The following is a 72,089-nucleotide window of genomic DNA, read 5'->3' on the forward strand; positions in this document are numbered from 1 at the left end:
AATTTCTACTCTAGCTTCCCACAGTGTCCTTGGATATATCTGATCAGGTTAATATAAACATTCATTTTGAAAGGCACAATATAATTAGGGCAAATATGTATAGATTTCCTGAGGGGAAGTTGTGTTTAACTTGATTACATCTTTTGAAGAGATAATGGGGTGGGATGGGATGAGGGTAGTATGTTATGTTTAGTCTATTTGGATTTTGCAACATATTTGGAAATGTCCCACACAGCGGGCTGGCCAATAATGTAAAAGCCCGTGGAATCCAAATAGGATCTAAAATTGGCTCCATGGCAGAAGGCAAAGGTATGTGGCTGGAATGCAGGGGAAATATTTCACTGGATTCAATAGTTTAGTTTTAGTTTAGTTCAGAGATTCAGCATGGAAACAGGCCCTTCAGCCCACCGAGTCTGCACCGACCAGCGATCCCCGCACATTAACACTATCCTACACACACTAGGGATAATTTTACATTTATACCAAGCCAATTACCCAACAAACCTGTACGCCTTTGGAGTGTGGGAGGAAACCGAAGATCTTGGAGAAAACCCCACACAGGTCACTGAGAGAAGGTACACACTCCATACAGACATGCACCTGAAGTCAGGATCGAACCCCAGTCTCTGGTGCTGTAAGGCAGTAGCTCTACCGCTACGACAATGCTTGGTTCTTTCTTTTTCATGATGTATATTAGTGATTTAGACCTTAATAGGTGAGAAAGCTGAAGACGTTTCCTGATGATACAAACAATAACTGTGTGGTTGGCAATGAGAAGCGAAGCATTAAACTGCAGGAGGAGAATTTCATTTATAAGTCAAAGCATAAAAATGGCAAATGAGATTCAATCCAGAGAGATGTGAGGTAACATATTTGAGGAGGATTGTACAATAAATAAGAGGATATTTGACGGTGTGGAAACATAGAGGGGCCTTGGAGTACATGTCGACAGATGTTGGCAGGAGAGATAATAAGATGGTTAAAAGGGCAAAGGGGATGCTTGCCTTTGTTAGTGAATACATACGTTGAAGCTAGGAGTAGAGCGGCTGGGCTAGAATGGAAGTTGAGCAATAGCTTAAATAGTGCAACTAATTCTAGTCTTCACATAACAGGAGAGATGTAAATGTACTCGACAGTTTGCAGTGAAAATTTACAAGGACGTTGAAACAGAATTAAAGAATTTTGGACAAACTCAGCTAGCCAAGCAGCATCTGTGAATAGAGAAACCATTTGATATTATGCCCCAGACCAGCATGCAGTTGTAAGGAAGGATCACTTACCAGAACTGTTGAATGATTCCCCTTTACATTGAACACATAACAGTACAGCACAGGAACAGACCCTTTGCCGACTAGGTCCATGCCAAAAATGATACCGTTAAGTTCATATCCTCTGCCTGCATGAGATCCATATTGCTCATGGAGATGCCTCCATTCCCTGCAATGTGTTGAGCCTATCTAAGATCCTGTTAAACAACCCCTATCGTATCTGCCTGGACCACCACCACCAACACATGTCTCCTCGGTACCCCGCAGCTCCTCTCTTGCTCCTCCTCCCCCCAGTCGTAACAAGGACAGTGTCCCCCTAGTCCTCACCTTTCACCCCATCAGCAGTTGCACACAGCACATAAACCTCCGACATTTATGCCACCTCCAACGGGATCCCACCACTAGCCATATCTTCCCAACTCCACCCCTTTCCGCTTTCTGCACAGACTGCTCCCTCTGCAACTTCCTGGTTAACTCGCCCCTTCTCACCCAAACCAACCCCTCCCCAGGTACTTCTCCCTGCAACCGCAGGAGATGCAACACCTGTCCCTATACCTGCCCACTCGACTCCGTCAAAGGACCCCAACTGTCTTTTCAGGTGAGAGCAGAGGTTCACTTGCACCTCCTCCAACCTCATCTACTGTATCCGCTGCTCCAGGTGTGGACTCCTGTATATCGGCAAGACCAAGCGCAGGCTCGGCCATCGTTTTGCTGAACACCTCCGCTCAGTCCACCTAAACCTACCCGATCTCCCGCTTGCTAAACCCCCCGTCTCCCATTCCCACACTGACCTTTCTGTCCAAGGTCTCCTCCATTGTCAGAGTGAGGCCCAGTTTAAATTGGAGGAACAGTACCTCATATTTTGCTTGGGCAGCTTACACGTCAGCGGTATAAACATTGACTACTCAAATTTCAAGTAGCGCTTGCTTTCCCTCTCTCTCCCTCTCCCTCCTAGTTCTCCAACTAGTCAGACTGTCCCCTGATTAAATGCATGCTTTGTTGTCTTCTTCTAGCTAACTTATCTATTTTACATTTGCCTTGATTCCCATCCCCTTTGTCTCCTTTTCACACCTTACACTTCCTTATCTCTGTGTCTCCCTCTCCCCTGATTCTCAGTCTGAAGAAGGATCTCGATCCGAAACATCACCCATTCCTTCTCTCCAGAGATGCTGCCTGTCCTGCTGAGCTACTCCAGCATTCTGACCATCCACCACTCATGGCAGCATGTTTCCTTCTCGTAATGGGGCAACCAGAACTGCACGTGAGTCTAAATGCTGCCTAACCAAAAGTTCTATAAAACTTCAACAACTTCGTAACTCTTACATGCAATGCTTCAAGGCAAACATATCATACTCCTTTTTTACCACTATATCTACTTGTGTTGCCAATTTGGTCAAAATGCTGCCTTGATGTAAAGGATATTCTCCCTTGTTTTATTTCTGGAATTCAGCTCTTTGGCTCACGTTTGGATCAAGGTTTTGATTGAGCTGTGGGACAGCCCACCCAAAACTAGGAAACAGTGAGCAAGTTGTTAGGGAGTAAGTGTTGCTAAATAGTATTGTCGGCATCAAAGTGGCACAACTCGTAGAGTCATAGAGTCAACGTGCCAGTGACCGTGATTCAGTCCTGACCAAAGATCCTACAGCGAGCAAGATAGACCACTCAACGAAAAAGACGTAGTACGGTCATGGGCAGATTCATGGGTAATTTTAGGCCCCATTTCCGTAACCGGTTTCCGTCTCCGCACCAAAGATCCTATAGATAACTAGTGCGGAGACGGAAGCCGGTTACGGAAATATCCTCGTAAAAATAAAAGTTATTTGTTAAAAATCTTCTCCTCATTTTCAGAATTTTAATTTATTAACACAAACTGTTCCCCCGCAACGTTGATTACACTGCGAGTCGGGTCGGGTCCGATTACGGAAATGGATGAAAAAAGGTCCACATTCCGATCTGTTGCGTACTACACGTCAGTCCATTGCATTTAGCAGGAGTGGTCTATCTGGCTCTGCTATAGGATCTTTGGGCCTGACCTCAGGCACTGCCTGTGTGGTGTTTGCCAAACATGTAGTAATCAGTTGGGTAAGCCCAGTATTTTGTAGTCATGCTACATCTAGCCAATTTTCCATTCTGCGCAGATTGATGAAAGAATGGGTCGATTCACTGGAATTTAGATGGATGAGAGGGAATCTTATAGAAACATAGTTCTTAAGAGATAGGACCGGCTAAATGCAGGAGAGTTGTGAATCTGTGGAATTCTCTGCCATATAAGGCAGTGGAGGCCAATTCACTGGATGTTTTCAAGAGAGAGTTAAATTTAGCTCTTAGGTTTAAAGGAGCAAAGGAATATGGGGAAAAAGCAGGAATGGGGTACTAAATTTTGGATGATCAGCCATGATCATATTGAATGGCGATGCTGGCTCGAAGGGCCAAATGCCACCTATTTTCTATATTTCTATGAAAGTGGGGCAACGATGCTGCCTTGTTACATGAGGTTGAGGTTGATTCAGTTTAAAACCCATTGGCTAGTATCGTAGCATGTATGCCGGATGGAAGCAAATGTGGAATGAACACAAATTCGATGAGCAGCTGAGTGTAAAGTGGGTGTTCCAGGGCCATTCCTGATTAGGGAAGTCATAGAGTCATAGTCATGGAGTGATACAGAGTGGAAACAGGTCCTTCAGCCCAATTTGCCCACATCGGCCAACCTGTTCCAGCTACACTAGTTCCTCCTACCCACGTTTGTTCTATATCCCTCCAAACCTGTTCTATCCATGTAACTGTCTAACTGTTTCTTAATATTGGGATAGTCCCAGCCTCAACTACCTCCTCTGGCAGCTTGTTCCATACACCCACCATCCTTTGTGTGAAAAAGTTACCCCTCGGATTCCTATTAAATCTTTTCCCCTTCACCTTGAACCTACGCCCTCTGCTGCTCAATTCCCCTACTCTGGGCAAGTGACTCTGTGCATCTACACGATCTATTCCTCTCATGATTTTATACACCTCTATAAGATCACCCCTCATCCTCCTGCGCTCCAAAGAATAGTCCCAGCCTATTCAACCTCTCCGTATAGCTCAGTTCCTCTAGTCCAGGCAACATCCTCGTAAATCTTCTCTGTACCCTTTCCAGCTTGACAACATATTTCCTATAACATGGTGCCCAGAACAGAACACAAAACTCGAGGTGCGCCCATATCAATGTCTCCTAGAATTGCAACATGACCTCCCAACCTCTGTGCTAAATACTCTGACTGATGGCCAATGTGCCAAAAGCCTTTTTGACCACCCTATTTCCCTTCGACTCCACCATCAAGGAACCATGCTCTTGCACTCCGAGATCCCTCTGCTCAATGACAATCCCCAGAGCCCTACCATTCACTGTGTAGGTCCTGCCATTTTAGACTTCAACACCACATATTTCTCTGTATTAAATTCCATCAACCATTCCTCAGCCCACCTGGCCAATTCATCAAGATCCTGAGACAAAGGCCTTAATGACATTGAAGAACACCATTCATCCTAGTTCATGCAACTTTATGCATTCTGTTTGGAGTTGTCATACATTGATGAACCTGTCTCCTGTGCTTCTCGATGGACTGAATTCATACCGTGATTTACAGAGTGATTCTTTGGCCATTAAAGTGAGACAGTTGAGGAAGACCCTAGTTATGACGTTCCCTGATAGAGTCCCTTCTGTAGTGACCAAGGTCAGCAATGGCTGCCTTGCCAACAGTCTATCTGTCCCTTCCTTCTTTGTTGTTTTAATTGTATGTGTTAAATGTATGTTTTTAGTGTTCTTTAGCTTGTTTTATGTGGGGAGTGCGGGGGGGGGGGGGGGGGGGGGGGGGGTGGAGTTGGGGCAAATCTTGAAGGAGATGTGATTTTTTTCCATATCGTAGCTCCGTCCGCACTGCAGCCTATCATCAAAGAGTTGCCAGCCTTTGCTGGAGGCTGACTTTGAGAGCTCCACCGCCGGAGTCTACAGACTTAACATCGTGGCGCTCTCAATCTCTGGTTAGAGACTGACTTCCGAAGCTTCAAGCCACAGGAGCTTCGACCGCCTGCTGTGGGAGCTTCGATCACCCCAATGCGGGAGTTTTGATCGCCCAGACGCAGGAGAATAAAAGAGGAAGAAGTTTGGACTTTATTGCCTTCCATCACAGTGAAGAATGTGGGGAATCTGCTGTGGTGGATGTTTATATTAACTTTTAAGTAGTTGTGTGTCTTGTTGCTCTTTTTTTAGCATGGCTATATGGTAATTCGAATTTTGAATTGGTACGTGACAATAATCTGACCTTGAAACAATAATCTGACCTTGAAACATCTCCATTCCTGAAGGAGAGATGAGAAAGCACAGATGGACAATGAAAGTTGAATAGACTGCCAAAGTCAGTGGCGATCTGTGAGGACAGGACTGAAAAGTGAATGGAATGCTGTGAATTCAAATAAATTCAATGGTTTTGGATAAGTTCCAGTTTATGTAAAATGTAAGATGGGCGGCCTACCTTGGAATTGCCAAGTGCAGAATACAAAGACTCATGTTAAAGTAATTCTGCCTCCACAGCATTCACGGATAGAGAATTCTAAAATTCATGATGCTCTAAGAGAATAAATTCTTGATGCTGTTGCTGGGTGAAATAGGGAAGGTGCAATGAGGTCTGGATATCTGGTACACCATTCAAAGAGGTCCACATATTTCTTCACGGTCTATGTCCCTCCATTCCTCACCTATTCATATGCCTGTTTAAATGCTTTTAAATATTGCTATTTTTTCTGTTTGCACCACCTCCCGTGGCAGCACATTCTAATCATCTACCACTATAAATAAACCATGGCTCACACATCTCTTTAAACGTACCCTCTCTCACCTTAAAGCTGTAGCCTCAAGTATTTGACATTCCTACCCAAGAAAAATACCTGATCTATATCGCTCATAATTTTATATCTAACAGGTCATCTCCTTGGCATTTAATGTTCCAGGAAACCGGATGGCATGGTGGCACAGCGGTAGAGTTGCTGCCTTACAGCACTGATAGCGCCAGAGAACTGAGTTCGATCCCGACTATGGGTGCTGTCTGATCGAAGTCATTGGCTTTCTCCGAGATCTTCGTTTTTTTCCCACACTCCAAAGACATATGGGATTATAGGTTCATTGGCTTGGTATAAATGTAAAATTGCCCCTAGTGTGTATAAGATGGTGTTAATGTGCAAGGATTGTTGGTCGGCGCAGACTCAGTGTGTTTCCGAGCTGCATCTCTAAAGAAAAACAATTCAATTTGCCCAATCTCTCCTTACTGCCAATATTCTCTCATCAAATGTGGCCTAACCGTTGGGCGAGTCCAGAACCAGGGGCCACAGTCTTAGAATAAAGGGGAGGTCATTTAAGACTGAGGTGAGAAAACACTTTTTCACCCAGAGAGTTGTAAATTTATGGAATTCCCTGCCAAAGAAGGCAGTGGAGGCCAAATCACTGGATGGATTTAAGAGAGAGTTAGATAGAGCTCTAGGGGCTAGTGGAGTCAAGGGATATGGGGAGAAGGCAGGCACGGGTTATTGATAGGGGACAATCAGCCATGATCACAATGAATGGCGGTGCTGGCTTGAAGGGCCGAATGTCCCCATTTATTGCTACTACCAAAGTGCTTGATGGCGCACTGAGCTATGTTGTATTTCATCTGACTCTTCTTTGCCCCCTCTCCCAACCTGTCCAAGTCCTTCTGCAGAGTCCCTGCCCAGTTCATCATCGGCTGATGATGAACTGGGCAGTTTTTCTATGTTTCTATGTTTCTAACCTAAGTTTTATACAGCTGAAACATGACTTCCCAACTTTTATAGAGACACGAGAGGCAGTAGATGCTGGAATCTTGAATGTAAACATAAACTGCTGGAGGAACTCCGTGGATCAGGCAGCATCAGTGGTGGGAAATGACAGATGGTGTTTTGGGTCGGGATTCTTCTTCAGTCTGAGGTAGAGGACCAGCGGTGTTCCGCAGGGTCAGTGCTGAGGCCACTGCTCTTTATGTGGTCGATCAATGATTTGGATGATGGAATTGAGGGCTTTGTGGGCAAGTTTACAGATGATGCGAAGATAGGTGGAGGGGCAGGTAGTAGAGTCAAGAGTGTTTTATTGTCATGTGGCCCAGATAGGGCAATGAAATACTCACTTGCTGCAGCATAACAGAATATATAAACATAGTACATAGCAGGAGAGGAAATAATGTTCAGTGTGTGTGTGTACACAATAAATAACAAATATAGTGCAATAATAATATGTCTGTTCCAGTTCAGAGCTTATTTGTTGTCATGTTTAATAGCCTGATGGCTGTAGGGAAGAAGCTGTTCCTGAACCTGGACATTACAGTTTTCAGGCTCATGTACCTTCTTCCCGATGGCAATGCTGAAATGAGTGTGTGGTCAGGATGGTGTGGGTCTTTGATGATGTTGGCTGCCTTTTTGAGGCAGCGACTACAATAGTTCCCTTCAATGGTGGGGAGATCAAAGCCGATGATGAACTGGGCAGGGACTCTGCAGAAGGACTTGGACAGGTTGGTAGAGGGGGGCAAAGAAGAGTCAGATGAAATACAACATAGCTAAGTGCGCCATCATGCACTTTGGTAGTAGCAATAAATGGGGAGATTCAGAAATCAGAGGTGCAAAGGGACTTGGAATTGTTGGTGCAGGACTTCCAAAAGGTTCATTTGCAAGTTGAAACATTAGTAAGCAAGGCAAATATAAATGTTAGCATTTATTTTGAGGTGAATAGAATACATAAACAGTGATGTAATGCTGAGAATAGACACAAAAATCTGGAGTAGCTCAGCGGGACAGGCAGCATTTCTGGAGAGAAGGAATGGGTGACGTTTCGGGTCGAGACCCTTCTTCTTCAGAAGAGGAAGTCCGAAGAAGAGTCTCGACCCAAAACGTCACCCATTCCTTCTCTCCAGAAATGCTGCCTGTCCCGCTGAGTTACTCCAGCAATTTGTGTCTATCTTCGGTTTAAACTAGCATCTGCAGTTACTTCTAACACATGTAATGTTGAGGCTTTACAAGGCGTTGGTCAGGCTGCATTTGGAGCTTGTGAGCAGTTTTGGGCCCCATATGTAAGGAGGAATGTGTTGCATTGGAGAGGGTCCAGAGGAGGTTTACGTGAATGATCTTGGGCACGATCGGATTAGCGTAAGATAAGTGTTTTATTGCTCTGGACCTGTACTAACCTCTTTACTCAGAGGGTGGTGAATCCGTGGAATTCTTGGACAAGTCTTTGGGTGTTTTTAAAGCGGAGATTGACAGGGTCTTGATTAGTTATCCATAGATTCTCTCCATAGATGCTGCCTCACCCGTTGGGTTACTCCAGCATTTTGTATCTACATAGGGTCTTGATTAATATGGGTGTCAAAGATTTTGGGGAGAATGCAGGATAATGGAGTTAAGAGATAAAGATAGATCAGATTGAATGGCAATGTGGACCTGATGGGACGAAAGCCTAATTCTGCTTTTGTACCTTATGACGTGTGAAATGTACATATAACATTTCGGGTCAGGATCCTCATTAAAACTGAACACTGAAAAAGGGTCCCAACGCAAAAAATTGTCTGTCCATTTCTCACTACACATATTATCTGTCCCGCTGAGTTCCTCAAACACTGAATTTTTTCTCCAACCTTTATGCTTAATGTCCCCTCCAAAGAAGGTAAGCATGCCATACATCTTCTTTGGCACTCAATCTACTTGTGATGCCACTTTCACGGAGTCATGGACTTGCACTCCAAGATCCATTTGTACATCAATGCTCCGTAGCAGTCATGCTATTTATTGCATTTGTCCTTCCAAGATGTACCAACTCACACTAGTCTGGATTAAACTTCCATTTTCCTCCCAAACGTTGTGCTGGTCTATGTCATGCCGTGTTCTTTAAGAAATCTCCTTGCTATCCACAACTCCACCAGTTATTTGTACAACTCCGCCAACATTTTTGTACAAATCATTAAAGTGTGTTACAAAAAGAGAGATCTAAGCACTGATCCTTTGAGAAGACAATTGGTCACAGACCTCCAGTCAGAAAAAGATTCCTCTGCTACTTGTCTGTTTCACCCACCTACTTCTGTATCTCAACTCTAACCCTTCCCTTCCTCCACCTGGCACCATTTGCCCATCATGCTTCATCCCTACACTACCCACCTAACTGGCCCCTGGATCACCCTCCCCTCTACACTTTACACTAGTTACCCACCCTCTCCACTCCGAGTGCTGGTGCAGGTTCTTGACCTGAAATATCAACATTTCCCTTCCCCCTAGAAATGCTGCTCGACTCATTAATTTCCTCAAAGACGGACACAAAAGGCTGGAGTAACTCAGCGGGTCAGACAGCACCTCTGGAGAAAAATAATAGTTTGAGGTCGACACCTTTCTTCAGACTGGGTGGAAGAGCAGGAGGAATCATCAGATGGGAAGCAACGAGAGAGGATGTTGCAGAACTCTTGTCAGAGAGGGGAGGAGAACTTCTTCAAAGTAGGCACACCTTGAGGAGATTTTGCAGTGGAGCGGACGAGATGTGTAGGAAGGAACTGCAGATACTGGTTAAAACCGAAGATAGATACAAAATGCTGGAGTAACTCAGGTGAGAATGGAGAGATTGGGAATGCAAGGGTTACATGGTTAGAGAAGTCAACATTCATACCAGTATATTCCTACTTGGTTGTAAGCTGCCCAAGTGAAATATGAGGTGCTATGTTCTTTATATTCTGTTTCCTATGCTTCCATGTTACTGAGTTGGTACTGTAATTTTCAGTCAATTGCAAGTTAAAAAATCTTAGTATTTCTCACGTCTAGTTTAGTTACAATTTGTATCAGACATCAATCAAATCGTCCCCAATCTAGCTTTTAGTCTGTGGACATGCTGATTGTAACTTGATAAATCGGCACACAATTGACCACAAATTGGCAAGCCATGTTACAGGATAACAGCATGGTGTTTCCTTGGACAATATTTAAAGCATTCAGTTGGGCAATGCTGAGGGAACCAAACCTGCTTTGTTACCCAATGGGTTTAACACAAAGATTTGAGAAAACATTGGAATCCTCCTTTAATGAGCACACACTGCACACTACCAAATTGTACTCTGTAATGGTGGAGTATTCCATTAGTTTAGTTTAGTTTAGAAATACAACATGGCAACAAGCTCTTCGGTCCACCGAGTCTATGCCAACCATTGATCACCCAGTAACACTAGTTCTATGTCATCCCACTTTCTAATCCACTCGTTACACTTTAGGGACAATTTTGTAGAGGCCAATTGATCTACAAACCCGCACATCTGTGGGATTGGGAAGAAATGGAGCACCAGATGAAAACTTACATGTAAACATCACACACACAGCATCCGAGATCAGGATCCAATCCAGGTCTCTGGCGCTGTGAGGCAGCAGCTATACCAACTGTACTACCGTGCAGCCCTATTGCGAACACATTTTGTTTGAAGATGCAGTCTGCAACTTTCAAAGGTGTTAGAAGGATGAGTTTCATCGGTATTCCCAGCACTAAATGTATCATTGCTAAATATTAATTCACCTGTTTATGAATGGCAGCTCTAAGATATAGCTACTTATTTTAATGTATTTTTAAGAAAAATTAAGTGAAGTGAATGCTCACTGAGTTTTGGTTTCTATGTTGAAGTTGCACCAGCATGGGAACTAATAAGATTGTGATATTCCATAACCAAAAATTAACATCTATGTGTGTTGCGCCAAATATTTATCTTTCAATTATTCCCAAATTGATCCCAATATGTGTCCTCTAAAATCACCTAGTTGGGTACTTTATTTATTGATATATAGAAACATAGAAACATAGAAAAATAGGTGCAAGAGTAGGCTATTCGGCCCTTCAAGCCAGCACTACCATTCAATATGATCATGGCTGATCATCTAAAATCAGTACCCAGTCCCGCTTTTTCTTTGTAAATAAAAGGTATTGTATTGTATTGTGTTGTATTGTATCCCTTGATTCCTTTAGCCCTGAGAGCTAAATCCAACTCCCTCTTGAATAAGCAATATTTAAATTAATCTGAAAATATTTAAATTAAATAGATAAAGGAGCAACTAAAACGATTTATACTTGTAAGGGCCTACTTTTGTAAATTGCTTTGGTAATATTGTGAGTGTTATTCCTGGGTTGCTAAATCAAACAAAAAGTGAGGAGCTTTGCGAAAGCTGGATCTCGGTGATTGCTGGAAGCTGTGAGATCAACCATATTATATGTGAGGGGAAATTTGAAGGCCTCCTGCATACTGGCACTTTACCTGCTTCTGGTATGAAGGCCTTGCATTAATTAGCCCAGAAAAGATTTTTAAAGATAAATTCAATGTTCGCCATGGAAATGACGTGTTTAAATCTGCACACTTTGCAGAGACAATGGTTGTTTGGGGGAACTTGCTGCCAGAGGGGGTGGTGGCATTAGATAAAATTAATACATTGAAGAGGCTTTTAGAAAGACACTCAAATAACAAGGCATAGAAGGATACGGCTCAAATGTAGGCAGGTGGGATTAGCGTAGATGAGAAAAAAGGTCAGCATGGATGTAGAGGACTGAAGGGACTGTTTCTCGATGTTCAACACTACGAGCATTTGCAGGGATGCATATACCAGCTAATATAAGGAATAAAACAAAATAGTTCAAACAGAGCATCATCTCCAGTTTTCATGACGTATCCAAAATGAAAACGGAACAAAAATATTTGGTGTATTTTCCACAATGTTTTAATAAATTCAGACCATGCAGGCAAAGGCGAATCCTGAATCAACTAAAATAGGTTGTGTGGTTATCACTGATCTCCAATGATTAACCTGAAATCAAAATGTTAATTGGTGCATTGAGTATCTCTGTAAGCTTTAATTTGTGCCTTTATTCCCAGTCAGAGATTTGCAAGCATTCATTGTGTGCAGAGGTAAAGATCCCCAACATGTGGCCTGACTGATGGTTTATTTTTAAGTGCTGTTTGAGCCAAATGAGTTTTCCTTGTGCAATATTTTGGTCCACTCTCTACCACTGGGGGAGGTGGGTTGGGTTGTAAATATTAGAAGATGTACGATAAATCAACAAATTATCCTAAGGATACAAAGAGAGCAATTTGTGGCTGGGAGCGTTTGACAGATAGTTTGAAGAAAGCAGATGATTGCCTGATTCTCGTTGCTGGTCTCCATGCGGCGCCCAGAGGCATTTCAGTGTTATTGTTGTATATTGATGTTACGGTTACCGCTGAGTGGCTAGCAGTGACAGATGTCTATAATTACAGCCAGAGCTGGCAGGATTCTGAAGCTTGGCAATGTAGAACAATTAGCTCTTGCTGGGTGCACCCCAGAGCATTATTGAAATTGCTGGTGTAACCTAGCACAATTGGTGGATGCTATTTCTGCTGCCCTCGGGACGAAGGAAGAAATGCAATACAACCACCATTGTCACAACCCATACTCTCATCATTTCCTAGATTTCTAACAGGCACTGGTAAATATTTCATCCCCCCGTCCCAGGGTTTAGCCACTGATTTCTTCGGTTACCAGACTTTTAATCAGGATTCCACGTCATATGTGTGAACTGCCAGAGCCTCAAAAGCATTGCAATCATCTGATGTGAGTTTTGTCAACCTGGCTTAAAGAGGTGGAGCTCAGGACAGATTTAGATGAAATGTACATTGCATCAGTACTGAGTTCGCTCTGGAGGATAGTAATGTAAGATGGGAATGCACACCGCACGTGTGTGTGTGTAGATTTGTTGGATTAGCCACAGTGCCATTTACCATTGTGAACTATTATGAAATGGTTTGATTTAGGCAGTCACTGGCTGCTCCAGCATATCTTACATGTGTTAGACGGATACACACAGAACAGACAAAAAATATTTGTATCAAACGATTAATGCCGGAGTTTAAACTCCACACTATCCTCCTTCAAAAACAGGCAGGATGCATTTGCCTGCCTTGTCCCTTTATCCACTTATTTGGTTTACAGTATATATCAAATGTTTTTTAAATGCAGTAAGATTATCTTCCGGAACTACTCAGTGTAGTGGTGATGGGCCTGTCCCACTTAGGCAACTTTTTAGGCGACTGCAGGAGACTATGTAGTCGCCACATGGTCAATACATGTTCCCGGGTAGTTGCCGGGGAGTCGCCTTCATGGTCGTGAGGAGTTCCCGCATTCTGGGAACTAGTCGCGGCCTCATTAAAGTCACCGCAAATTTTTCAACATGTTGAAAAATTAGCGGCAACCAGAATGAAGTCGCCATGGAGAGTAGCGAGAATTCTCGTGCCGTAGGTGGATCGGCAGGAGGTCCTAGTGGGTTGCCAGGAGGTCGAAGGTTCTCGTAGGTTGTAGCCGGTGCTGACCAGTGAATTTCATTAGCTCATTGAAAAAAAAATTTAGCGTTAGTTATCAGAACCAAGGATAACCGACCCGTAATGTTAATGTGTGCCGAGCTTCACAGCCGAGTATCTCTAGCTTATTAAAAGTTGTCTCCACTCCTTTTTCCCCCCTCTCTCCCCCTTCTCCCCCTCTCCCCCCGTCTCTCCCCCCCCCTCTCCCCCCCTCTTTTAAAGGAATTACCGTACACTGTGCTAGCCGTCTTAATTACAGCGCCAACTTTCCTGTTCATCGCGGTGTGTGTCTGTATCACCTTCGCTTTGCATTGTGTGAGTTTTTTAGACAGCGCTCCCCCCGCTTGCCCTGTCCCCCGCCTGCATAACGGGCTGGTGAAGGAAGCGATGTGTTTGTGTGTGTGTGTGTGTTCCACTCTGACAGTCGCCTTTCCAGTTGCCAGTTTTTCAGGCGACTGCCGGCAACTTGACAGTCGCCAGTAGTCCACCGAAAAATCGCCTAAGTGGTACAGGCCCATAATTATCACATTTTCACCATTGTCTGTGTGTTGTGAAGTCTCCCTGAATTCTTCATGTGATTTGCAAGTAGCTATGATATATTCTCGTTCTGAATTCGATCACAAGAACAATCAGTTTCAATCTGTTATCCAAATGAAACTCATAATCATGAACTTTTTCCAGGTCTCTTATTTGTCTTCCCTTTTCCAGATTTAAGTGCTCCAACTTTCTAAATCTCTCCAAATATTTGAGTCCATTCAGCTCAGAATAATACCTTTTAAATCATTTGAGTGGTGTGAGGTGCTGCATACATACCCCTCTGGGATATAAACTAGAACTACAGGACTCCAATTGGGATTTTTGCAAATTAAAAAAATTGCAGAAGCTGGAATTCTGAAATAAAAACAGAACATTTTGGAAAAACTCAGCAGGTTAAAAAGAATCTGTGAGCAGAGATACAGTTAATATATTGGGTCCCAAACCCAGAGAAAGAGAGAAACCAGTTAGTCACTCTAGGGCGAAGATTTGGTGGGCGAAGGTGAAGGGGGAAACAAAGGGAATTTCTCAGACAACATGAAATATGAGCTCTAAAGTGAGATTAAACTTTAATCGAGATTTTTAATAATTTATTATTATCTCTTGCATTTGCTTATTTTAATGGTATGAGCCTGGTTACATTTGCCCAATGTTTCAGCATAGCCTTCCACGTCATTAATCATAACCTTCCCTTTTAACCATAACTTGCCCTTCTTCCCTGACAAATTTGATATTTGATATCTGCACATTAACCACTTTCCCAACCATGGGTGATGTTCTCTGCACAGAGATTTCTCCTGAAGTTTGGTGTTAGGATCGGTTTATATTGTCATGTTAATGAGATATAGAGAAAAACGTTGTTTTACATGCTGCCCAGGCATATTATACATATTACATACATAAGTCTATCAAGTGACACAAAAGAGAAAATAAACAAAGTGCAGAACAGTGCTCCAGCTGTAGAGAAAGTGTAACACGCCCTTAACTCTCTCCATCACACATTGAAACTGGCACATGGTATTCTGACTTCCCCTTTCTGGATCAACAATGAATTCCTTGGTTTTGTTGATATTTAGTGCAAGGTCTATGCGGAGGGGATGAGGGGGGTGGCGGAGGAGGGGGGGAGACTTTTTCACCCAGAGAGTTGTGAATCTGTGGAATTCTCTGCCGCAGAAGACAATGGAGGCCAGTTCACTAGTTCGCTGGATGTTTTCAAGAGAGATTAAGATATAGCTCTTAGGACTAACGGAATCAAGGGACATGGGGAAAAAGCAGGAGTGGGGTACTGATTTTGGATGATCAGCCACGATTATATTGAATGGCGGTGCTAGCTCGAAGGGCCGAATGGCCTACTCCTGCACCTATTTACTATGTTTCTATGTTTGTAGATTGTTGTTGTGGTACTAATCAACCAAAGGTTCTGTCCCTCTTCTGTGCACCAACTCACCAGCTATGGCATTAGTGTGCTTTCGTGGCCATTGTGTCAATGTTACTGGACCAGGACATTGCTGGAGATATTTATAACTTGGAACGAGAAGCTCAGGACCACGTCCACTTCAGCACCATTGAAACAGACTGGGTCATGGACTCCATTTGACTTCCTGAAATCAATGGCCAGCTCTTTCATTTTGCTGACATTGAGGTAGAGGTTGTCTTGACACCATGCTACTAAGCCCTCTTATCTCTTCCCTGTACTCCATCTCATTATTGTTTGAGATCTGGCCCATTACTGTGGTGTCATATGCAAAATTATAAATGGAATTTGATCAGAATTAGTCATGAGTGTACAGTGAGTATATGAAGGAGCTGGGAACGCAGCCTTGCGAGGTACTGGCATTGAGATTGATCATGGGGGATGTATTTTAGTGTAGTTTAGTTTAGAGATACAGTGCGGAAACAGGCCCTTCAGCCCACCGGGTCCATGCCGACCAGTGATCCCTGCACTTTAACACTATCCTACACCAACAAAGAACTGCAAACGCTGTTTAATATACAGAAGGACACAAAGTGCTGGAGTAACTCAATGGGTCAGAAAAGCAACACTGGAAACATAGATAGGTAACATTTGAAGAAGGGTCTCGACCTGAAATGTCACCTATCCATGTTCTCCAGGGATGCTACCTGACCCGCTGAGTTACTCCAGAACTTTGTGTCCTTTAGTATATCCTATTACAATCTTTTTGTAATCCATCTTTTGCCTATCTTGGTATTATTACAAAACATTTGTCCATTTCCCTTAAACCATTCATGTAGAGTTGAGACTGGTCCAATTTTTCCGTTTAAACAACCTGAAAATTATCCTTTTTCTGGAATCCCTATACTTAGTCAGTGGGCCTGATCTCTACCTGTTCACGTGCCGTAACTCTATGTGGCACCTCATCCGACTCAACATCCGGTATATATGCATTAAGAAAAGGATGTTTTAATGAGTTGGAAATGGAAATTGCATGAAGAACTCAGAAGTCAGCAGCATTAGCAGCAACTATCAATTATGAAAACGAATCCTGTAGTCTCTATGGTTTGCATTTGTCACACCATTAGTAATTCAGCAAAGTTGAATAATGCTCTCCATAAAAAGATTCTTGCATCATTTAAATGGTCTCTTCACATCAATTGCCAAGGAATTGTTGGCTGAGGTTGAAAAGTGTGAGGAGAAATTTCTCGATGCAAAATGTAAAAGGTTATTGTGGCTCTTGCAGGCTGCATTTTATAGATACAGAAGTGTTTCATATCAGTTTTTTTGGGTTGAAAACGTGTTGTATACGTCTGAATTTTTGGTCAATTGCCCATTCGGCAATGAGATAGATCAGCTGTCTTGCACAAAGGCAGAGTGTTGAATTATGCAGGAATCCTGGAGGGAATCTTACATCTTAAATTAGAAAAAAAGAATGAAAATATGGCAGCACAGTGGTGCTGCAGGTACCAAACAATCTCTCAGCTCCAGCGACCCAGAGGGCAGTGAATCTTTGGAACACTCTGCCCCAGGGGGCTGTGGGTGATCTGTAACAAAACAAGTTCCAGACAGACATCAATAGATTTTTGGCCACTAAGGAATCAAGGGATGTGGTTTAGTAAAACCATATTAAAAGGTTGGCTATGATTTTACTAAATGGCCTTTTCCTTCCGGTATTTCTTATGATTTTTGTTGTCTGTTGTCATGGTTCAAAATATCTTTGCCACACTCTTAAACTGATTATGTTAAGCACCTTGAAGAAAATGAATAAACTAAGAATGTTGTATTAAATTTGTATAACAACTTTGTTGTTTTCAGTCTTATTTTAATTTGCTTGGTGTGGCCAATGCAATGTTGGACTTTGTTTGTGTTTATCTATGTTTGCTTAATAGACAGTGATTTCTGCCTGTTCTCTGAATGGATTATCTCCCTTTAAATTTACACAACGTACATATTCACAGAAGCAAATACTTTCACTTTGGCTGAATTAAAAATTGCTTCATTTAATACTCAAACAGGAGAAACAAAGGAAGATTGTTGTCATTGTTAACGAGTGCCTCAATTTACCATTCAATGGGCCATGTAAGTGGATTTAGGAGCTAATAAACATCTCTGTCACTCAAGTCTGGTGTCTGGAGTCCCAGCAGTGTATCAAAGCCCATGGGATGAATGGGATGACATGGTATTTGAAGAGATGATCGGTGTCCAGACTAATAGACGATAAAAGGATGGTGAATAGTTAATAAGGATAATCACGGACTAAAAGGTTGCCGCATTTTTGCTTACATGTTTTGCTTCTGATTGTTATAACAGTGTTCCCGGGTATGGATTGTACTTTTGAATGAGTGAATTAAGGCTGTAAATGTTTGACTTGGTGACAGTAATGGAACCAGTTTATTTAGCAGTCAACTAAGTGATGTATTGTATGGGTTAACTAATTGTTTTTGAAAGCTAATGATCAGTAATTTCCCTTGTGCGTTAATATGTTGTCAATTATTTTTAATAATTTCTTCGATTAAATTTGCAAGAATATGTTAAAATAGAATAAGGCACTGATGTATCAGAAATGCAAAATAAAAATGAGGTATTGCGTGCTCGAAATACAGGAAATGTAACGTTCAAAACTTCAGATTGAGAGCCTTTTTTGCACGTCATCATGTATTGAATGGTATTTTTTTAAAGGTAACTTTATAATCTGTTTTTATTTTCATTATATTGTTCTCGTAAATGTAAAGATATGGGCAATGTCACTCACCTGCCACAGGCCCTTTTAAATATACTTAAAGCTCCATTTTGTAACCTTGTCAATGAATTTGCAAAGCAGAATTCTTTGGCTGCATCATTCAACCTGGAACCAGATTGGGCAGCCTATTCTAAAACATCTGAGCTGCAGATGGGTCTTGACCCAAAACGATCCAGAGATGCTGCCTGTCCCGCTGAGTTAACCCACCTTTTTGTGTCTATCTTCAAAGGGGTAGATTGCAAGATTGTTGGACAGGCCAGAAATGAGAAGACAAAAGGCTGTGAGATGGGGAAAAAGGGGAAGGGGAAAGTTGGGGCAAGATTAGGGGAGATATGGGTGGACATCCAGGCGGGGCACAGGGAAAAGAGGGGTACAAAATTGGGGGGGAGGGGTATTTCTTGGGTAGTTACTCAAAATTAATGTTCATGCCTAGGAAGGAACTGTAGATGCTGCTTTAAAACTCAGCAGGACAGGCAGCATCTTTGGAGAGAAGGAATGGGTGATGTTTCGGGTTGAGTCTGAAGAAGGGTCTTGACCCGAAATGTCACCCATTCCGTCTCTTCAGAGTTGCTGCCTGTCCTGCTGAGTTACTCCAGCATTTTGTGTCAATCAATGTTCATGCTGTTGGGTTGTAAGCTACCCAAGTGGAATATGAGATGTTGGCCTTACTACGGCATTAAAGAGGACCAGGACAGAAAGGTCAGTCTTGGAAGGGGAAGCAGTGTTACATGGTTAACATCCTAGAGATCCACCAGGCCTGCGAAACAGTGGCCTTGTCCACGCTTGGTCTTGCCGATGTAAAGGAGGCAGCAAATACAGTAGGTGAGAGAGGAAGTGCATGTGAACCTTTGTCTCACCTGGAAATGCTGCTGTGGTTCCCAGGTGGATGTGAGGGAGGAGATGTAGGAAGACGTATTACATCACCGACCATTCCATGGGAAGTACCTGGGAACGACATGGTTTGGATGGGAAGGGATGAGTGAACCAAGGAGTTACACATGTCTATGGATAGGGAAGAGAATGGAAAAATGTGACTGGTGTAGGGATCACATTAAAGGTGGAGAGAATTATTTATTCCTTGTGGGGACTGGTGAAGTCAAAAGTAAGGACCAGGGGAACTCTAAGCTTGTTCCATCTGGGGGGAGTGCGAGCATTGAGTACAGGAGTTGGGACATTGTGTTATCACTGTATGTAAAACATTGGTAAGGCCACATTTGCAGTACTGTGTATATTTCTGGTAGCCCTGCTATGGAGGCATAGGACGTAAATAGGCCCTTTGGCTCAAAATAGTACAAAAATAGTAGGCCCTTCGGTCCAACACATTCATGCCGATGAAAATGCCCCATCTACGCTAATCTGATTTGCCCGCACCCTTTAAGCCTTTCCCATCATGTATGTAATTGTGCAAGTGACTTTTAAATCCTGTTATAGTATCTGCCTCAACTACCTCCTTTGGCAGTTCATTCCATACACCCACCACCCTCTGAGTGAAAAGGGTGGTGGGTATGTTGAATATACCTCTGATGCGCAAAGGTACAGAGAATCTACACCTCTCTATTCGTAGGTATAGAGATTGTATTAAATCTTACCTCTCTCATCTTAAATATACGTTCATTTATTTTTGATTCTCTAACCTGGGGAAAAGAATACATTCACTCTATCTGTTCACCTCATGATTTTATTCACCTCTGTAAGCTCACTCTCAGCCTAGTGCGATCCAAGAAATACAATCCTAGCCTGCCCAACATCTCCCTAAAACGCAGCCCCTCGTAAATCTTCTCTGTACTCTTCCCAGCTCAATGACAACTAAACACCCAAGCAATCGTTCCAGGTGCGACAGACCTGCATCTCCTCCAACCTCATCTATTGCATCCGCTGCTCTAGATGTCAGCAGATCTATATCGGTGAGACCAAGCGGAGGTTGGGCGATCGTTTCGCCGAACACCTCCGCTCGGTCCGCAATAACCAAGCTGACCTCCCGGTGGCTCAGCACTTCAACTCCCCCTCCCACTCTGTCTCCGACCTCTCTGTCCTGGGTCTCCTCCATGGCCACAGCGAGCAGCACCGGAAATTGGAGGAACAGCACCTCATATTCCGTTTGGGGAGTCTGCATCCTGGGGGCATGAACATCGAATTCTCCCAATTTTGTTAGTCATTGCTGTCTCCTCCCCTTCCTCAGTCCCCCTGCTGTCTCCTCCCATCCCCCAGCCTTCGGGCTCCTCCTCCTTTTTCCTTTCTTGTCCCCGCCCCCGATCAGTCTGAAGAAGGGTTTCAGCCCGAAACGTTGCCTATTTCCTTCGCTCCATAGATGCTGCTGCACCCGCTGAGTTTCTCCAGCTTTTTTGTGTACCGACAACTAAACACAGTTCTCTTGGTACGGCCTGACCAATGTGTTGCACAACTGTAAGATAATGTCCCAACTTCTATACCCAGTACTGTGACTAATGAAGACCAATGCACCAAAAGCCTTCTTGACCACTTGTGCTGACCTGTGACTCCACTTTCATGGAACAATGTAGCCGTACCCCTACACCCCTCTGCTCTACAACATTCCATAGGACCTTACAATTCACTCTGAAGCTCATGCCTTGGTTTGACTTCCCAAATTGCAAAATCTTGCAGTTATCTGCATTAAACTCCATTTGCCATTTCTTAGGCTACTTGCCCAGCTGATCGAGAGCCTGCTGTGATTTTTTTTTAATAACCATTTTCACGATCTACAATACTACCTACTTTACTGTCATCTGCAAACTAACTAATCATGCCTTGTACATTCTCACCCAAATCATTGATATAAACCGCAAACATTGAGCACACCATTGATCCCTGAGGCACACTGGTAGTCATAGGCCTCCACTCCGAAAAACACCCTTCCAGCACCATCTTCTGCTTCCTTCTAATAACCCTATTCTGTATTCAATTTATAGACCCAAAAAGCTGGAGTAACTGAGCAGGACAGGCAGCATCTCTGGAGAGAAGAAATGTGTGACGTTTCAGGTCAAGACTCGTCTTAAGACTAGTTAGGGATAAGGAAAACGAGAGATATACATGATGACTAGACTAAGTGCGACCCACTGGTTCCAATTCACACACGGGAGGCCTGGTCCCCCAACACAATATTCCATCTCTCCACCAATTCCAATATTCCACCACTCACGCATCGCCGCCAACTGCACAGGTGCTCCGGCGGGTTCCCATTGTGATGCCCCTGATGCTGTACCTCCAATTTGCATTTAGCCTCACTCTGACAATGGAGGAGACCAATGACAGAAAGATCAGTGTGGGAATGGGAAGGAGAATTAAAGTGTTTAGCAAACGAGAGATCAGGTATGTTCAGGTGGACTGAGTGAAGGTGTTCAGCGAAATGATCGCCCAGTCTACCTTTGGTCTCGCCGATGTATAAGAGGCAACATCTTGAATAATGGATACAGTAGTTGAGGTTGGAGGAGGTGCAAGTGAACCTCTGCCTAACCTGAAAGACTGTTGAGGTTCCTGGACAGTCGAAGGGGGAGGTATGGGGACATGTGTTACATCTTCTGAAATTGCAGGGGAAGGTACCTGGGGAGGGGGTGGTTTAGATAGGAAGGGATGAGTTAACCAGGGAGTTGCGGAGGGAACGATCTCTGCCGAAAGCGGAAAGGGATGGAGAAGGGAAGATGTTGGAGGTGGCAAAAATTTTGGAGATTACAGTATATGTTGGGCTGATGGAGTGAAAGGTAAGGACTAGGGTAACTGTTTCTATTGGGACTAGGGAGAGGGGGAGCAAGGGCGGAGCAGTGGGGTACCGAGGAGACACCTGTGAGGGCCTCATCTATGATGAGAGAGGAGAACCCCCGTTCCCTAAAGAATGAGGACATCTCAGTTGTCTTGGTATGGAACACCTCATCTTGGATGCAGATGCGGTGTAGATGGGGGAATTGGCAGTAGGGGATAGAGTCTTTGCAGGAAGCAGGGTGGGAAGAAGTTTAGTTGAGATAGTAGTGGGAGTCGATGGGTTTGTAATAGATGTCGGTCAATAGTCTATTTCCTGTGATGGAGACTGTGAGATCAAGAAAGGGGAGGGAGGTGGCGGTGACAGTCCAAGTAAATTTGAGTGCGGGATGGAAATTGGTGGTGAAGTAGATGGTCCATGAGTTCTGCATGGGTGCAGGACGTAGCACCGATGCAGTCATCAATGTAACAGAGATAGGGTTTGGGGATATGGCCAGCGTACACCTGGAACAGGGATTGTTCAACGTACCCGACAAAGAGGCAGGCATAGCTGGGGCCCATGCGGGTGCCCATTGCTACACCTTGGACTTGGAAGTTGTTGAGGGTGAGGACCAGCTCCGCTAGGCGGGGTAGAGTGTTAGTAGAGGGAAATTTGGATGGTTCTGCGGTCGAGGAAGAAACGGAGGGCTTTAAGGCCTTACTGGTGGGGATGGAGATGTCGAGTGACTGAACGTCCATGGATAAGATGAGGCAGTGGGGGCTCGGAAAGCGGATGTCATTAAAGAGACAAAGGTGTCTTGGACATAGGTCAGGAGAGAGATGGACCGGGGGGGGGGGGGGGGGGGGGGGATAGGATGGAGTCGAGGTACATGGAAATCATTTCCATGGGACAGGGGCAGGCAGAAACAATGGGTCTGCCAGGGCAGTTGTGTTTGGTGATTTTGGGGAGAAGGTAAAACCGGGTTGTGCGAGACTGGGAAACAATAAGGTTGGAGGCTGTGGAAGGTAGACAGCCAGAAGTGATGAAATCAGTAATGGTGTTTGAGATTAAGGCCTGGTGCTCATCTGTGGGATCATGGTCCAAGGATGAGTAGGAGGAGGTGTCTGAGAGTTGTCGCCTGGCCTCAGACCGGTCGTGGTCAGCGCGCCAGACTACCACAGCACCTCCCTTGTCGGCGGGTTTGATTATAATGTCAGGGTTGCTGCAGAGTGAGCGGTGGGGCTGTACGTTCACAGGGGGTGAGGTTAGAGTAGGCAAGGGGAGTGGAAAAGTTGAGACTGCTGATGTCACGCCGGCAGTTAGAAATAAAGAGGTCTAGTGAAGGTAGAAGGCCGTTCTGGGGAGTTCAAGAGGAGGGGGACTGGTGGAGATGGGAGAAGGGGTCAACACTGGGTGGTGAGGACTCCTTCCCATAGGAGGCGGAGGCGACGGAAGAAACACGCTCTACGTTGTGCCGGAACCGGAGCACGTTGAGCTGGGGGTGGAGGGGAACGAAGGTGAGGCTTCTGTAGGTGACAGACCGTTCCATATCGGAAAGTGGGAGGTCAGGGGAGATAGTAAAGAAACGACAAGGGTGGGGGTTGGGGTCAGAGGGGGGCCGTGGTACGTACAAAGGTTGAGGCGAGGATGGTGGGAGGATGGTGGGTGCTCAGAGAGGAGAGGGGGCATGAGAACTATTGTATGGTGATGGCATTGTCGGTCTCGGCCTTGTGGTGTTCGGGCAGGCGGCACGGTCTAGTAGTGGAGCCACAGGCCTGCGGGCGGTCGAGTCGATGAGTTTCGATGGAGGGAGCGGTCTGGAGCGAGCAAGCTTGTGATCCTTAGAGGAGTTGCGGTAGCCGAGGAAGCATTTATTGAATGTGGATCTGGTGTAGAATGACGTAAAGTTGGGGTCCAATGGAGGTGTGGGTGGGTGAAGCCCAGAGAGAGTCAGAGTGATGGCCTGCTGGTGTCAGCACATGCTGGCCAGTGTGGAACGCAGGGCATGGAAGGAGAACTCTTTGTGAGAAGTGGTGGATTAACTGTCGGTACCTGTAATCTGGGTTGGGTCCCAGCTGGGAGGTGTGGAACCGGAGTTGGAAACCCTGAGGGAGGTGATGGAGCCACCGACAATCACCGAGAAAACACACGTGGCTGTAGTAGCGAGTCTGGGTTAAAATATCTGCTCTCTAACCTTATATCCCATGTGATCTAACATTCCAGAGCAGCCTATCATACGAAACACTATCAAATGCCCTGTTAATGTCTATGTAGATAATGTCTACCTCCTTACCTTCAAACGTTTTTGCTTACGACTTCAAAAAACTCAACCAGATTTGGTGTCCCTGCTGATACCAGAGAGCTTTAGCAAAGTCCTGTCGGAAAGCCAGGAAGCCGAGAGCATGTTTAGTTTAGTTTAGCTTAGAGATCCAGCGCGGAAACAGGCCCTTTAACTCAGCGAGTTCGCACTGACCAACGATCCCCGCACATAAACACGACCCTACACACACTAGGGACAATTTTACATATTTTATCCCAAGCCAATGAACCTACAAACCTGTACGTCTCCGGAGTGTGGTAGCTGCTTCACTAAGCACCTTTACTTTTTCTTTCTGTGTTCACTGCAGGTTTATTTTCGAACATCTGAAGTTTTGAGCCTTGCTGATGAAAGCCATGATCTTTTTGCCATTTGTGACTAACATGTGAATAAGACTGTTTGTTGTTCATCAATCTCATTCACAGGGAGGACCTTGTAAACAACTTGTTTGGTGACAATGATAAATTAAGTCGTTTTCTTTTCTTAATCTTTGGTAAAGTTAATTCAGAACAACAGAAGGTTAGAAGTGGAGAAGTTCTTTCCACTTGCAGGCAAGATCAACCAATTCAAGATACAGTTACTAATGTGTCACGAATCACTAATGTGAAATCACTAATAAACTGAAGAGCAAATTCATCCCTATATACTTTAGTTGGAGGAAATGGCCAAACAACACCTCATATTTTGTTTGGGTAGCTTACAACCCAGCGGTATGAATATCGACCTTGAATTTCAAACCTCCACCCCTCTCTCTCTCCATCCCTCCCCATTCTAGTCCTCTGACCAATCTGACTGTGCCATTCTTTGTATGCTTTCTTTTACATTCCCCTAGCTAACAATGATCTATTTGTAGCGGACACAGAGCTGTCCGTCAAAGAACGAGGCAGGACACGAGGTTTGTCCAAATACGCGATTCTTTATTGCTACCACAAGTCTCCTAAATGCCCCTGTCCCACTTAGGAAACCTGAACGGAAACCTCTGGAGACTTTGCGCCCCACCCAAGGTTTCCGTGCGGATCCCGGAGGTTGCAGGTGGTTGCCGGAGGTTGCAGGTGGTGGAAGCAGGTAGTGAGACTGACAAAAACCTCTGGGAACCGCACGGAAACCTTGGGTGGGGCGCAAAGTCTCCAGAGGTTTCCGTTCAGGTTTCCTAAGTGGGACAGGGGCATTACTCACCACCCCGTGCGCGCGCGATTAACACCTTAAATACTCCCCACATATTCTACATTTTCCTTGATCTCGTCCTCTTTGATCTCCCGTTTTCACTCCTTACCTTTCCTTAGCTCTGTGTCTCCCTCTCCCCTGATTCTCAGTCTGAAGAAGGGTCTTGACCCGTAACGTCACCCATTCCTTCTATCCAGAGATGCTACCTGTCCCGCTGAATTACTCCAATATCTTGCGTGTATCTTCAGTGTAAACCAGCATTGGCAGTTCCTTCCTACACACTTCAGTTATAGTTTTGTTGAGACTGTGGAACTTGATACCACAGTAACTGGTTGCTATTAGGCAGAGGTAGAATATCTGCATATAGAAGAAATGAAAAGCTGTCATCATAATGGTAGATGTAGAGGGATGGAAAGATGCTTCAATGAAGCATAAACATGGATATGATCCTCAGCTCTTGAAACAGTTTTAGTCATGGAGTGGTATAGCACAGAAACAGGTACTTGCCCAACTTGCCCATGCGGACCAAAATGCTAGTTCCACCTGCTTGTAATTTGGCCTATATCCCTCTAAACCTTTATTATCCATGTACCGGCCCAAATATATTTGAAAAGCTATTCTAGTACCTGCTTCAACTACCTCCTCTGGCAGCTTGACCCATATTTCATACAACAGGGAGGCAAAACGTGAATAAAATACTCTGTGCAGCCTCACTAACGTCTTGCAAAACTGTAACACTACATTGCAACTTCTATATTAATTTCGCTGACTGATGAAGGCCAGCAGTCCAGAAGCCTTCTTCACCACCCTATTTACTTGTGAGAAGTTGTTGGCTGAGATCTCTTTTGGGATCAGTCTCTTAAAGGACGTGCGTAAAAGGATAGGTGATATTCTCGACTTTGAACATCTCATTATTGAAAATATTGCAGAGGCAGGGATAGATGTAACCAATATATGATCTTCGCAGTGAGAATTACAAGTGATGTTCCAACTGAAGGAGGCTTTCTACATGGATTATGTGATAACCACTGAGTAGCTTAAACCAAATCTGGTAAAAACCAAAGTGAAGGTCATGTTAAAAGTGTCAAAAACTACAAATGTTTTCCAGGAAACTATGTTGGAATGTTAAGTTGTGACTTTACAAAATACAGTTCAGGCTGCACTTGAATATACTGTCGTTCTGGTTGCTACATTGCAACATGAATTGATGAGATATGGATAGTATAAATGAGTGATGGGCCAAAGGGTCTGTTTCCACATTGTGTCTCTCTCTCTCTCGCTCTAAGAGGGCGTAGGTTTGGGGCGAGAGGGAGGAGTTACATTGGGGCATTTGAGGGGAAAGGTTTTTAGACAGAAAATGATTGATAACTGAAACTAACTGCCGGAGGAGATGGTGGAACCTGATATCATCATGAAGTTGAAGGTACGTCTAGACGGCATGACATGGAAAGGTACAAAACCTAGCGTGGGCAAATAGGATTTGTGTAAATTGGCAAAAAGGTCAGCTTGGGTGTGGTCGGCCACAGGGCCCATTTTTCTATGACTCTGTTAGTCAAGGATTTAGATCACAATGAAGGACAACTTGATTGCAGGCTTTTAAGGAGATCAGAAATAATCACTCAACATGGTTTATCAAAAATCGAGAGAATTAAAAGGAACAGCTGCTGGGGACAGGTCTTAGGCTAAGATCCAACAAGCAGATCAGTGTTTAATATCAAATAAAAGAGTTGCTAAAATATTCTTTGCCTCTTGGAATGTCGTGACGGAGTGCCTTGATATTGCAATATGATCTTGAGGAAGTCAGTTCTGCTTGTAATCAAAAAGGAACTTCATAGAATCAACATAGGCAAAGCACTTTTACAAATTACGTGTCGCAACAATGGACACTTTGCGAGAAGGTGGTAAAGGAAAAGACTTAAAAGATCCACAAGAGTGCAATTGTGATAGAGTGATACAGTGTGGAAACAGGCCCTTCGGCCCAACTTGCCCACACCAGCAACTTGTCCCCGGTACACTAATCCCACCTGCCTGCGTTTGGTCCATACCCCTCCAATCCTGCCATTCCATGTACCTGTCAAACAGTTTCCTAAATATTGGGATAGTCCCAGCCTCAACTACCTCCTCTGGCAGTTTGTTTCATACACCCACCACCCATTGTGTGAAAAAGTTACCCCTCAGATTCCTATTAAATATTTTCCCCTTCACCTTAAGGCTATGTCCTCTGGTCCTTGATTCAACCAATTCAGGGCAAGAGACACTGTGCATCAACCTGATCTATTCCTCTCATGATTTTATACACCTCTATAAGATCACCGATCATCCTCCTGTGCCTCAGGAATAGAGACCCAGCCTACTCAACCTCTCCCTATAGCTCAGGTCCTCTAGTCCTCGTAAATGTACCCTTTCCAGCTTGATGTTGCATCTGATGCACGATTGTGAACAGGGTTCGCTGTTACTTAGATGACACAAGAACACGTTGTAGGCAGTCACTTGCAAGTCAAGGCCCAGTAATTATTTTCTCTGTGCACCTCCGTGTCAGCAATGTGATCTAAAGTAAAAGACAAAATTCAAAATGATCTGAATAATGTTCTCATTAAAGTTCCTGATCATGAACATCTATTCCTCATGGGCAATTTCATTACAAGAGATTTGCAAATTAATGACTCAGCCATTTTGTGGAATATCATGTTTCTCTGTGATCAGTAAAAATGATGGAATATCTCTGGAAATATGTTCCGAATGCAGACTGTACTGTACTAATTCTTATCTTTAATTTCAGTCTCAAAGTGAGTGGGAAATAGATCACATCATGTGGCATCACACAATGTCTCATAATCACTGGGAGATGACAATTTCATAACCTTACGGCCATGCAGATTGTGGCACTAATTATTCATTTATCTGCTAAAAGCTGAAGTTGATCTTTAAGAAACTTCTTCACTGAAAATTTAAAAAACAGACCTTGATTAATATATCATCTTGTAAAGACAAGAAGAGATAAATAGAAATTTACTGTTTTATCCAACCACGTTAAAATGTTGATTCTTAATTTGATCTATTCAATATTTGAAATTCACTGGGATCATTGAAAAATGCTCATCTACAATTCAGTGTTTGATGCTCTTGGACAGGAGATCAAATATAACTGACTGTTTTGAAAAAGGTGTTGAATTGTTTCCAGTCATCAAAGCTTAAAAAAACAGCTTTTCATGAACAGAAAATAAATCCCAATGAAACATTTGTCCAAATACTCTCGTGTGTTTGGAAGATTAAAGAGCAAGCTTACTGGCAGTGTACGTGGAACACTTGTGTAAACTTCATAAAGATGTCCAACCTTTATAAGAGAAATGAAACATTAGGAGGATATGTGAAAGAATCCAGAAAAGCACTGGCATCCACTATAAAATGTGAGCACCTTTGAAGGCCAAGTGAGATGAAATCATCACAGGCTGTAACAAATAGATGGAATACCATGTGCCATTCAGCCTTTGGTGTACTGCATGTAAAGGATAAGGGACAAATCATTCTCCGCGATAATCCTCAACACCTGATTTAATCCTTGTCAGCTGGATGGAAGACTCAGTACCACAAGATATAAACAGTGTCAGCACCATGACAAAAAAAAAGAATACTGAAGGAACTGTAACAATTATTGTGTTCTGCAAGGATGAATTCTCAGCCCCTTTCTTTACTCCTTGTACACCCACAACGAGGCAGCCATGTACAAATCTAATTCAATTTTACAATTTCGCAGATGACGCCACGATTGTGGTCCGGATATAAAATAATGAGACGGAGTACAGGAAGGAAACATAGACATAGAAACATAGAAATTAGGTGCAGGAGTAGGCCATTCGGCCCTCCGAGCCTGCACCGCCATTCAATATGATCATGGCTGATCATCCAACTCAGTATCCCGTACCTGCCTTCTCTCCATACCCCCTGATCCCCTTAGCCACAAGGGCCACATCTAACTCCCTCTTAAATATAGCCAATGAACTGGCCTCAACTACCCTCTGTGGCAGAGAGTTCCAGAGATTCACCACTCTCTGTGTGAAAAAAGTTCTTCTCATCTCGGTTTTAAAGGATTTCCCCTTTATCCTTAAGCTGTGACCCCTTGTCCTGGACTTCCCTAACATCGGGAACAATCCTCCTGCATCTAGCCTGTCCAACCCCTTAAGAATTTTGTAAGTTTCTATAAGATCCCCTCTCAATCTTCTAAATTCTAGAGAGTATAAACCAAGTCTATCCAGTCTTTCTTCATAAGACAGTCCTGACATCCCAGGAATCAGTCTGGTGAACCGTCTCTGCACTCCCTCTTTGGCAATAATGTCCTTCCTCAGATTTGGAGACCAAAACTGTACGCAATACTCCAGGTGTGGTCTCACCAAGACCCTGTACAACTGCAGTAGAACCTCTCTGCTCCTATACTCAAATCCTTTTGCAATGAAAGCTAACATGCCATTCGCTTTCTTTACTGCCTGCTGCACCTGCATGCCTACCTTCAATGACTGGTGTACCATGACACCCAGGTCTCGCTGCATCTCCCCCTTTCCCAATCGGCCACCATTTAGATAATAGTCTGCTTTCCTGTTTTTGCCACCAAAATGGATAACCTCACATTTATCCACATTATACTGCATCTGCCAAACATTTGCCCACTCACCCAGCCTATCCAAGTCAACCTGCAGTCTCCTAGCATCCTCCTCACAGCTAACACTGCCCCCCAGCTTAGTGTCATCCGCAAACTTGGAGGTATTGCCTTCAATTCCCTCATCCAGATCATGAATATATATTGTAAATAGCTGGGGTCCCAGTACTGAGCCTTGGGGTACCCCACTAGTCACTGCCTGCCATTGTGAAAAGGACCCATTTACTCCTACTCTTTGCTTCCTGTTTGCCAGCCAGTTCTCTATCCACATCAATACTGAACCCCCAATGCCTTGTGCTTTAAGTTTGTATACTAATCTCTTATGTGGGACCTTGTCGAAAGCCTTCTGGAAGTCCAGATACACCACATCCACTGGTTCTCCCCTATCCACGCTACTAGTTACATCCTCGAAAAATTCTATAAGATTCGTCAGACATGATTTACCTTTCATAAATCCATGCTGACTTTTTCCAATGATTTCACCACTTTCCAAATGTGCTGCTATCCCATCTTTAATAACTGACTCTAGCAGTTTCCCCACTACCGAAGGAGATTGAGAACCTTGTGTCCTGGGGTCAAGACAACAACCTTTCTGTCAACATCAGCAAGACAAAGGAGATAGTGGTCAACTTCACACATACCCCAGTTTGCATTAACAGTGCCGAAATAGAGATGGTTGAAAACTTCACATTCCTAGAAGTCAATATCACCAACAACTTCTCCTGGACCACCCATATTGAGGCAACGACCAAGAAAGCACACCAACGCCTCCACTTCCTTCGAAGTTTAGGAAGTTGGGCATGTCCCTTACAACTCTCACCAACTTCTACAGATGCGCCATGGAAAGCATTGTATTAGGATGCATCACAGCCTGGTTTGGGAACAACTTCATCCAGGACCGTAAGAAATTGCAACGAATTGTGGACGCAGCCCAGACCATCACACAAACCAATCTCCCTTCCACTGACTCCATTTATACCTCACGCTGCCTCGGCAAGGCCAGCAGCATAATCAAGGACGAGTCGCACCCTGGCCACTCCCTCTTCTCCCCTCGCCCATCGTGCAAAAGGTACAGAAGTGCGAAAACGCACATTCCAGATTCAAGGACAGTTTCTTCCCAGCTGTTATCAGGCAACTGAATCATCCTACCACAACCAGACAGCAATGCTGAACTACCATCTACCTCTTTGGTGACCATCAGACTATCTTTGATCAGAATACTGGCTTTACCTTGCTCTAAACGTTATTCCCTTATCACATATCTATACACTGTAAATTACTCAATTGTAATCGTGTCATAAGGTCATAAGTGATAGGAGCAGAATTGTGCCATTTGCCCCATCCAGTCTACTATGCCATGGCTGCGCTATCTCTCTCTCCTAACCCCTTTCTCCTCATAATCCCCAGCACCCATTGTGGAGCAGATAGTCTTTCCACTGTGGATAGCATGCAATAAAAGCTTTGCATTGTACCTCGGTGCATGTAACAATAAACTAAACTGAACTGAACTGTAACTGAAAATGCCGTCATAGATGCCGTGCTGGATGCCATTGAAAGACTGCCTGAACAAAACTTTAACTGTGAAGTAGGATGGAAGAACTGCCTAATGCGATAGTCATCGTTACAGATTACTAAACTAAACAGAATTTCAGATGAAATTATCACTCTTTGAAAGCTATATGATTTAATCTCTCTCAGCTGGATGGAAGACGCAGTACAATATCACAAGATGTTAAAGGTGTCAGAAACACAACAAAAAATAAGAATACTGAAGGGATTCTTCTTATTGTGACACCTCGCTGCTGGCTCTTAGAGGAACCAACTTGATGGGACTGTGGCATTGAAGAGCATACAGATGCTGGCGGAGTCAGTGTAACTGGACCTTTGTTCAGTTTGTTGTGCAGATTGGCCAATAATAGACATGATATGAAAACTCTGCAGTGCAATCTGGAAACTCCAAACAAAATAATTTGACTTTATCAGTAACATCTTCCTCATGATCAAATTAAAAGAAAAAAAAACATCTTCACAGAGAAGGACACAAAATACTGGAGTAACTCAGTGGGTCAGGCGGTATCTGTGGAGAAAAGGTATAGGTGCCGTTTTGGGTCGGAACTCTCCTTCAGACTGAAAGGTAGAGAAGGCCAGAACAAAACAGGGCCGGCAACAGATAACCTCAGGAAGGGTGGAGTCCATCATGGCCCATTGTTGGCTGGGGAAGATGTGCTAATGACAGGGATACAAGTATGCGAACAGTGGAACTAGTGGGATGTCTAGGGGAGGGAAGGAATGCACAATTTAATTAAAATTAGAGACATCAACGTTCATAATATTGGGCTGTAGGTTTCTCAAGTAAAAAAATTAGGTGTTGTTCCTTGGTGTGCCTCGAGGTTTGGTACTGCGCCTATTGGTGTTTGTCATCTGTATCAATGATTTCGATTTGAAAATGTACAAGGCATGATTTGTACATTTGGAGATGGCACTAAAGTGGGTGATCTTGTAGAGAGTGAAGATGGTTGGCCAAAATTGCAGCAGGATCTTGATCGGTTGGGCAAGTGGACTGAAGAATGGTTAATGGAGTTTAATGCAGAAACGTGTGAGGTGTTGCATTTAGGAAGTCTTACCCGAGCAGGATCTACACAGTGAATGGCAGGGCACCAGGGAGTGTGGTAGAGCAGAGGGATCTAGGAGTGCAGGTATATAGTTCCTTGGCACTGGTGTCACAGGTACATAGGGTGGTCAAGAAGGCTTTTGGCACATGAGCCATCATCAGTCGTAGTATTGAGTAGAGAAGTTGGGAGGTCATGTTATGGTTGTATAAGACATTGGTGAGATCACACATAAAGTATTGCATCCAGTTTTGCTCTCACTCTTATAGGAAAGATGTTCTCAAGCTGGAAAGGGTGCAGAGAAGATTTACAAGGATGTTGCCAGGATTGAGGGCCTGAGTTAGATGGAGAGGTTGAGTAAGCTAGGACTTAATTCCTTGGAGCACAGGAGGTTGACAGTTGACCTTATACCAGATTAGGGGAATCAAGAAGAGGCTGGTGGGTATATGGAACGAGCTGCCGGAGGAGGTAGTTGAGGCATGTTAGTCAACATGGGCAAGTTGGGTCGAAGGGCTTCTTTCCATGCTGTGTGACTCTTACGTCTCTGCCTCTAAATGTTTTGAAGGATATGGGCCAAATACAAGCAAATGGAACTAACTCACGTTGACATCATGGTCAGCATCGGCAAATTGGGCTGAAGTGCCTTTTTCCAGGCTGTATAACTGTAGCTTCTCACAGGTATGCAATAATAGCCATCCTATTGAGATGCAACACCTGTCCTTGTATCTCCTCCCTCAACTCCGTCCAGGGACCCCAACAGGGATGACAGATGGCGCAATGGGCTAAGTGTTTGGCTGGCGACCGGAAGGTAGCCGGTTCGAATCCCGCTTGGAGTGCATACTGTCGTTGTGTCCTTGGGGCAAGACACTTCACCCACCTTTGCCTGTGTGCAAATGTAATGTAATTATGTGAAGCACTTTGGGGTCAATGCAAGTTGACTAAAAATGTGTTATATAAATAAGATTATTATTATTATTATTATTATTATTATTATTATACAGCGGGATATAGATCAGCGACACAGAGATAGGCGGAGAAATAAAATACATTGTTTAATCCAAGCAAGTGTGAGGAGTTGCACTTTGAGATGACGACTGTAAAGGGGAAATATACAATTAATGACATGACACCTAGCTGCATTGAGGTACCATTGTAAACAATACAAGAAGATCGTGGAAAAGAAGGCAGAGAAGGCTTGTTTTCATAGGTTGGGACACTGAGTATTAGAGTCAGGAAGTCACGGTGCATCTTTGTTGCGGTAGATAGGATAGTGGCATTTAAGAGACCATGGATAAGCATATGGAAATGCAGGGAATGGAGGATGTAGATGCGCTGGTAAATAAGAGATGATCTTGGCATCATGTTCAGCACAGACATTGTGGTCCACAGGGCCTGGTCTTGTGCGGAACTGTTCTAGCACACCTGGAAATAAATAAGTAGATGAGATCAGACAGTTCACAGAGAAACATCAGTGAAGATGGATATCACAACATCAGAGGGAATCAAAGAAATATAGTGGAAAAGTTATTTTGCAACAATTGAAATAAAATTTGTCTCTTCCATTTTTGTTTTTTTCATTTCATCATGAACGACATTACTTGTAGGACCAATTATAGAATGCAAATTGCCTCATTTATTTAGATAAACACTGGCATGCTTTCAACTGTAGAACTCCATTCACTGCCACCCAAGTTGTGAAGACCAAATCCAGCAGCATCACTTCACACGTGTCTCTTGTGTCCTGTAGTTCTACTCTCGCTCCCCTCCGACATTTCCATCACCACCGAAGGGATCCCACCACTAATCACAACTTCCCATCTCTGCCCCTTTCCACCTTCTGCAGCGACCATTTCCTCTGCAACTCCTTGGTTCACTCATCCCTTCCCACCCAAACCACCCCCTCCCCAGTTACTTTCCCCTGCAACTGCAGGAGATGCAACACCTGTCCTTGTATCTCCTCCCTCAACTCCGTCCAGGGGCCCCAACAGTCCTTTCAGGTTGGACAGAGATTCACATGTACCTCCTCTAACCTCATCTACTGCATCTGGCATTCCCAATGTGAGCTCCTGTACATCAGCGAGACCAAACATAGACTTGGAGACCGTTTAGCTGAACACTTACGCTCATTGAAAGAGATCTCCCAGTTGCCAACCATTTCAACTCCCACACTGACCTTTCTATCCTGGGCTTCCTCCAATGCCAGAGTGATGCCACATGCAAATTGGAGGAACAGCACCTCATATTTTGCTTGGGCAGCTTACAACCCAGTGATATAAACATTGAATTCTCTAATTTTAAGTAACTTAACTAACTCCTCTCTCCTTCACTCCCCCTTGCCCTCTTCTTCCACCCTTTTTGTTTTACCAGTTCCACAGTTCTCCACGTTGATTTACACTTGAGATCACAATTTCCCGAGACAGCAGTGGCCCATGGCCCTGCCTGAGGTCATTTGTGGCCGGCCGTGATTGCTCCTGGTCTTTTCTTGCCTCCAGCTCTTCACTCCCACCCCTTACTTTTGGTCTAAAGAATGGTCCCGGCCCAAAACATCCTTTATTCATTTTCTCCAGAGATGCTGCTTGACCCATTGAATTACTCCAACACTTTGTGTCTAACTTTGGTGTAGTATAATCCATCATCTGCAGTTCCTTATTTCTAGCATTGCAACCTCAGGGGAATCCCGCACTGTGAAATGTGAATCGCCAAAGGGTTTTCATTTGTTTAATAACTAATAAAAGAGCCAGATGTGTTATATTAGCCATGAGTTTCTTCGAGCAGCAAGTAAATACTTCTGAGCTCTTTAGTGATTTACCCCATGCATTGATTGCAGCAACTTCAATCTGATCAGCCCTGGACATATATTCAAAACAAACAAACTCAAAGTGAACATGCTATGTCAAAATAAAAGTGAACATTTAACAATATCCAAAAAAATGAAGGGACAAAATGCTTGATGTGTTTAAAATAATCATAAAAATATAAATAACCTCAAACTTAACCTCAGCTATTCCTCTTCATTAGAGGAAGTGTTGAACCTGCAGCAGTCTAATGGTCTGATGGAAGATCATTCCTTTGAAACATTAACTGCTTTTCTCTTTACAGATGCTGCTTGGCCTGCTGAGAGTGTCCAGCATTTTCTGTTTTTATTGCTGGTCTAATGGTACAGATCTCCGGATGTTCAGGTCTCAGGTTTCCTGAAGTCATTATTGAGGATTGTAATGAGGACATCAATTCTCCATCGCTGGATATATGTTCACGTACACAAGTTATAGGAGTAGAATTAGGCCATTCAGCCAATCGAGTCTGACATTCAATCATGGCTTAAGAAGGAACTGCAGATGCTGGAAAATCGAAGGTAGACAAAGGTGCTGGAGAAATTCAGCGGGTGCAGCAGCATCTAAGGAGCGAAGGAAATAGGCAGCGTTTCGGGCCGAAACCCTTCTTCAGGCTGATCTTCTTCAATCATGGCTGATCGCTCCTTAGATTGGTGGGTGGCGCGACTCTCGTCAGCAGCGGCCTCTGCAGCCCGTCTGTGTTTTTATTATTTTTTGTCTCGTTTTTATGTAGTTTTTGTTATTTTTTTGTTGGGGTAGGTGTGCGGGGGGGTGGGGGTAACTTTAAAATATTTCCCCTGCACGGGAGACCCGACCTTTTCTTTGTCGGTGGGGCTGCATGTCGTGGGGCTGCAACGTGGAGCGGCCTCCAACAGGAACGACCTGGGGTTCCAGCTTAGGAGTTGCCGACTAAGGAGACCAAGGAGCTCAACTTCAGGAAGGAGGGGCGGGCAACCCCCATCACATTAACGGGACAGGGAACGTGTTTCTAGCTTCAGGTTCCTGGGAGTCAACATCCAGATGACCTCTCTTGGGAGCTCTGCCTGAGGAGACTGAAGAATGTCCATTGTCTCCTCAGATCCTGGTGAACTTCTACCGCTGCACCATCGAGAGCATCCTTACCAACTGCATCACGGTATGGTATGGCAACTGCTCTGTCTCCGACCGGAAGGCATTGCAGAGGGTGGTGAAAATTGCCCAACGCATGGTTCCTCGCTCCCCTCCATTGAGTCTGTCCAAAGCAAGCGCTGTCTGCGGAGGGCGCTCAGCATCGCCAAGGACTGCTCTCACCCCAACCATGGACTGTTTACCTACCATCCGGGAGGCGCTACAGGTCTCTCCGTTGCCGAACCAGCTGCGAGGAACACTCCGGCGGCTGTCACTCTACTCAACAACGCGGTGACTGCCAATCACCACCCCCACCGGACACTTATTATTATTTATTCAAATCGTTTGCTATGTCGCTCTTCAAGGGAGATGTGCATTTCGTTGTCTCTGTACTGTACACTGACAATGACAATTAAATTGAATCTGAATCTGAATCTGACTACTCACCGTCACGGGCTGGCCGAGTCTGGAGTGGGTGGAGCGGTGGTGGAGCGCTGCTGCCACCCGACCTTCGGAGATTCGGAGGCTGCAGCTGCGGGTCTGGCGGACGGTGGCACCGGGAGCCCGCGGGTCCCTGCTGGGAGACCGCTTTTCGGGGCTTCCGCAACGGCGACTTCTCCCGCCCGAGTTGTGGGGTTGAAGAGCTCCCGAGCGGGGCCTTACAGCATCGCCCCGCGTGGCTTGGAATGGCCGCGGGACTTTGCGAGCGCACGCCGGGGGCTCTAACAACTAGACCCGTTGTGCGACCTTGCATCACCCGGCGTGGCTTTAATGGCCGCGGGACAATCGCCATCGCCAGCCGGGGGCTTTGACTTTGACTCTGACTCTGACATCGGGGGGGAGAGTGCAGTGGAGAGATACGTTTTTTTGCCTTCCATCACAGCGATATGATGGATGTTTGTGTAACTGTGTTGTGTCTCGGGTCTTTTTTGTTTTGTAATGTATGGCTGCAGAAACGACATTTTGTTTGGACCTCAAGGGGTCCAAATGACAAATAAATTGTATTGTATCTCTGCCTCCTAATCCCAATTTCCTGCCTTCTCCCCATACCCCTTGATACCCGTTCTAATCAAGAATTTGTCTATCTGCTTTAAAAATATCCACTGACATGGCCTCCACAACCCTCTGTGGCGATGAGTTCCACAGATTAACTAACTACCCTCTGACTAAAGAAGTTCCTCCTCACCACCTTTCTAATAAGGATTCCAGTATCGGAAGCATTATTGGAATGGAGCAACAGTCAACAGAAGAAGTTTGGAACTTTGGCATGTACCATCTTGAGAGTCGCAAATTTCTTCAAAGTAACAGAAAATAGTCTCCAGTTCTGTCCAGAGCTGCAAGTGCTTTGTGTATATTTTGTTCTGGATCTTTTCTACTTTGCACTTGGATCGGTTTGAAAAAGTGGGGTTAAATATTGATACAGACCATGCTGCACAAGCAGACCTGTAACCGCGATGATATGCTGATATTTCTGGGAATCAGTGGCTGCATTAGATGCATTAGTATCAATAAAATGTGTGCAATAACACATTTCAAAATGGTAATGCAATGCAATGATTATTTCAGATTTTTTTAATGACTCTAATAGCACCACTGGATCTTGTAGTGATAATATAATTTGTGTGCAACTGCACTCTGAAATGATTAAAAAGACATTAAAGCATATTTTCATTAAAAATAGAAGGCAGCATAGAAGCTCAGCATAGATATTTTCTTGGAGAATCCATGACAGAATATTTGAAAAACTGGAAAATTGAATACTGTAGAGTTATCCACAGTATAAAGAAGACTCCACCATTGACAAAATGTCACAATCAGTAAAATTACCAGAATAGCAGAATCAAAAACCAGAGGACATAGGTTTAAGGTGATAGGGTAAACATTTAATAAGGGCCCAAGGGGCAGGTTTTTCACACAAAGGGTGGTTGGCATATCGAAAGGGCTGTCAGAGGAGGTAGTTGAGGCAGACACTATAACAATGTTTAGTTTAGAGATACAGCGTGGAAACAGGCCCACTGAGTCCGCGCCAAGCAGCGATCCCCGCACATTAACACTATCCAACACACTAGGGACAACTTACACTTATACCAAGGCAATTAGCCTACAAACCTGTATGCCATTCGAGCTTGGGAGAAAACCGAAGATCTCGGAGAAAACCCACACCAGTCACGGGGAAAATGTACAAACTCTATACAGACAGCACCCGTCGTTGGGATCGAACCCGGGTCTCCGGTGCGCTGATCGTTCTTGGCTGACAAGACGTTGACAGGAGGAGAGCCTGCAAATCAGTTTCCTAATCCTGATTGCAATCCAATGAATGTGCGGACTTTAACTGAAATAGTACCCCAACCTGTTGACAAAATTAGGATTTTTAACAAAATAAACTTGTGTAGCTGGGACCCACTAGTCATACAGCGTGGAAATAGGCCCTTTGGCTAAGATGCCCCATCTACACTAGTCCCATCTGCCTATGTTTGGCAGCACATTTCATAGACCCACCACCCTCAGTGAGAAGATGTTGGCCCTCGGGTTCCTATTAAATCTTTTCCCTCTCTCCCTAAACCTATGGCCTCTGGTTCTTGATTCCCCTACTCTGGTTACTTTGAGCATTTACCTTATTTATTCTCCTGATGATGTTATACACCTCTATAAAATCACCACTCATCGTCCTTTGCATCACGGAATAAAGCCTGTCCAATCTCGCCATAGAAGTCAGGCCCTCAAGTCTTGGCAACGCCTCGCAGAAAATATACAAAATTAAAGTTTTGCTGGATACTATATTTGGCAAAAAACACAAAGGGCTGAGTAACTCAGCAAGTCAGGCAGCATACATGGAGAACATGGATACAGAACATTTCGGGTCCAAAACATCACCTATCCATGTTTCCTTGGGGTACTGCCCGATCCTCTGAGTTACTCCAGCACTTTGGGCCTTTTTTTAAACTAGCATCTGCAGTTCCTTGTTTCAAGTTCAAGTTCACATTTATTGCCACATGCACCAGTTAAGGTTCAGTGGAATTTGATTTACCATACAGCCACACAATCAAAAAAAGCACAATGCACAATAGGATACAACATGAACATCCACCACAGTGGAATCAACATTCTTCACTGTGGTGGAAGGCAATAACGTTCAGTCAGTCCTCCCGATGCACAGGCCCTCTCGTCGGGATGCTCGAAACTCCGACGTTGAGATGGACGGACACTCCGCCCCTTGGAAGTCCCGAATCGGCCGCTTCCTACTGGAGACTGAGGCTTCATGATGTTATAGGCCACAGGCCGGCAGTCGGAGCCCCTCACTGACGATCCCCAGCAAGGGATTGCCCGGCTCCATGATGGAAAGCCTGTGCTGCTCCCGCTGCTGAAGCTCTGGGCCCCAACTCTGGGAGAGGCTGCATAAATCCAAGCTGTTAGGCCGTGAAGTAGGGCGAAAATGTGATGAAGAAAAGTCGAGGCAAGCGACGGAAAACCAGTTTCCCCCTATTCCCCGCAACCACACCCACACTAAATTACATTTTAAGACATACTAAAAACGTAAAAAAAGTCAAAAGGACGAACAGCTGCTGGCGAGGCTGCCGACTCGTGGTGCCACCCTTCACACTTGTTTCTACTATGTTTGCCACTTCAGGTACTACAAATGTGTATGTCTGGCTGAATATTTACATTACCGTTGGTTTTCATTTTAATAGAGGTTTTTACATAGGACCATTCAGTTAACAATGTACAAATCCTACAACTTCCTAGTAACTGAGTAAATTTCACAGAGTTATTAAAGCTATTATTCTGGAAGATTTGTTATTTTAAATTGAATCTTCCCTATGGTTGATTTTAGTGAATTGGTTAAGTTACTCAACTCCTCTGGTATGAAAGTGACACTGAATTTATATGGTATTACGAAAATTTGCTTAAATCACCAGTATACACATGAGGTGTGTTTACAGTGCGTTGTGGTTTAGTTTAGTTTAGAGATACAGCATGGAAACAGTCCCTTTGGCCCATTGAGTCCGCACCGATCAATGATCACCCATACACTAGTTCCATCCTACACACTAAGGACAATTTACAGAAGCCAATTAACCTACAAACCTGCACATCTTTGGACTGTGGGAGGAAACTGGAGCACCCAGAGGAAAGTCACATGGTCGCGAGCAGAATGTATAAACTCCGTACAAACAGCACCCGTAGTCAGGATAAAAGCAATGTGCTATACGAGTGCAAAACCGAGCTTCTCACAACATGTAGCCCTTCAAATGAAGGACACTAATAGATATAGGACATGATCACATGTCAGGCATCAATTCTTCATGGAAGCAGATGAGGCGCTTAGCCTATTTCAGAACCTGACATCAAACTGTACACCAAATCATCCGTTTGTACAAGGGCCTTCCACTTTCATTACCAATCATTGCATGTGGAAAAACAAAAATGGTGTGAATATGTACTTGGTGTTAAATAAGCAAGTGAATTGTGTTGACTTTCAATGTACAGCTACATCAATGAAGAAAAAGTAACTAAAGTATTTACAAAAAAATCTCTTTCAGAGAGTTTGTAAATTAATCAGTATTGTTTTTTTATAAATACCCTTTCATTTTAGGTGCTTATTCACAGTGGGTGTACACAGTAGAGACTATGACTATAAAGTACATGAGCTGAATGTATTACATACAAGAGAGTGAGTTTTGATAACGAAAGAGTAATGAGCAGAAAGACATTCCATGCAGTGGATCTCCACATTCCTGTTCACACAGAGGTCTGGGGACATTGATTTGAAATATTCAATCCGGTTTGTTTTTCACAGATCCTGCCTGACCTATTTCCTAGCACCTTATGTTTTTATTTTTATTCATATTTGTTGTGCTCCAATAATGGGTTATGGTAACAATTGGATATAATGAGGAGGAAGTGATTGTCCCGAATAATGCAGTTTCTCAATGACTTCTCTTTTGGATATCTCATTCATTGATACAACTGTGCAGCCATGGAGAAGAAATAATCACTGAAGTATTATCACGACAATGTGTTGGTATCGTAAAGGCTCTCATGGCAGTTACCTCCCTGCTCGAAGAGAGTGGTCAAATAGAAAGGATATTATGGGGAAGTAGTTTACTTCTTGAGGATGTGGAGAACATTAGTAGTGGGTGAAATTACAGTGACAAGGGGTGGTAACATTACATTTTCACCTGGACAAAGAAAACAAAATCCTGAAGGGAAACAACAAAAAATATATATATGGTATAAATAAATGAAAAAGTGAAAACTCATGGTGGCATAACGGTAGAGCTATTGCCTCACAGCGCTAGAGATCCGGGTTCGATCCCGACTACGGATGCTTGTCTGTACGGATTTTGTACGTTCTCCCCGCGACCAACGTGGGTTTTCTCCAGGATCTTTGGTTTCCTCCCACTCTCCAAAGACATACAGGTATTGGAGGTTAATTGGCTTGGTATAGATATAAATTGTCCCGCATGTATGTAGAATAGTGTGCGGGGATCACTGGTCGATGCGGAAAGAGGCAGAAGGGCCTGTTTCCGCGCTGTATCTCTAAACTAAACTAAATCAATCCTGAAGGAAAATAACAGAAAATAAATAAAAGTATTAAGTAAATGAGAATGTTTTGGAATCATGTGATGCAGCGGTGCCGTAAGGATTGCTGATTTCAGTTCATGACACGGATAGAGCTACATCTCCGAATACAGATTTGAAAAATTCTCTTTTAAGGGGCCTTCTCTTCTATTTCTACTTTCCACTTTCTCTCTTCCTTTTTTTATTTTTTATATACACACTTCACGTTTTTCTACTCTCTACCATCTATTTTTCCACTTTTTCCCCTTTCTATTGTTTTCTTTTTCTTGTTCTGCTTACTTCCTTCTTATAACATAAAACTAGAGGTTGTACATAGAATGGATTACGGTATTACATAGTTGGCACCTAAAATTAGGTGCCACTGTACTGTTTTGTGCTGTATTAACTTCTAATAAAATAAAAAAAAATAAAAATAAATAAATTAAAAAAAAGTAAATGAGAATGTGAAAACATTAGTGTTACTGGGTATAATGCTTAAAGATCCAATCCAACAAACTTAGCGCGACCTTTAGAGTTATTTATAACCATTCAGAAGTATATACTACTTTACCCTTGAAGGTCACAGACTCCTTATCTGGGCTGGTTCTAATATTCTGCCATTGCCCATACCTACCAGAATGTATCCAATTGTTGTCTTGTAGTTTTGTCCCTGGAATGGATTCACGTGGAATATCATATTCTGAAATCATGTTTATTTGGATGATGTTCGGCGCCTAAGATCCTTTCAAAAAAGCGCCTATTTCTCATTGTCTGCAGAGACCCTTAATCTTATTTCACAATTCAATTAACATTTTTACTTTCTGAAAGTGAGACTAGACTTTTTTCTCACAACTAAATAGATAATTCAGTGGCTACTGTACTCTTGTATCTTGTTTTCTTTTATATTTCATATGATTATGCCAGAATTTTCAGAGTACTGTCGATGTGATATATCTTATGACACTTTTAAGCGATATAATGGATTGAATTCACAACGTTCTCCTGTACAACTGCATAGTGGAAATGGCCACTAAAGTAAACCAAGACAATGTACTTAAAGTTGCTGTCAAAATGCTGGAGTAACCCAGCGGGATAAGCAGCATGTCTGGAGAGAAGGAATGGGTGACGTTTCGGGTAGAGACTTAATTATGCTGCTGTCCTTGCTGAGGGTGCGTGGAGTGTAGATGGAGTCAATGGAAGGGAGGTTGGTTTGTGTGATGGTCTTGGCCACGTCCACAACTCTCTGCAATGTCTTGCAAACTTGGATGGAGCTGTTCCCAAACCAGGCTGTGATGCATCCCGATAAGTAGCTTCCTATGGAGCATCTGTAGAAGTTGGTGAAGGTTGTTGGGGATTTGCCGAACTTCCTAGCCCTTCTGAGGAAGTAGATGCGTTGATGTGCTTTCTTGGTCATAGCTGCAATGTGGCTGGTCCAGGAAAAATAACTGATGATAGATATTCCTAGGAACGTGAAGCTTTTGACCATCACTACTTCAGCACCATCAATGTAGACTGGGGTGTGTGTATTGCTTCAATTCCTGAAGTCAATCACTAGCTCCTTTGTATTGCTGACATTGAGGGAGAAATTGTTGTCTTAGCACCAAGTTACACAAATTTCTCAATTTACTTTCTGTCCTGTGTCTCGTCTTTTATGATGCCTTTGCAGCCCAATCTTCTCCTTCTTGCGTATGGCGTGCACAGCCTAAAGTTGTACGACAACTTGTTCTATTTGATCTTATTTGATTGTGCACACCAGGTTGATTGCATTCGTCGAAACAGGGTGGACCACGTAAAGGTTGCAATCTCCCATCCCTTTGCAGCCTACAAAGTCACATTGTATAGCCAAACTAATGAGCATTGCATATGGTAAAATAATTGACTAGATTTTTATTGAGAAATAAATTTGGCCAACTATACGATGGAGCTTCCTGGAGTCAGTCGCAAATGCACGTTTGTCTTGGTATTGTCTTTTTGCATTCCTGATGGCTTTGTGAAGATTGTAGTAAGAGCTTTTGTACCACTCAGGCTCGTTTGACTTTGACCCAGTGGTATTGGTCTTCACCTGGGAATGGACTACATAGGTCATCCATCATTTAAATATACAGTGGGAAATAATGAAATTGCATAAGGAAGACACAAAATGCTGGAGTAACTCAGCGGGTCAGGCAGTCTCTCTGCAGAACATCGGTAGGTGACGTTTTTGATCGAGAGCCTTCTGCACAGGCAGGTTAACGTTCAAGTTGTAACCTTTCACCAGAAGTGAACAGGTTCTGGTGGATTGTCTAAAGAGCCCCTTTTCCATCAATACTGATTGACCTGCCCATTTCCAACAGGTTCTTGTTTTAATTTCGAATGTCCAGTGTTCATGCTATTTTTTTTTCAATGTGATCATAAACATGACAAGTTCCTTGATCTTCTTGATATTGCTGGATTTTAGGTTGTGACATTAACCTGTGAATGTTGAATTTTCCTTTTCTGAACATTAGTTAAAAATTGAGACTGCGGGCCAAATGTTTTAATTGCTCAGCACGAAAGAAAGAGCTAACTGTTTCCTTTTTAACATCGACTCCTTTGACTGCTCTGTTGTCATTCATCCAAATTGGCAGCTTTTATAGTTGGAAATGTGCACTTTTAATGTTTATAAAGCAATCAATCTTGAGTCAAGCCCATGGTGTGTAGATGCAATAGTTTTCCAGTCACGTCATTAAGTTGATATGAAAAGAGAAAAATTATTGACGCAAAAGTAAAGAAATATATATAAAAAAAAGTAAATGACATAAAACAAGTTTTTGTTTCTAATATTGTACTATTATTAAAGTTAAGTTTTAAACCTTTTGTCCCCCCAAGGCAGGCAGTGAAAGCTCCAGAAAGTAATACCCACCCACTTTTATGCTGGAATTTAATATGCAACTTTATATTGGAAAATAATCGCACTTGTCCACCAAAATCCACCGTGCAATATTTCTATTTGTACAGATAATGCAATCATGGCACAGGGTGCTATTTATCACTTGCAAATTCTGAGGTTTTCAGGATTCTTTTTATTATTTTAATATATTTCCAAGGTATTAAATCAGAAAAATGATGAATTACACTTGTCTTGGCAGTGTAGCTGTTTTCCCCCAAAATACAATACACATCCCAATTCTCTCGGAAATATTGTGAATGATTTTCAAATAATATTGCCAAAGTAATTTTCATCATTGTTTTCAGAGTGAAGCACTGGTTAGATGTGCTTTTCAGCTTTCTCAAACATGGTGTCGTACAAATAAGTGTCCAATACTCCATGGGAGCTCTTTGATGGGAGAAAGGAAGAGAAGAAAGGAAAGGAGCTTGTGAATTTACCTGCAGATTGATTGAGGGCAGTTGTGGGTGAATGGGGCATGTTCAATTCTGCCCTACATTTATATTCCCAGGCAAAAATATGGGACAATTAGAATTATAAAGATGTGTGGGGAGGAAATACCAATGCTAGTTTAAACCGCAGATAGGCACAAAAAGCTGGAGTAGCTCAGTGGGTCAGGCAGCATTTCCGGAGAAAAGGAATAGGTGCCTGAAGAAAGGTCTTGACCCAAAACGTCACCTATTCCTTTTCTCCAGAAATGCTGTCTGACCTGCTGAGTTACTCTAGCTTTGTGTGTTTATCTTAGAATCATAGAGCGTTACTTTGCAAAAAGAGGCACTTCATTCCTTTAGGCCTTTGCAAGAAAATATTTAGATATGCATTTTCATAAATTTCCAGGGAATGTTTTGCATGGATTTGATACAGTGAAATCTCTGTCCTCTGCATCGGACACTACCAGGGCAAGTTCACCACAGAGTTAGCTGCAAAAAAAAGTGCTTTCTATGCTGTTATTAACACTTTCAAAGGGGTACAGATGATTACCTCCGCAATGGAGTTGCAGAGATACCTGACTAAGAATTCGTGCTCACATCCCACCAATTCTAAATCTGCTCATAATCAGGAAATCCTTCAGGAAATACATTATCTTTACCTAATCTTTCCGCATGTAGCTCCAAACCTCAGCAATGTGGTTGACTCTTAAAAATGTCTCCAGTAACAGCACGTAAAGGGCAAGTAGTCTAATTATCTTCAGGATAATTAATCAATGGTTAGATCGCATGGGTTCCATAGCAAAGATGTTTTTTGGGCTTATGGCCTGCAAAAGTGCAACACTATCAGTGCTGGGTCCATTGTTGTTCATTCATCATCTATATTACTAAAAGTCTGATCTTGACTACTTCCTGTTGTTCTGTATATTGATTTTAGAAAAAGCGCTGCCACTTACGGCTGTGATTTATGGCAATCTTACTCAGAGTCTCCCTCCACTGCGCAGGACAAGAGGATCTTTCCCATCGATGAAAAATAAAAGAGTTATTAGTGTTTAAAAAGTGTTGAGATTCTCTCTCCTGAAGGCTGCGCCCCTTCCAGAGGGACTATAAAACCCAGAAGTGTTGAGTGCCTCAGTCAGTTTCTGCAAGATGGGGGAGCGAGATGGTCACGTTTCTCAGTCTGAGCTGTGAATAACACCGAACACATGTCTGCTAAACTGTAAGTGGTTTTACTGACCTGTCAGTGCTTTAATGTTATTTGAAAATATAGTTTGGAAATGCTAATGCTGTGTTGCCTTTGGTTTGGAAATGCTAAAACTGTGTTTCCTTTGGTTTGGAAATACTAAAACTGTGTTTCCTTTGGTTTGGAAATACTAAAGCTGTGGTGTCTAATTAAAATTGCCTTGCCTAATTAAAGTTGCCGTGCCTAATTAAAGTTGCTTTGCCTAATTAAAGTTGTTTTGCCTAATTAAAGTGGACTTGCCTAATTAAAGTTGCCTTGCCTTCTATATAATTAAAAGTCTAATCTTGACCACTTCCTGTTTGCGCTTTATATTCTTTAGAAAAAACGCTACAACGTGCGGGTGTGATTCATGGCCATCTTACTCAGAGTCCCACTCCGCTCATCAGGTGCTGAGGATTTTTCACATCAATGAAAAATAAAAGAGTTATTCGTGTTTAAAAAATGTTGAGATTCTCTCTACTGTCAATCGCACCATAAAGGCCACGCCCCTTCTGGTCGGAGGGGGAAGGGACTATAAAACCCAGAAGTGTGGGCGTGGCTGTCTCTGCAAGGTGGAGGAGGGAGAGGTCAGGACTCGCTGTCTTTAGTGGCCTTGCACCCTGCTAGAAATGGTATGAAACTGCACTTGAATTTGGTGTCCTTGCACCCTGCTTTAAATGGAATTTCAAGGAATAGCTGTGAGCCAACTGCCAGTCCACCAGCCGTGAGTGAGTGAGCTGCCAGCAGAACAGGCTTAAGTGACTGAGCTGCCAGCCCAAGTATCCATTTGGCCCACAATGTCAATACTAGCCCTCTGGAAACCAGTCTTTTCAGCCCACAACACCCATGCTAGTACACCAATATCGGAATTGGTGGAGAGGTGGAATATTGCGTTATGGGACCAGCCCTCCCATGTGGTGCTGGGACCCAATGGGTCCCACTTAGTCTAGTATATAATATAGGTGGTATGGTTAGTAAGTTTGCAGATGACACTAAGATTGGTGGTATGGTGGTATGGACAATCAAGAGGTTTATCTAAGGGAATCCAATGACATTTTGATCAACAGGGCTATTGGGCCAAGGAATGACAGATGGAGTTTAATTGCAATAAATGTAATGCATTGAATTTTGTAAAAAATAATAAGGACATGACTTGCACAATAAATGGTAGGGTCTTGGCAGTGTTGTAGAACAGATAGCCCTCTCCCATGACTTTCAGTCTGAAGAAGGGTCTCAAACCGAAATGTCACCCATTCTTTCCCTCCAGAGAAGTTGCGTGTCCCACTAAGTTACTCCAGCATTTTCAGATAAACCTAGAGATGCAGACATGCAGTTTCTGGAAAATTGCCTCTCTCCCCATAAAAATGGCACCAGAGTGTGGCAGCATTTTGCCAGAAGCTGGGCAGGATATCCATATTAATTTCTTAAGGAAAACATCAGTGTAACTGCAGGCTTAGACGAAATATGGGTAAGATTCACTCAGTTGTAGAATGGATGTCATTAAGTTGGGAAGTTTGCAAAAGAGATTCACTAGGATGATATCTGGGCTTGCAGGGTTCAGTTGTAAGGAGACTTTGGATAGTCTGGCATTTTCTTTGGAGTGTAGGAGGCTGAGAGGTGACCTTATTCAAGTGTAGAAGATTCAAAAGGGAATGGACATGATCTTTTTCTTAGGATAAAGGGTTCAAAACTTAAAGGGCACAGGCTTAAGATGAGAGGAAAGGGATTTAACAGCGATCTCAGGGGCAACTTTTTCACTCAGATGGTAGTTTATATTTGGAATGATAGTGGCAGAGGAAGCTATAGAAGTGGAAACAACGATGAGTTTTATGACATTTGTACAGATTTATAGATAGGAAGGGTTTAGAGGAATATCTTGGTTGGGCAACTTGGTGGGCATGCTGACTTAGGCCCAGGGGCCTGTTTCCTTGTTGTCTTCCTCTCAAACTGTAACTAGGAATGGACAATAAATGCTTACCTTGCTAGACATGTCCACTTGAAAATGAATGAATAACAAATAATATGTTTTAGTGATTTTTGCTGGATATTATCTCCTTAATATTTATTTGTTCTTGCTACATCCCTTTGAATTCATCGACAATAAACATCCTCAGAACCATGTGCCTCTATATCAGCATGGAGCTGTTTTGGGTTATAAATTACAATGATTTCTACTTTGCCTTAGCAGTGTATGGGGAGAGGCTTGCTGTTTCCCACTCTGAAATATAATCAATCAGCACATAGTTATGAAGAGACATAGAGTCGGACAGCAGAGAAACATGCCCTTAAGCCTAAAGAGCCTGTCCCACGAGCATGCAACTCCATGCGGCAAGCGCGACCTAAGAGACTCCATGCGGCAAGCGCGACCTAACCAGAAGCGGGGGCTGCGCAGAGGTCAAGTGTGTGACATGAAGTGCAAGCAAAGTCCGCGGGAAGATCGCGCGTGACGTACCAGCGGAATCTTTTAACACGGTCAGTTTTTCGGAGCCCCGCGCGATGTCGGAACCAGCTCCGCACAACTCCATACGGCTCCGACGATCGAAGTGGGACCGGCCCCGCGAGGCCGCACGGCTCAAGCAACCACGTTAGGTAGCGCTTGCTGCATGGCGTCGCATCGGTCCCTCTTGCCGCATGGAGTCGCATGCTTGTGGGACAGGCCCTTAACTTACAGCCCCTACATGCAGGTAAACCAGGCAGTGAAGAAAGTGAATGGCATGTTGGCCTTCATAACACGAGGAGTTGAGTATAGGAGGAATGAGGTCCTTCTGCAGTTGTACCAGGGCCCTAGTGAGACCACACCTGGAGTATTGTGTTTGTGCAGATGCTGGAGAATCGAAGGTTTGGGTCAGCGGCTGCCAAATCTTGAGGAACGTTTCGGGGACATTGGGCGGGGGACACAGAAAGGAAAAAGGAGGAGGAGCCCGAAGGCTGGGGGCTATTGAGGGAGCAAGGCAAAAGCATATTCGGTCCACAAATTTGAGAAAGGACATTCTTGCTATTGAGGGAGTGCAACATAGGTCCACGAGGTTAATACCTGGGATGATAGGACTGTCATGTTGATAGAATGGAGCATCTAGGCTTGTATACTCTGGAATTTAGAAGGATGAGAGGATATCTTATTGAAACATATAAGATTATTAAGGGTTATGGCATGCTAGAGGTGGGAAACATGTTCCCGATGTTGGGGGAGTCCAGAACCAGGGGCCACAGTTTAAGAATAAAGGATAAGCCATTTTGAACGGAGATGAAGACAAACTTTTTCACTCAGAGGGTTGTGAATCTGTGGTATTCTCTGCCTCAGATGGCAGTGGAGACCAATTCTGTGGATCCTTTCAAGAGAGAGTTAGAAATAGCACTTCAAACTAAAAGGAGTAAGGAATTTATCTGACTTTACTTTCTACACCTTGGTCTTTCTAATACAAATGTGACACATATTTGTCATGGTTCTATTTTTGCGATGAAATGATAGGTGTGAAATCCAATTAAATGAGGTTCATTGAAATGGTCCTTGAAAGACACTTTGAAAGTAACTCACCGTGTGATTTTGCAGCATGAATTGCACTGTATCAATCATCACCAGCTTCTTCAAAATGGCACTTGTAATAGAAATGTCACGGATATAAACAAAGACAGGCATGTGTCTTAAAAAAAGACTTAAAGTGCTGGAGTAACTCAATGGGCTCAGGCAGCACCTCAGGAGAACAGGAATAGGCTTGTGTCTAGATTGGCTAAAATCCCCTTTGAACTCCAAAAGCTACCAAAAGTGCTGGCAGTTTTCAATGAGCTTCTTCTATCGTGTCCTTATGCTATATAATAGCTCGCCACTGCTGTACACATCGTTGCGCTGTTGGAGTGTTAAGTGCATGGTCTGCAGTAGTACATGGATTATCCAACAATGGGCATTGCAGTAGGTGTTGCATTGTCTGGGTCTGTGTGCCACAGTCATAGGTTGTTGTACCAACGATGTAGCCCCATTTGTGCATTGTCACCCTTAACCTCGGTTTGCAGTCGGCTGAGACATCTCCAGTTCAGCCAGTGTTCATCAGCACCTGCTGGTATATTTTCAATGATATATAACAACTACAAAAAAATCTAGAAGTTGTAGTTGCACACATTTTTGATTTTCAGTTTGTCTGTGACTATTTCAACCAGGTGTAAGTTGCAGTTGGATCTGGTACACAAAGCCTTATTCCTCAAAATAGTTAGGCAAGCAAGGTGAGTAACTAAAAATACTGTCATGTTAAATTTCATAAACCCTGTACACAGCGGATATATATAAACTCGATATCAGACTTCCTTGATCACGCCAGCAAATGAAAATGAGATACTAGAATTTTATAATGGAATACCACAGGAAAATAAGTACATCTTTACTTAGAAGATGGAATCAAGTTATATTATCTAACAGACACAAATGCTGGAGTAAATCAGTTGGATAGACTGAATCACTGGAGATGCTGCCTGCCCCACTGAGTTACTCCAGCATTTTGTGTCTATCTTCGGAAGCATCTAGTTCCTTCCTACCTATATATTATCTAACTGCTGACATTGATTTCCAGGAAATTTTGTTAGTCGCAAGATCATCATATTTTAGATGCTTCAAGTTGCTCCAAATAGAGGAAATAACATGGACCTTCTTGTTCAACTGCAACATTTGGGATGATGGTGCGTCTATGATATTATTTAACATGGGAGTGTATAATTTGTTCCAGTGATCTAAGTCCAAATCATGGAATCATGGCTACTAAAGAGACCAAAGTGGAAATGATTTGGTCACCTCCAGTATTAGAAAAAGTTATGGCCAAATTTTGCAAATGGGATCAGCTTAAATTGGGCATCTTGTTCAGTATTGATAGGCACAAGGCTGCAGGATTAGGCCGCTGTGATCTTGGAGCCAAACCGCCATTCACTGTGATCATGGCTGATCATTTTCAAAATAGCCCCCTAAGTGTCCTCCCCATATCCCCAAATAATTCACAATAAGAGCATGATCTAGTATCTCTTAAGTTTACAGAGAATTTATAGGCCAAATGAGGAAGAGAATTTAGTGTTCAATTGCTGTGAAAAAAATGCCCATTTAAATCGGCCCTTATTCTTAAACTGTGGTTTCTAGTGGGTTCCTGTGCCCCTGAACGCGCTGGTCGAGAATGTTGTTTTCGCGCTGCATTAGTGCTCTTAACAATCTCATATGTTGCAATAAAATTCCTGCGGGATACCAAAAACCAGAGTGGACAACCCACTCGCTATTCGCTCAGCATATGATATCCCGCCATCCGGGAATTATATTGTAAACCTATGCTTTAATGTAAAAATAGGTACATGTCCTTTCAAATTGTTGGCTTTATAAAAACCTGGGGCTGCTCCAGGTGTGCGGAATGAGGGCCCCTGTACAACTGCAGAAGGACCTTATTGCTCCTATATTGACTACTCTTGTTATAAAGGTCAACATGCCATTCGCTTTCTTCACTGCCTGCTGTACCGGCATGCTACTTGCATAGACGATGAACAAGGACCGTTAGATGATTGTACTCCCCTTGAACACGATGCGATTAGATAGTGAGCCTAGTAAAATCGTTTTTTTAAACCCGCCCCCTCCAAACAGCGCCAAAATCGCGGACATGGCTGTGGGCAGATTCCCAATGACGATTCAGGTAGGTTTTTGTAAAATACCTACTTCTTGTTCAACTGCAACATTTGGGATGATGTTGCGTCTATGATATTATTTGACACGGGAGTGTATAATTTGTTCCAGTGATCTAAGTCCAAATCATGGAATCATGGCTACTAAAGAGAACAAAGTGGAAATGATGATGGTCACCACCAGGTTTAGAGGGAGAAGGGCCAAATGATGCAAATGGGATCAGCTTAGATTGGGCATCTTGGTCAGTATGGACAATAGGCACAAGGCTGCAGGAGTAGGCCGTTCGGCCCTTCGAGCCAGCACCGCCATTCACTGTGATCATGGCTGATCATTCAAAATCAGTGCCCCGTTCCTGCCTTCTCCCCATATCCCCTGACAACGCTACCTTTAAGAGCCCTATCTAGCTCTCTCTTGAAAGTTTCTAGAGAACCGGCCTCTACAACCCCCTGAGGCAGAGAATTTCACAGACTCACAACTCTCTGTGAGAAAAAGTGTTTTCGTCATCTCCATTCTAAATGGCTTGCCCCTTATTCTTAAACTGTGGCCCCTGGTTCTCGACTCCCCAACATCGAGAACATGTTTTCTGCCTCCTGCATGTCCAAACCTTTAACAATCTCATATGTTGCAATAAGATTCCCTCTCATCCTTCTAAACCACAGTGGACAAGCCCAGCCACTCAATTCGCTCAGCATATGACAGTCCCGCCATCCCGGGAATTAACTTTGTAAACCTATGCTGCACTCCCTCAATAGCAAGAATGTCCTTCCTCAAATTAGTGGACCAAAACTGCACACAATACTCCAGGTGTGGTCTCATTAGGGCCCCTGTACAACTGCAGAAGGACCTCTTTTCTCCTATACTCGACTACTCTTGTTATAAAGGCCAACATGCCATTCGCTTTCTTCACTGCCTGCTGTACCTGCATGCTTACTTTCATAGACTGATGAACAAGGACCCCCAGATCCCATTGTACTTCCCCTTTTCCCAACAACGCCATTTAGATAATAATCTACCTTCATGTTTTTGCTACCAAAGTGGATAACCTCACATTTATCCACATTAAACTGCATCTGCTATGCATCTGCCCACTCCCCCAACCTGTCCAAGTCACCCTGCATTCTCGTAGCATCATCCTCACAGTTCACACTGCCACCCAACTTTGTGTCATCTGCAAATTTGCTAATGTTACGTGGTGAATCCCTTCAAATCCAAATCACTTAATGTATCTTGATCCGAAATAGCTCCAGGTGCTGCCAGCACCGCTTGCGGTACTTCAGCCATTTAGTCTATTTTGCCTGGGCCATTCTGAAAGGGTCCATTAATCCCTACTCTTTGTCCCCTTCTGCCAACCAATTTTCTATCCATGTCAGGCACTGTGCAGCCCCCATGGTCGCCGTGTGCCCTAATTTTGCCCACTAATCTCCTATGTGGGACCTTATCAAATGCTTTCTGAAAGTCCAGGTACACTACATCCACTGGCTCTCCCTTGTCCATTTTCCTAGTTACATCCTCAAAAAATTCCAGAAGATTAGTCAAGCATGATTTCCCCTTTGTAAATCCATGCTGACTCGGACCTGGTAATGTTAATGGGTCCGCCGAGCTTCACAGACCGATCTGTTACTACTATCCAAATGTGCGGCTAGTTTTCATCTTTTATAATTGACTCCAGCATCTTCCGCCCCCACCACCGATGTCAGGCTTCTAACTGGTCTCCACTAATTCCTTGTTTTCCTCCCTCTCCCCACATTTTCTTAAAAAGTGGGATAACATACAGCTTTAGCCCTCCAATCCACAGGAACTGATCCTTCCTATTCACCGCGGTGGTGTCTGTATCACCAATGCATCCACAATTTCTAGAGTCACTTCCTTAAGTACCCTGGGATGCAGACCATCAGGCCCTGGGGATTTATAAGCCTTCAGTCCCATCAGTCTACCCAACACCATTTCCTGCCTAATGTGAATTTCCTTCAGTTCATCCATCACCCCAGATCCTCTGGCCACTACTGTATCACGAATATTGTTATGTCCTCCTTAGTGAAGACGGATCCAAAGTACCTGTTCAACTCATCTGCCATTTCCTTGTTCCCCATAATAAATTCACCTTTTTTGTTCTTCAAGGGTCCAACTTTGGTCTTAACTATTTTTTTCCTCTTCACATACCTAAAGAAGCTTTTACTATCCTGCTTTATACTCTTGGCTAGCTTACCTTCGTACCTCATCTTTTCTCCTCAATTGTCTTTTTAGTTATCTTCTGTTGCTCTTTAAACATTACCCAATCCTCTTGCTTCCTGCTCATCTTTGCTACGTTGTACTTCTTCGCTTTAATTTTTGTACTGTCCCCTCCGCTCCTCCCTCCTTCCCTCCCTCCCACAGCGTGGCATCACTACCCTCCCGAAAGGGGAGGGGGTCGTCACCACTTTCATGGGGGGATGGCCACATTTCAAAACCACCTTCACTACCTCTCCATAGTCGAGTGAACATCGACTTCTGCATTGCTTTCTCACTTCGCCATCTTTAAAGATAAGATTGATTTTAAAACACCTGGCAGTTTTTAACTTTACTTTATTGCACTAATTCCGTTTTTGACGATCCCACTGATTCCTTCCATATTAACATTTAAAAAAGATTGACTTTGCTTTTATCCCGTTTATTTAAAAAAACATGGGGTTTTAAAACACTGTGCGGTTTTGATCCGTTTTTAACCCCCCTGCCTTAATACCATGCTTGTTCAAATGCTGCCTTTTTGTTTAGAGCTGTCACTGTCACCTCATATATGGATCTCAGATATTTAGACTCAATGTCTTGAGGATCTCTGAGAAATAATGCAAGGGCAGCAGGGAACAAGAAGTCACCAAAATGCAGCCAAAACGGTATATGATAGTGCAATGTCTTTTTTATTCATATGTTAATGGGTTGATAGCTAAAATTGTCATTAGAAGTTTATAAATATCTCCATCGTGATAAATCTATCTTTTTTACATTATGCCAAGAACCAGGAGCAAACGAGTTGCAGAATGGTCGAGGAACGCCTCAAAGAGACGTCAAGAGGCAGTAAGGAGCACAAGGGAACAAGAGACGTAACAAGAAAGGACTGAACTTCTTGAAGATCTCCAACAAAGAACAGAAGATCACAGGGAACAAGAGACACGACAAGAAGTTGCCAATTTACAGCCAAAATGGCACACAATAGTGCATATGTTAATGGATTGAAAGGTTAAATTGTCTTCAGAAGTATATAAATATCTACAATAGATAAAATTGTCTTTTTTAATCATATGTTATTGGATTGATAGAAGGAATGAAGAGACGCAACAAGAAATAACAACGTTTCGAAGATCTCTGAAATAGAGCGCAAGACACAAGTAATGAAGAGATGCAACGAAAAAACAGAACATATCGAGGATCAGAGAGAAACAACGTAAAACAGAAGGGAGCAAGATACACGACAAGAAAGAAAACTGAATCAAATCTCATCTTTAACGTTGTTATATTTTAAGAGTTATTCACATTTTAAGCTTCAATAAATCATTTTTCCTCTTGCCGTGGCTGTCTGTCATGCCCGTCAGCCATGCCTGCGCTGTAATGCCTCCATCTTCTATGTCACAATGGGAACCTGTCAGCCACGCCTGTGCAGTTGGGGGACCAGCCCTCCCGTGTGACGCTGCGCCCTCCCCCACCCCACCCCATATCCATTGACGGTCTCCACAACGTTCTGTGGCTATGAATTCCACAGATTCACTAACCTCTGGCCAAAGAAATTCCTCCTCATCTCCTTCCTACGGGAACATCCTTTTATTCTGAGGCCATGAGCTCTAGTGCCTCCCACCAGTGGAAACATCCTCTCCACATCCACCACATTCAGGCCTAATCAGTCCTAAGAAGCTACATTAATCCTACATTAATTGGCCTTTACTTTAGGAAGCATTTGTTGTTTGTTCAAGAATCATCTTACACCATCCTCCAACCATCTCATCTTTACTTTTTAATCTAAATGAGTCTGTGGTAACAGTTTTATTCTTATTTTTTTAGAATTGCCCACTGTATTTATTAGTATCTATCTAAATATTTAAGGGGCCTAGTTTTAGGCAACGCACAGCCTCTATCTATCTAATCCATCAAATATATTGATAAAGGTAGCCTTCAGCTCACATCCTTACCTTTGTTTTATGAGAAACAGGTCAGCTTGAGCAGCTTTTCCTAATATTCTCTCAGCAATCCACGTAAATCTTTTTATGTCTCCCTGGACCATCTTTATCTCCTTTATAACACAGAAACTAAAACGGTGAACACAACTGAGTCTATTCGAGCAGAAAAATGATTAAAGCATTCATCTATTTTCTTGGTGTTTATGTTTGCTGGAGGTAACATTGGCTATCGGAAGAACATTCTACTCTTCTCTCAGCACATTAATGTGTGTAAAGTCTCATGTGAAAATTGAGATTCTCAATCTCTACAATATCTGCTAGTGTGACCTACTGGGATAATCCATCCATAAACAAAATTTACGTGATTTGGAGCTGTTTTGGGAGGATAAAGAGCAAGTTTGTCTCAATTCTTAGCATCTTATTCCAGACCAGCGAGCTGTGCATTTTTCACTAAACATCCTGTAATATTCAATTACATATTGTGACATATTTCAATGTGCAGAGAATTTAGTTTCCCGGTTATATATTTGAGCATAACTGATCTACTCTCCCTTAAGACCTGAGGAGCTTTTATCTAAACAGTCTCCAGTCACGAAGCATTCAGGGAATGTAAAATCCAAGACAAGTTGTCATCCTTTTAGCAATCAAGAGCAGGCGCCACAAAGATTCCAGCTAAAATGCAAGAGAGATCACAGTTACTCTATAACTAGATTCTGACCATTCTTCTAATGTATTTTTGCACTTATTTTACAACCTGATTAGTTTTAGCTCCAAAATTATGACTAAGAGTTTTTCTGACCTTTTTTTCCATCTCAATTTGTTAGTTTGGCACGGTGGCGCAGCGGTAGAGATGCTGCCTTTCAGCGCCCCAGATCCGGCTTTGATCCTGACCATGGGTGCTGTCTGTATGGAGTTTGCATGTTCTCCCCATGCCGAGTGGGTTTTCCCTGGGTGTTCCGGTTCTCCCACATTCCAAAGGCGTGCAGGTTTGTAGATTGGCCCGAATAAATTGGAAATTTTCCCTAGTGTGTAGGATAGGGCTAGTGTATAGGGATCGCAGGACGGCGTGGATTTGGTGGGCCGAAGGGCCTGTTTCCGCCCTGTATTTCAAAACCAAACTAAACTAAATTAAACTGAACACTGTCATGAAATTTGAGTCCTTAGGATCTCCATACAGAAATACAGGAATATTAGGAAAGGAAAGCTCAGTTCACTACCATTAACATTTTGATAACTATTCCTTTCTTGGACTTCAATTGGGTAAATTCCCTCCATGTTATGCAGTAGTGTTATACTACCACAATACTATTATAGTAGTATCATACATTAATAAGTGCTCATTCATGTTTGTGCGATCAGGTTGATCAGGATTTGTATTTCCAAAGATGACCCATAGTAATGTCAGTAGGCAAAACCCTGGTTGATTTGTTAAATTGGCCCTAATGTGTAGCGAGTTGATGAGAAAATGGAATAATATAGAACCAATGTGAATGGGTGATTGGTGGTCAGCGTGGACTTGGTAAGCCGAAGGGCTTGTTTCCTTGCTGTATCTCTAAACCAAGATGTTGGTGAGGTCGCTTTTAGAGTATTGTGTTCAGTTCTGGGCACCATGTTATAGGAAAGATGTTGTCAAGCTGGAAAGGATACAGAGAAGATTTACGGAGATGTTGCCAGGACTCGAGTCCGAGTTATAGGGAGATGTTGAGAAGGCTATTACTATTCCTTGGAGCGCAGGAGGATGAGGGATGATCTTAGAGAGGTGTATGAGATCATGAGAGGAATAGATTGGGTAGGTGCACAGAGCCTCTTGCCCAGAGTAGGGGAATCGAGGACCAGAGGACCAGTTTAAGGTGAAGGGGAAAAGATTTAACAGAAATGTGAGTAGTAACTTTTTGATATAAAGGGTGGTGGGTGCATGGAACAAGCTGCCAGAGGAGGTAGTTGAGGCAAGGACTATCCCAATGTTTAAGAAAGAGTTGGACAGGTACATGGATAGGACAGGTTTGGAGCGATATGGACCAAGTGCAGGCCGGTGGGACTAGTGTAGTCGGGACATGTTGGCCGGTGTGGACAAGTTGCGTCGAAGTGCCCGTTTCCACGCTGTCACTCTATGACTCTCTGACTCTATGAGCAGGAAGCTTTTCAACCTTTGTCATCTCCATGGCAGGATCAAAATGACAACCTTTGCTTGGTGGCAATGCCTCAAGTCATTGGTGACGTAGAAATATACAAGAAAATTATACTAAACATCCACAAGATAATGGTTTTCTATCAGTTGAACTCTTTTGCAGGCACACAAACCCAGGTATGAAGGTGAAACTGCAGAGCTTTGATAGTAATAACCCTGTTGCACGCTACAAGTTCATTTTAAGAGCTCTCCCGATTAAAAAAAAAATTAAACTCACGGTAAACACAGAGAATAAACGGAGCTTGGGGACGTATCTTAGTGGCTCGTAACACTAACGGCAGGTACTTGGGAAGACTCGTTAACGGCAGGTAAGCACGGGAAGACTCGTGAAGATTTTTCAACACGTTGAGAAGATTTACGGAGATGTTGCCAGGATTCGAGTCTGAGTTATAGGGAGAGGTTGAGAAGGCTATGGCTATTCCTTGGAGCGCGGGAGGATGTGGACAGGTGGACATTTTTCAACACGTTGGAAAATGTCCACGAGAGCCCCGAGTACCGACGAGTGGCCATTACCGTAAATCTCCGAGTTCGAATCAGGGCAAACTCGGGAGAGCTCTTGGAATGAACTCGTACCGTGGGACAGGGCTTTGAGGAGGAAGTTATAAATGCTAAAAGAAATTGAAGCCCGCAGAATGTTAGAAATTTTAATCATTACTTAAGCAATTTTCCTATTAAGAACAATTCTGTGGTCCAGAATAAATGTGTAAATAATTATTTATTTAATTGAATAGATGATATATCCTTTAAATTTATTTATGTTTAATACACAATATTGTTGGAAGACACTCGATATTGTTGGGATGTACGAGTGGGAGAATGTGGTATGTTGGTTTAATATTTTGTTCTCTTAATTCAAACTATCAGTCAGTGAAAGTAATACTGTTCCTTTTAGAATTAATTAATCAATTATGGGTGATAATCGCTTTTTTAATCATTGCTCCCTTAATGAAAACAGTTTTATAATGATTTGTTTATGTAACATCTAATGAAGCACAGCTGCCTGCCACAGAGCAAATGCTTTCTCATGGATATGTTAATAAACCTTGACAGATGCCAAAATAATCAAGTTTAAATTGCTAGATCAAGTGGCTCATAAAACATCGCATGCTTTGGTAATAGCATATGCAATGGCAACACTTATCTTTGCATTGGTTAAGGTGCAAGAATAATATTGTTTTAATGTACAACTCGTTTTCATTTTGAATCTGTTTAATATATTTGTACATTATTAAAATGATATGATTGGTCAAGAATTTTTCTACAATCACCATTTCCCCCCCAAACTTTCTTCCCATTTCTCCTTCACGTAACTTGAATACAGATTATATCCAAGAACCTTGCCAAAATGGTTGGCCATCGCTAACATGCTTAGTAGAATACATGTGTTGGAAGGAACGGCAGATAGACACAGAAAGCTGAGGCAACTCAGCAGGTCAGACAGCATCTCTGGAGAAAAGAAATAGGAGACATTTCAGGTCGAGGTCCTTCTTCAGACTGAGACTCAGGGGAAAGGGAATCAAATGATATAGACGGTGATATCGAGAGATATAGAACAAATGAATTAAATATATGCAAAAAGGTAACTATGATAAAGGAATGCCATTGTTAGTTGTGTGCTAGGTGAAAATGAGTTACAGACAATGAGACTCAACAAGACAACTTAGAAGCTAGTATGACTGGGGTGGAAGAGGGAGGGGGAGAGAGGAAATGCAAGGGTTACTTGATGTTAGGGAAATCAATATTCGTACCACTGCCCAAGCAAAATATGAGGTGCTGATCCTCCAATTTCCATTTGGCCTCACTGACAACGGAGGAGGCCCAGGGCAGAAAGGTCAGTGTGGAAATGGGAGGTTGAGCAACCGGGAGATCAGATAGGACGAGGCAGACTGAGTGAAGTTGTTCAGCTAAACGTACTTCTGCAATCATCCAGGTTCCACTGGGTGCTTCCCGGGATGGAGATCTAACTAATTGACAGCCTGGGTATTATGGAGAACCCGCAGGCAGCGGCACCTGTTTCAGGGCTGCACAAATGTCTCCTGCTCTGAGGAGAGGAGCATTCACGGTCAGTTTCAGTCTGACCGAAAGCAAGAACCTCATTTAGGTCTGCTGGAGGGGCCATGTCAGCGCAGGTATCCTCAGGGGCCTGCGGCAGCACCTGTTTTCAGGGCTGCCTACAAATCTCACTCTCAGTGGAGGGGAGTGTGAGTGATCAGTAGGTAACTGATCTCGAATTTAAAGTATGAACATATTGAAGCACATGCATATGGCCTCAAGAGCCAGCAGTTGGCAGAGTATCTGCACACTACAAATGCCAGCAAGGGAACAGCGCTATCAGAGTGACTTCGGAAAAACCAGGCGCCGATTATTCTCTTCAGGTAAGACCAGAAGAAGGAAGCAAAAGCTGTCGGACCAATCAAGGTACCAATGACAAGCAAACTTCATCAGTAGGCGACAACACACCCCACACCTCCATAGGGAGTAAGTGGTTCACTGAAGCCGGTGGTAGCTTGAAAGTTGGGCACGGAAATATGATCAGTCGTCTTTCAAGGCAGACTCAGAATTATGGCCAGAATTGTCCTACAAGGCAGGCTCAGTATGATGAGGTTTTCAGACCAAGACCCAAGCAGAGGTTAGGAGAAACATGGAATCCACACTCCCTATCAGTCCTACTCCCAATCAAGGAGAGAAAAGGAACCCGCATCAGGGGCCTTTGGGCTTACCACAAGACCACCGGTAGCCATGGAGGTGGGTGGGTCTGGGTTTACTGAAACAAGGGATTGTGGACCAGTTACATGTTGGTAATTTTACTCTTGTGTTTTTGTTCAAAATGACAATAACATGGATTTCAGATCTGGTTTTATAAAACAGATAACAACATGTGATTATTTTTTACTGCACAACATACATAGGTTCCAAGCAGACTTGGAACTTGGACTGGAGTTGTCTTCAAGGCAGGCCCAGTATTATGGGCAGAATTGCCTTTCAGGACAGGTGACAGATGGAGGATGTCACTTCATCCAGGTTTAACTCGTATGTGCAGTACAGACTTTCAGAACAGCAATTTTTTGTTACGGTCTAACAACTGTTTTATAGGAGCTTCCTATAAAATGGTCACATGGCATGCATCGACCTCAAAGGTGCATACTATTCTGTGTCTATTCACTAAGAACAGAAGATATTTGAAGTTTAACTGGATGGCATGGCTCTGCCAAATGGGTTGACATCAGTTCCTAGACTATTGACTAAACTACGGAAACCAATTCTGGGTCTACAAAGGTCTCAGAACCACATAGTAATGGCATATTTGGAGGACATTTTCATTTTGGAGTCACCAAGAATTGGCAGAAGCATCAGTCAAAGCAAACCCTGTTTGAAAGACTTGGTTACCTCATCCATCCAGTTAAATCAAAATTGACACCTACAAGGGTAATTAATTACCTAGAATTTACTATCAAAAACTAGGGGCAAACAACAATATTTAATTAAGCCTGCTATGACCTGATAGTCGAATACTAGCCATCTATCAGGCAAACAGCGAGTGTAATTGGCAAATAGTAGCTGCATTTCCAGCAGTACGGGCCTTTGCATTACCAGAATTTACAGCAAGCAAAGGAACGAACACTCAGATTACATGCAGGCTGAATTGGCAAACTATGGATTGCCAGCAGAGGCCATTGTTGAATAACTATGGTGGATAACGAATGGGAGACAGCTCAAGGGAAATTTTGCTCAAAAGCCATCGAGGGTTCTTCAGACCTATGCAAGCGGCTAAGGATGGGGCGACACCAACACAGTCTAAAGCTGTGGGGGCAGATGGAATGATCAGGAGTCTGTAATTCCCCAACACATGGAATCAATTACCCAGAATTGTTGGGGGCACAATATGGACTCAAGGTTTTCTGTAGCAATATGCAACCGGTGCTTGTTCAAATTCAGATTGATAACACCACTGCGGTGGCATATATCAATCACAAGGGTGGTGTAAAATCTGTATCTTGACAGATTGTCGAACCTCATTTGGCACTGGTGTATCGAGAGGAATATTTGGGTAACAGCGGTCTATCTACGAGGTAGATATAACACGGTGACAGATGCTGGATCACGAATGTTTAATAACAACACAGAATGGATGTTGAATCAGGCAGTATTTAACGAAATAACTACACGATTTGGCATACCAGATATTGATCTGTTTGCATCTAGACTAAACCATCAGTTACCCAGATATGTGTCCTGCGAGCTGGATCCAGGAGCAAAGGCAGTGGATGCTTTCTCCCTCAATTGGGGAGGAATGTTTATGTATGCTTTCCGCCAATTTGTCTCGCAAACCGATGCTTGACCAAAATCAAGCAAGACTAAGCCACAGGCATATTGGTAGTACCAGATTGGCCTACTCAAGCCTGGTTCCCAAAAAATGTGGGGAACTATAGACCAGCCAGTTATGGCTGTACCCAAGAGCAGGGACCTCCTTTTGAACCCAGTTACAGGGAGTAATCATCCACTACATGAACGTATTAACTTGTTGGTCTGCAGATTCTGAGGAGGCCATTTCAAGGCATAGAACTGTCTGAACAAATACAACACAATTCCGATAATGGATGTCTTGGAGTTCCTATCAACTCTGTACTATACCTATAAACAAAGTTATAGTGCAATCTATAGTGCCAGAGGCGCACTCTCCTCCTATCTGATGCTGGAAGCAGGGCACGGGTCGATAGGAATGCACCCCTTTACAACAAAATTCATGAAGGGAATTTACAATTTAATACCTCCAAGGCCAAGGTACACGGACACATGGGATGTGAGCGTGGTACAAACCCTACTTTGACAGTGGGGACCGCCTATAACTAAACCTGAAGGTGGTATGCTGATGGCACTACTAACAGCACAAAGAGTCCAGACACTGCAAAAGCTACGGTTGGACTACATGACCACCAATATGAACAACATAACATTCGTAATCAGGAACCTGATAAAACAGAGCAGGCCAGGAATGCCAGGGATGAAGATCTAGTTCTTGTCATATCCAGAGGACCAACGGCTGTGTGTGTGGTAACATACTAACACCACTATCTGAGAGTTACAGAGAACCTCAGAGGCTCAGAACCTCAGGTCCTCATCAGCCATAAAGAAACACACCAGAAGGTGTCAACTCAAACCATCTCCAGATGGTTCAAAGGAGGTAATAGCGGTAGCAGGAGTAAACATTTATATGGTTAAATCTCACTCCACCAGGGCTGCATCTACATCGGCAGCAAGAACTATGGACGTGCCCCTTGACGATATCCTAGTGGCTGCAGGATGGACGAATGAAATAACGGTCCACCGGTTTTATAACAAACCCATAACCGGACTGGGGGTGTTTGCACGTACCATTTTATGTTCTGTCCCTTAGTTTCCCCCCAAGGTTGGGAGGGGTAACTTTTTTTAAAACTTTTCTTTCATTTAAAGCATCAGTGGTAATGTCTGAAAGGCGGCTTAAGGGTTTTTATAACTCGGCACAGGAGTTTCCGGAGGCGGTTCTTATTTAAAGCATCATCTTTTCCTGGTTTGTCTTTTGACAGGGAGGAATTAAAGTAAAGTGCTTCTCAAACTTCGGACTACTTGCCTCATTTTGAGACCCACGCTACACTTTAATGATTACAGGCATCCATGGTCAATCCATTCAGTGTGTGACGCCTGGATTCGTAACCGGCGTAAAATCACAGAGCTTTGAAATCTTCACATAGTCACTCATGTGACTCCAAAGTAAAATAGTAAGATTAAATGAGAACTTACCAGTTTGAAGTTTGATCTTGATTTTATGAGGAGTTACAATGATTACGTGCCCACCGCTCCCACCCTCATACTATCAAGGTCATATGGAAGTACAGGGACCATATTACTATTCTCAGGTCTTCTTTTTATCTGTGATTTAACACCGCTGCTTTGAAGATTGACGCGCGCGCAGACGGACAGCCCTTCTTCACGTAATCGCTCATCGTAACTCCTCATAAAATCAAGATCAAACTTCAAACTGGTAAGTTCTCGTTTAATCTTACTTTTATGGCTGACTTCTTTCAGCCTGTTTAACCTCTGCAATATCAAAAAGAACACAGTGTTCTAGCAGAGAATGAGCGAATCAACTCAGTATATATTTAATACTATGTCAGGTGAAGATTTGAGTGACAAAACTATTTGGGAGACTCCCCAATAACAACTGGTAATAGTTAAACGATCTCTACAATATCAATGAGTTACTTTTATGTTGCTTCTCCCTTTATTTGCCAAAAACAGTCTGCATGTGTATTTCACTGTATGCAAAGTGGTCTCGATTTGCAAACACTATCTACTAATGAACTGGATAACGGCTGAGAAAATACGAACCCATATTTCACCTTCATCAGTCTGAGTCTGAAGTAGGGTCTCGACCCGAAACGTCACCTATTCCTTCCTTCCAGAGATGCTGCCTGTCCCGTTGAGTTACTCCAGTTTTTTGTGTTTATCTTTGGTTTTCAAATTTATCATACTGGTATAACATACAAGCAAACACAATTGCATCCACTTACAGTACCTAACAATCCTTTGGAAAATAAATCCCTGTACTTTACAAGATAAATCTCAAACTGATATCAAGTCAAGTCAAGTCGAGTCAAGTCAAGTTTATTCGTCACATACACATACGAGATGTGCAGTGAAATGAAAAGTGGCAATGCTCGCGGACTTTGTGCAAGAAGACAAACAAACAAACAACCAAACAAACTATAACCACAATCATATCATATGCGCAAATATACTTTGGGGAAAAAGATGTCTGATTGGCAATTTGACAGTCATTAGCCTTTTTCACTGTCAAACAAGTCTACGGTTGCAAAAAATCATAACATGAAAATCATATGTGACATGATTGTAAGACCGAAAGATCAGTGTGGGAATGTGTAGTGGAGTTAAACCGGGAGATCAGATAGGTCCAAGCAGACTGAGCGAAGGTGTTCAGCGAAACGATCAACCAGTCTGCGTCTGGTCTCGCCAATATATACGTCTTTTTGTTCCCTCTTTCCAATTTTATTTCAAATAGTTTTGCTTACAGTTCTTATTCTTATCTCTGTAAGTACAGGTACATACATATATTGAAATGGTGCTTCTAGATTGTAATTCATGTTAGAAATCAAAGGCAACTTGTCATCCAATAACACCACTCCATTTGAATTAATATAATAGAGATTCAAGACTTCATGGTGTTATTTACAACAGCCTGTCACTTGCTGGGATTCCTATCTTCATCATTTCAGCAGCTTCTAAATGAGTTCTTATTAAAGTTCTTAATTAAATAAAGCACATGGTATGCTTACTTGCTATCATAGGTGGGGGCATTGAGTGTAAGAGTCAGGAAATCATGATGCGACTTTAGACAGGTTTGGTCAGGCCGCATTTGGAGTATTATGTGCAGTTTTGCGATCTGGTTCGGGGGGGCTGAGGCGAGTAACAAGAATTGGCTGGAGCGGGTAGCCAAGGTGGGGAGGAAGCTGGAGCTGTGGAGGCAACGCTCCCTCTCCATAACTGGAAAAAATTTGGTCATCAGGTGTGAGGTGCTCTCGGGGTTGCTGTACTTGGCACAAGTGTGGCCTGTCCCTCCCTCCTACGCCACGGGGATCACCCGGGCCGTCTTCCAGTTCATCTGGGGGTCGAGGATGGACCGGGTGCGACGGGTCACAATGTACAAGTCGGCAGACAACGGGGGTAAAAGCGTGCCCAACGTCGCCCTCACCCTGATGGCCACCTTTGTGTGTGGCTGCATCAGGCGGAGTGTAGAGCCAAGGCACGTGGGCACTAAGTGTCACTACCTGCTGAGGTTCTACCTGTCCCCGGTGTTGCGAAGGATGGGCCTGGCGCAGATGCCACGCAATGTGCCAGTCAGCTGGACATTGCCGCCCCATCTGTCGTCTGTGGAAAGCTTCTTCCGGACCAACACCTTTGACCACAAGTCCATCGGGCAGTGGTCAGCACGGAATGTCCTGCAGGCACTGCAGGGAAAGGACTCGATGGATCCGGTGGCGTGGTTCCCAGAGCAGACTGCCCAGCTTGTCTGGCAAAATGCCTCATCGCCAGAACTCACCAACAAGCACCAAGACCTGGCTTGGCTGGCGGTGAGGGGAGCCCTCCCAGTTAGATCCTTCCTGCACCGTCGGAACCTCACCACCAGCTCACGCTGCCCCCGGGACGGTTGCGGTGGAGAGGAGACGGTTGCCCACCTCTTTGCAGAGTGTGGGTTTGCAAAAAGAGTCTGGAGAGGTATGCAAGGGTCCCTGGAACGATTTATCCCGAACAGCTCCGTCACAGAGGACTCTGTGATCTACGGACTGTTCCCAGGGACACATTCAGAGACTGACATCGAGTGCTGCTGGAGGGTCATCAACTCGGTCAAAGACGCTCTTTGGTCTGCCCGAGCGTTGCTCACCACCCAGCAGAGCGAGATGTCCGTCAGGGAATGTTGCCGACTGGCCCACTGCAGACTGCAGGAGTACGTGCTAAGGGACTCGCTGAAGCTTGGTGCAGCCAACGCCAAGGCTCGGTGGGGGAGGACCACAGTCTAGGGTCCTTCCGCTGCTGGACATGGGGGGCACGGTATGGTGGAGACGCCCCTCAAATTAAATTAAGGGAAGGTATCCCACGCCAGGGGGCCACAGAGTGGCACGGGTGGGGGACTGTTTGGTGAAATTTGAAAAATGTAAAAAAATTGTACTGAAAAAACTTGTATAGTCTCCGAAAATGTCGGATGAATTTTGTTTGTTTGAATGGTTCAGGAATTGTATATATTTATCAATGAATAAAGTCTATTTTGAAATTAAAAAAAAAATGTGCAGTTTTGCACTACCAGCGCACGCTGCCCTCGGGACGGCTTCTATGGAGAGGTGACGGTTGCCCACCTCTTCGCAGAGTGTGGATTTGCAAAGAGAGTCTGGAGAGGTTTGTAAGGGTCCCTGTCACGATTTATTCGGAATAGCTCCATCACAGAGGACTCTGTGATTTACGGACTGTTCCCAGGGACACATTCAGAGACTGACATCGAGTGCTGCTGGAAGGTCAACAACTCGGTGAAAGACGCTCTTTGGTCTGTCCGAGCTTTGTTGATCTCCCAGCGGAGCGAGATGTCCGTCGGGGAATGTTGCCAACTGGCCCGCTGCAGACTGCAGTAGTACGTGTTGAGGGACGCACTGAAGCTCGGTGCAGCCAACACCAAGGCTCGGTGGGGGAGGACCACAGTCTTGGGTCCTCCCGCTGCTGGACATGGGGGGCAGGGTGTGGTGGAGACACCCCTCAAAAATAAGGGGAGGGATTCCATGCCAGTGGGCCACATGAGTGACAAGGGTGGGGGGTACAAAATTGTGTCATTTGTGTGAACAGTATTGAATGTATGCATAGCCGCCGAGAATGTCAGATGGAGTTTTGTAAGGATCATGTATTGTATACATTTATTTCTCAAATAAAGTATATCTTGAAAAAATAAATGTATTAGTTGCCCCACTTCAAGGTGGTGGCTTTCGAAGGGGTGCAGAGAATTATGCTTAGATTAGGGGGTATTAGCTGCAGGAAGTGTTTGGACAGTCTTGGATTGTTTTCTCTGCAATGCTAGAAGTTGCAAGGACACTTGATAGAAGTATGTACAATTACGAAAAACATAATAGATAGGACAGAGAGTCAGAATCTTTTTCCCAGGGTGGAAAAAACAGATACATTATGTTGCGAGGATTAAAGTTTAAAGGTGATGTTTTGGGCAGTATTTTGACACAGAGTGTGGTGAGTGCAGATACGTTAGTGGAATTTAAAAGACGTTTGTATAGGCATGTGGATATGCAGTGTAGGGAGGGATATGGGTTATGTACAGGTAGATAAGTGGTGGCACCATAGATAAACACAAAATGCTGGAGTAAAACCCCTGTCCCACGTTACGAGTTCATTCCAAGAGCTCTCCCGAGTTTGCCCTGATTCGAACTCGGAGATTTACGGTAATGGCGACTCGTCGGTACTCGGGGCTCTCGTGGACATTTTTCAACATGTTGAAAAATCTTCACGAGTCTTCCCATGCTTACCTGCCGTTAGCGAGTCTTCCCAAGTACCTGCCGTTAGCGTTACGAGCTCCTAAGAGACGTCCCCGAGCTCCGACGTACCCGCTACGTTCATTCTCCGTGCTTACCACATGTTTGATTTTTTTTAAACTTGGGTGAGCTCTTGGAATGAACTCGTACCGTGGGACAGTGCTAATACTCAGTGGGACAGGCAGCATCTCTGGATAGAAGGAATGGGTGATGTTTTGGGTCGAGACCCTTCTTCAGATTCATGGTGTTGGCACCATGTTTGGCACAGGGCCTGGTTATGGTTATAACTTGTGCTGTCATGTACTATGTTCTATCTTTTAAGTGAAATGTACAACTGAGTAGAATTTAGAAGAATTTTGAATGCAGCTATTTACTAATGCTCGATTATTAGAGAATCTAATATTATCTCTCTCATTTGTACCTCTCCTTGTGGGAATACAGTTTCCAAAACATCCCAACTTTTGTAGTGAATACTAAAACAGGGTTCATTAAAGAAAGATCAATTCTATTACTTTGTAATATTTGGTCTTTCATATCGGGTGCTAACACCTTCGTGCCAACAATTATTCCAGCAAAAACGCAGCCATTTGCAATCTTAGATCTGCTTGGGGTCGTAGGTTAATCCTGATCACCTGCTCACTTAGTGGTCATGTTTTTACTAAATTTGCGTTCTCACAAAGATATGGCTTTAGACTTCTGACATTTGATAAATCCCGGCCAAAACTTTGTTCTACATCTAATTTCCATTGTGATTGCTTTAAATTTGTAACAACTGCCTCACCTCACAGTGGGACCAATCTGGAATGATTTACTTTATAACAATCTTGATGAATATCTGTGAGCAACCTAATCTTTTCAGATGTGATTGATCCAACTTCCTAAATGTAATGGTTCCATTCTCATTAATCTATTCTGCTCCTTTGCCATTTAACTTGTCACAGCTTGCTCAAATGTGCACTTAATTTTCCATTCACAACTTAATCATGGTTTTGTACTTGACCTGCGATGCCTCCTTGAACAACAAAGTTTTCATAAAAAGTTGCCTCGTCAGAGTTTACTCACTGCCAAAGGAACTCACTACTCATCTGCATGAACTACAAATTTACAAACATCACAAATGCAATTGGATTGGGTTAACTCACCTGCATCCCATCAACCTTACTCCATAAAACCAAAGCTGTCCGAACCAGCGAGGAGGGGGAAAGCAAAGGTAGAAACATAGAAAATAGGAGCAGGAAAATGCCATTCGGCCCTTTGAGCCAGCACCGACATTCAATATGATAATGGTTGATCATCCAAAATCAGTACCCTATTCCTGTATTTTCCCCCATATCCCTTGATTCCATTAGCCCTACGAGCTAAATCTAACTCTCTCTTGAAACCATCCAGCAAAAGGGGGGGGAGCAAAGGGGTGGAGAAGATGGCTGCCTCCTAGCTGTACTTCCCTTGGAAGGCTCAATGCAAGCTGAGTGACGGGGTCAAGCCCAAGACCATGAGGATGTTGCCAGGACTAGAGGGTGTGAGCTATAGGGAGAGGTTGAGTAGGCTGGGTCTCTATTCCATGGAACACAGGAGGATGAGGGGTGATCTTATAGAGGTGTACAAAATGATGAGAGGAATAGATCGGGTAGATACAAGAGTCTCTCACCCACAGTAGGGGAATCGAGGACCAGAGGACATAGGTTCAAGACGAAGTGGAAAAGATTTAATATGAATCCGAGGGGTCACTTTTTCACACAAAGGGTGGTGAGTGAATGGAACAAGCTGCCAGAGGAGGAAGTTGAGGCTGGGACTATCCCGTCTTATAAGAAATAATTAGACAGGTACATGGATAGACGATGGGGGAGCTGCGGCCCCTACATGGAATTGCACTTTCCCATCACGATTGGCCTTCACTGTAAATAAACCTTTTTGTGTGAGTTCAAAGGTTTCAAAGGTCTGTTATTGTCACATGTGCCAATTAAGGAACAATGAAATTCGTATTACCATTCAGCCATACTAGAAAAAAAGCAACATGACACACAGCTACATAAAAGTTAACATAACCATCCACCACAGTGGATTCCCCACATTCCTCACTGTGATGGAAGGCAGTAAAGTCTAATTTTATCCCCTCATTTTTCTCCCACAGTCGGGGACAGCCGAACCATCCATCGGGCCGATCGTGGCTCCCGCTGCCGTCGATCGAAGCTCCCGCGGCTTGGAGCTCCCGAATTCAATCTCTAACCAGAGACTGCAAGCTCCACGATGTTAACGTCCTGCAGGCTCCCACGGTTGGGGCTTACCGAAGTCGGCCTCCAGCAACAGGCCACCAACTCCACGATGTTAGGCCACAGTGCAGACGGAGATACGATACAGGAAATAATTGTATCTCTGTTGAGGTAAAATATTTTTTTTTACACGTTTCTTCCAACCCCCCTCCCCCCCCCCCCCCCCCCCCCCCCCAACCCCCACAGAAAACCAGCGAAAGAACACTAAAACAAACAAACAAACATAAAACAACAGAGAAGGAAGGGGCAGACAGACTGTTGGCGCGGCAGCCATTGCTGGCATCAACCATGTATGCGATAGTGTAGTCATTGTCTTCCCCAACGCCACAGTGGATAGAGTCTTGAGCAAAGGAATGAAAGGCCACAAGAGAAAAAGAGGAGTCTTATGTCCTATGAACAGCATAGAACAGATAGTGGTGTAAAATTTGCTGGTAATAATAAAATATTAATTTTAAAATTTACCAGCAATATTAAAATAGAAATATGAATGGATATCACAGCAAATATTTCAGAGAACCAATGAAAGTTGTTGATGTGACTACATTCGGAAAATGTAGAAATTCAAGAGCAATACATTTTTGTTAAATAAAATATAAATAAATACTAGACAAAGTGGGACCCGTTGGGTCCCATGTTCACACAGGAGAGCTGGTCCCCCAACGCAATATTCCACCTCTCCACCAATCCAATATTGGTGGCCAGTGGGGGGGTGGGGGTGGGGGGGGCTTTCTGGAGCGCTATTATGGGTATTGTGGGCTGAAGTGACTGGTTTCCAGAGGGCTAGAATGTACATTGTGGGCCAAATGGATTCTTGGGGTGACAGCTCAGTCACCCAAGCCTGATGTGCTGGCAGCTCACTCACGGGTGATGGGCGAGCAGTTGACTCATGGCTATTCCTTGAAACTCCATTTCA

This window comes from Leucoraja erinacea, chromosome 11, assembly GCF_028641065.1.
Source record: "Leucoraja erinacea ecotype New England chromosome 11, Leri_hhj_1, whole genome shotgun sequence".
In the NCBI taxonomy this organism is placed as follows: Eukaryota; Metazoa; Chordata; class Chondrichthyes; order Rajiformes; family Rajidae; genus Leucoraja; species Leucoraja erinaceus.